The sequence below is a fragment of the Poecilia reticulata genome, chromosome 2 (genome assembly GCF_904066995.2).
Source record: "Poecilia reticulata chromosome 2, P_reticulata-male-v2, whole genome shotgun sequence".
NCBI lineage: Eukaryota > Metazoa > Chordata > Actinopteri > Cyprinodontiformes > Poeciliidae > Poecilia > Poecilia reticulata.
In genome coordinates this window covers 4,180,463-4,244,634 of record NC_088831.1, presented here as the reverse complement: position 1 = coordinate 4,244,634, position 64,172 = coordinate 4,180,463, and the positions used below count along the sequence as shown (strand labels likewise).

Genomic DNA, 64,172 nt, shown 5'->3' with positions numbered 1-64,172 from the left:
TCAAGTGAATAATTGGCCGTGAAAGCGGAGCTGCTCATCATTAGTTTCCACTGCAACATGCTTCGCAATGTTAAAATGGTTGACTTGTAATTGAAACTAAATGTTGGAAGCTACTGAGATAATAAGTTATTCTTTTAACTTCAAGAACCACCTCTCTACGGATCGGCTGCCCTGTCACTGATACTCCACCTAGAATTTTATTCAGTAGCCGTTCCGATACAGACATTAATATCGGATCGGTGCATCTCCAGTTCACAATACTCTAACAATCAGAATTGTAGTTTTACTAGCTATACTTATTAATGTAAAGGAAGAGTTCAGCTATATCCAGTCACCAAGAAAAGCTGCTTTATCTGGTGTAATAATATGAACCACAACATTTTTCTATTTAGCCGATGTGCTTTTATGCACCCTTCGCCACGTTCAGCCAAGCAACAGCAGTATTTCTTTACTCTCTCTCTCGGCCATTTGCAGAATGTTCACAGAATACCTAAAGCTCCTTCAGTCGCCCTTTGTCTCCATGTGCGTACACTGACCTTCGGCTAAATAGGAAATGCCAGGTGATGGAGGTTTATGCTTCGTAGGTTCAGTTTCTCTCGTCATCATCTTCAAGGTGAATCTATCTAGGAAGAGCTCATGGCAGAACTTTTCACTGAAACCAGGCTGGAATCAAGTGTTATTAGTTGTATTTAACTACAACGTAGTTACATTAAAAAAAAAAACTAACTACATTGTAACACATGCAGTCAGTGAACCCCTATACAGAGTGAAGGTACAATGAGAACTCTGTTGCGATACATTTTGTCAACCAAGACTATTTTGTCTAATTACAATATAGTGGTGTATGATCATAAGCACCTGTCACGTTTCTCTTAAAATTGACTTTAATTTATTTATTATAAAGCAATGTCATGTTCCAAATGCTGAATTCAACACTGAACATCTGCCTGGCTGACACAAATTGCTGCTCTGACATGGCAGAAAACACACCAAGGTTACCAGAGAAGAAGCCAAAGTTTATTTAAATCATCTAGCTTTTGCAATTTACACACAGTCAGAGTCAAATCTCACCTTTAGAGGTCACATCGGAGGCACTGAGCTGTCTTTTTATGGATCACTGTTCCAAGGATGAGACATCTGCAGCAAAATGTTTATACAGAGATTTCCTTCATCTCCAACCTCTATTTGTGCAAAGTGCTCGCCCACTCTGGGGCTTGAGCACCTGCCCCTTTTGCTCCTTGCCCCCAAGTGTCCTTTTGGTCAAAATTTTTTACTTTTTTTTGTTGGTATTATTATTTCCTAAGCCCTCTTCTGACACATAAAAACATGTGCTAAAATTATTTGCTTTTTTTGTTTCTTTGTTTCTTCAAACAAACATTTATTTGCACACATCAGAAATCTTTTGTTGTGATTTTAGGCCTTGCAAACGACGTCATGTGAGAATCACAAGCAAAACTTTGAGTCACAAACAAAAACTTAGAATAGCAAGAAAAGATTTATGACAAGCGCAAATAAGTTTGTTTTGCAAAAAAAAAAAAAAAAAAAAAAATCACTTCATGAGTCAAAAAAGCTAGTGAGCGTTGCTCCTTGACCCTGACGGTCCTTCCCTCGGGGGAGGGGGGGCGCCGATCTACGTTTTCGCATCCACCTGAATAATGTGTAGTTGCGCCACTGGCTGAGTGGCTTTGTTCATATTCTATCTTAGAATGCGGTTAGATGTGCCCCTTTTTTGTTGTTGAGTACCTGCCCCTTTAGTGGTCTCTGCACGGCCCTGATCATGTTTCCTCTGCAGAGAAACAGTCACTTACGGGTTCTGGTTATGAGGCCCATTAGAGTGCAGTGGCTGGCCAAATTTGGCCCGCGGGGCCTTGAATTTGACAATGAGCTGAATCATCTAGCATCTCAGGACGCTTTTCATAAAAAGCCGTTCTATACCATGCTCTCGATTATATTCATCCTAATAATATTGACTCAATAAATAATCTTACCTGTCCACTCTGGAGTCTCGAGCTCGCGGCTGCTTGGGGACGTGGAGACTTCTAACTAGAAGAGAGTCTAGGGGCATCGCGTCATAAAAATATTTAAGTTAATAAATTTTTTTTATTTTAATCAAATAAAAATGATTAAAATTAAACATTATTTTATATGCCACAACACCACACAATTCATTGACTTGACTGGACAGTTGTTTGACTTACTCGTTTCGTCGTCCTCATTCGACGTTACTAATGGCGAGTTCTTTTTTGTGAAAAAGTTGCCAGCTCTATGTTGCTCTAGTATGGCCATGAAATTCATGTTTACGTCACTCATGAGAGGAGACTGATACTACGGAATCGGGTCTACGGCCTGCCGCCCGAAAAACCATTATGACTCCAGCAGTCTGGCTCTCTCCTACGGAGCCCTCTAGAGGACATGAGGAGAAAATGTTTTTTTGCGTTACCTCGCAAAATGCTTACTGCAATATTTGCTGGCCTATTTTGTATGCAGTCACAATAATGTCAATTTTAAATTTCGAATGTATAGAAATTTAAAGAGCCTCAGCGAAAACGTGTTTATTATTAACTCTTTGGTGCAAAAAAAAAAAAAAAACTGATTGAAAATGTATTTATTCACTACATGTTTATGTCTGTTTGTGTAAGGTTCAGATGGAATTGCACATAAAAACAGACACTTTAAATTTTAAAAATAAATCATATTGAATTGGATATGTTTGAATTCTGTATATCTGTAAAGATATATGTTTTTTGTGTAGCTAATTTTGGGGATTTGACCTTCTTTGCAGACAAACTTGAAATTGTGTAGAGATCATTTTACCAACTTGGAGCAGCCCAAGGCCATGTGTTTGGTCCTTGCCAGTTCTTTTTGAGCTTCTGTAAGTAAAAATCCAAATTTTGTTTGTCAGCCTCTCGATAATCATATATCTTTTATCTAAATAAAACTTTAAAAAAAGGCTTTTTTCACCGTGTTGTATTCAACTCTTGTTTTCACATCTTTGTCATCCACCCATCTATGAAAGCCTGATACAAAAGGACTTATATGTTTGAGTAGCAATACATTGTCCTTGGAATAAGGTTTTGACAGCGACATTCTTTATGTGTAAGTGTAAAGAATAAACCAAATAAGTGTAAATATAATACTAAATATTGTATAATTCTATAATACATTTTTGAAAACAGATTTCTCCATAGTTCAGGGCCATCGACTGGATAAAACTAAAAATCAACCTTGATTAGTCACAAATTTGTCTCCTAAGGACATGAAATCCTACAAAAAATTTGACTCCATTTTTTTATGTAACAATTTTGAGATATTATGTTAACGCAATTGTTTATTAACCAACAAAAGTTGTGAAATAGAAGATCTAATTGGATTAATATGAAGCATTTTTCTAGAGTCTAAACTTCTGCTGAGCTAATTATTGCTCTGTGGGCTTGCCATACCACATGTAATCAGGAACATTATTAATGACTGTGCTTGAAGTGTTCCTCTGCTCTTCCTGCTAACACATGTCAAGCTGCTGTGAAAAAAGAAGCCCATTATGAGGTCCGAGTACAAGACAAGAGTCATATTAATAAGCCTGCAGTCTACTCACAGTGAATAAGCTCATTCTTCTAGGATAACTATAGAATCCACGAGCCAGACATTTTGATTAATGCGCTCCTTTAATTATTCCTGGCAGGTCTTTAAATAAAAGTGGGAGGGGAAAAAAATCCTTGGCATTCTCCACTGCTCTTCTTCTCCTTCACTTTTCTAAAAGACCAAAACAAACATTAAAATGATGTTTCTGTGAAGGCTAACCCATGGTGCTTTATCTATACAAAATCAGATAAAGAAATTTGTTTTTCCCCTTTTTAACTCGTTAGGTTGTGGTTTTAAAAAAAAAATATTATTCACATTAGTGTTATTTATGTGTTCAATCACATGGCTGCTATCTGCTAAAAATAAACCAAGAAAAACCACTTGGAATAAAATTTTATCGTAATTGAGTTTACAAGCAGGAAAAATAGTAAATACATAAATACAGTCAAATATCAAAACAAAGTACATTGGTATACTTGTAAACATAAGAACTAAGAACTTATTTCCCTTATTTTTTTTATTGATTTTTAAATGGTAAAATTATCTGCCGTCCGATAGCTCCGACGCTCCTGGGCAGCGTTACGGGACGGTCTCTGGCCCGTCTGTGCTCGAGAAGTGTTGGAGAGCGACGGGCTGCGGCGCTGCCCGTCCAGCCCCAGATGTGTGCTGACCTGAGATGATTGAAGGCTGCCCATATGGCCTCTGGCACGGGACTCGTACAGCTCAAATGATGTCTTTTTATACCTGCAAAAATACTGGCTGTTATTGCACAACATACTGAAGAGAAAACATTATTTTTTTAAATGAGAGTAAACAAAATGATACACAAAGCAGTGCATCATCTTTGATTTGAAGGAAAATGACGTAGATTTCAAAATATTTTGCGAATCTGCCATTTTAGCCCTCTTTTCTCTGATACCGCTAAATTTCCTAGATTATAATTTTGCAAGGCAAGGTAGCAAAATTAGGACAAAAACTATAAAAACAAGTAGTTATGACTCACGTCCTCAGGAGCAGAGAGGACAGAACCACTGACAGAGAAGAGGCGGCCATGGCAGCTGATCCCATCCAAGGCTGAAGGACAAGGCCAACGGGCATAAACACACCTAAACACACACCGTCGGATAAGTTTGCTGCACTTCCACTTAATTAAGAACATGAATTCTGACAGACAGTTTCAGCCCTCACCTGCGGCCACCGGAATCCCTAGCAGGTTGTAGATCAGAGCGAAAACAAAGTTAATCCTGATCCTGCGCACCGTCTTCTTGGAGAGCTCGATGCTGGCCACCACGTCCAGCAGGTCGTTCTGTAGGGTGGACAAACCCTCAGGTTGAGACCCCTCCAATTCACCAATGTGAATCCACACCGCCGGCCACCCACCCTGATCAGGACGATGTCGGCTGCTTCGATGGCTACGTCTGTGCCGGTGCCGATGGCGATGCCGACGTCAGCGCAGGCCAAGGCGGGCGAGTCGTTGACGCCGTCCCCCACCATGGCCACTCGACGCCCTCTGCCCTGCAGCTCCTGAACTTTGGCCACCTTATGCGATGGCAGCACCTCTGCAAACACTTTCCTGATCCCCACCTGCAATCACATGTAAAACCAAAAACTAAACTGTAATCAAAAACCCAAATCTGTTACAATCCTCGTACACACTTTAGTTGTCTGCTGGTGTCTGTATGAGAGTTTCACCTGTGCTGCTATGGCTTTGGCCGTTCGCCTGTTATCGCCGGTTATCATGGCCACCTCGATACCAATGCTGCTCAGGGTGTGCACCGCTAATGCTGACTCCGCTTTCACTGTGTCTGCGATGGCCAACATGGCACACAGAATGCCTGCGGAAAGCACAGACAAAGTCAGTGTGGTGAAAAGACGTGATGAAGCCTGTTACTCCGTACCTCACCATCTATCGCCACCAATATGGCGGTCTGTCCTTTGGTTTCATGGCTCGACATGGCGGCGTCAATATCTGCTTTGATGTGGTGGCCATTTCTCCTCATCCATTCTCTGTTTCCAATCAGGACAGTGTACGATGCCCCCTCAGCTAGAAACACATGAAAGGAAATGTGTTTGCATATTTTAAAAACAAAATGAAGATAATATGAAGATATTCAGATGTGTGCTAATGATACATCAAGGTGGAAAGACAACAGTAGGGAATTAAGAGAAGCAATTTTTGCTGTTTATGAATTTGGGAAGGGTTATAAGGCCAATTTGAAGTCCATCATTCTCCAAGTCCAAGGATTAAATTAAAAAAATGTCAGAGTTGTACCAAAGTTTATATAGGCTGCTAAAGTTCATAATTAGAATTTTCAGCCATTGTTTATGTCTGGATTTACCTCGTCTGGCTTCTTCTGGTGCAGAATTATGATGCACCAGAAGGCCAGAGATTCAATCTCTGTTTTTGTTTCTACAATTGGCCGGTATGGAACTAACTAAAAAGTATTAGTTTGACTTAAAGCATAAGTGGAAATATATCGCAAAAATTAGGTGGAACTGAACTTAATTTGTGCTTCAAAGTGAGGTAGATTGACCTGTGGGGGTGGGCTCTTCGGCAGAGAATAGCCTGCTTTCATCTGTGGTTACTCCCGGCAGGAAAAAAGTCTCGTCGCTCCGCTGCAGCAGATGTTCCACGTTGGACACTCGGCAGCTTATCCCGCAGCCAGGAACTGCCTGGAAGTCCTGGCAGTATCCCAGAGCATCCGAGCCCAGCTCCTGTTGAATGCACACACGTTTTATTTGGATGCAGAGCAACTCAGGCTGTCAGGTGGCGCACATGTGCAAAAAATTCTTACCTCTTTGCAGTATTTAGCAACTGCCGTGCCCAGCGGATGCTCGCTGCTGACCTCTGCGGTGCCGACCAGCGCCAGGATCTTTCTCAGGGGCATGCGGGCCATTTCCCACAACACCAGCACGCGAGTCACCTTTGGCACGCCATTTGTTATCGTGCCGGTCTTATCAAACATCACTACATCGATCTGTAGTCAATCAGGGAGGAGAAAACTCAAGGACACTATATTTTTTAAGCAGAAAAAATATTTAAAATGTAGACAAAAACTTTGTTCCTGAAATGAAACGTAAATGAAGCAGTGATGATGAGATTGGGGGGGAAACGGTAGTTTTATTTGTGAAGATCTATGTGAGAAATGATCTAGTGATAAAGAAGTTAACTAATGTAATTGAGAGACTAAGGAACATAGAATAATAATAAAAACCAGAATCAGTAAATCAAAACCCCTAACAACCCAAATCAATCCAGATCCTGACAAAATCAATATAACACCATGCATAAATCATTGCTTTGATACCACCTGCTGCAGATTTTTCAAACTTTTTGTTGTCCTTCAAATCCTTTCCCCACAGATGTCCGTGTGTTAGTTCTTTACCTTGTGCGCCATCTCCAGTGGCTCCCCTCCTTTGATGAGGATTCCGTTTTGAGCCCCAACTCCTGTTCCCACCATTACAGCTGTCGGGGTTGCCAACCCCAGAGAGCAGGGGCAGGCGATGGACAAAACCGTGATGGACGCCTGGAAGGCGAAGCGGACGATGACTTCCACTTTGGAGATGTTCTGGTTGTAGCCCTGCACAGAGGTCGAAAGTTAGAGATTTGTGGAATCTGCTTGTGTATTGGCAAGTGAAATTATCCAAAATCCCACATACCGGAAAGTGCTCCTTCACTATGTCAAAGTTGACAAATCCTACAGAAATCCAAGCCACCAGCGTCAGCAGGGACGCGAAAATAATGAAGGGCACAAAGTAGCCACTGATTTTGTCCGCAAACTGTTGAATCGGGGCCTGCACAAAAAAACAATTGACAACAAACACAAAAAGCAGCATGAAAAAGTTTTGTCAAAAGGTAAACTCAAATGTACCGTGATACCTTTGATGTTTGTGCCTCCTCGACAAGTTTAACTATCTGAGACAGAGTGGTTTCAGCACCGACGTGCGTGGCTTCCACCAGGAGAGCACCGTGAGCGTTAATGGAGCCAGCAATCACCAAGCTGCCCACCTTCTTGCTGACGGGCATCGGCTCACCTGGTAAAGAGGAAACGATGATGTGTTAATGAAGCAGCAACACCTGCACACAAAAACTGTTTTCCATGTACCTGTAATTAAGGACTCGTCCGCCATAGAACTTCCCTCAATCACTTTTCCATCAATGGGAAACTTTCCTCCAGGGACGACTTTGACGATGTCGCCCCGCTGGACCAGCTCCACCTCTACCTGCTCCTCGCTGCAAGGCACAAATGCGTCATTGCAGGTTATGCAGCTGGGTTATTGCTGTGCAGTTTCATATCGAGGGCTTTACCTGACAACACAGCAATCGGGTCCTAACGTGACCACTGTGGCGTCGGTGGCTTGGAGTGACATTAATTTGGCCAAAGCTTCTGAGGTTTTGCTCTGAAAACGTAGAATGGACCTCCGCTCAGTGAGGAAGACATTTGACTTCATCGTTAAACTAAATTAAAGCATATAAATTGATTTGACTCATTGGGGACAAATCCACATTTGTTTTGTGAATGACTCTTATAAAGAAAAACCAGCACGTTCTATGAGAAGACAATCACATTAGTAATTACATTCATACATAGTTTGAGTGGAAACTATGTATGTTTCCACTCAACAGTAGGGAAAATGCTCAAAATGTTTTTTAGCATCTTAAGCTCATAACATAACAGTGATAGCAAAACCCAAAATATATTTTTATCTTTAACCTTTGCAATGTGCTCCAGCCATCGTCCGAGAGCGATAAACACAAAGAGCATGGGCGGAGTGTCGAAAAAGGTGACGGGACTCTGGGCGGCTTGCTCTGCCATAGCCACGACGAGGACCACACAGGAGTAGATGTAGGCGATGGAGGTGGCCAACACAATCAGCACGTCCATGTTGGCCGTGCGGTGTTTTAGTGAGCGATATGCCTGGACGTAGAAGTATCGTCCTCCGAAAATCTGAGCAGAAAAACCCCAGAACCTCATAGCAGATTTAAACAGGAACGATCGGCTGCTAAATATGTAAAGAGAAACTTTAAATCCGAATCTGTTGTTTTCTTTGTACCTGCACAGGTGTACAGAGCAGGAAAAAGGCCAGATTGACAAGGGAAAGGCCCGGCAGCACATTCAGTTCCTCAGGCATGGAGCCTCCGTGCTGTTTGTGTTGGATGTCCATTATCATCATGTAGATCATGAGGCCCACGACTGGCAGGCCAAAGACCAGGCTGAGCAGGAAGGAGTTCTTCCATCTAAGGAAAAACAGTAGAAAAATATAAAACCACTTTATAATGCATATTTCAGTCTTTTGATGTAAAAATGTACATTTTCAGTGAATGAAGGGTGTTAGAGAATTGGATTTAAAAAATTCCTACAAGGCCTAAACCAGGGATGAATGGCTGAACTTTCAACATAAAACTCACAGGTACTTTAAAAAAAAAAAAGAAGAATCTTGAATTAAATGTCAGGTACAACTAGGCCTGTTGCGATAAACAATAAATCAATAAATCAATTAATCGCACGATAAATTAAACCTATCGACCTCATTTTAATTATCAACATTATCGTCTCTTTCTGCCTTTTTTTCTTTCTGTTGATGACACTGAATGAAAAAAGGCTCAACTCCGGTGCTCTTCACTGACCCTCTCTTCCTCATTTCCTTTGTGTAATGTCCAGCGCACACGACACGAGTTGTCGGCAGCTTGTCGGTCCATTTTCTAAACCTGAGAGTCACATTAGCCGACAGAAATCCAGATATAACGGTTCGATCGGGTTCGATTGTGCCGTGTGGTGTCCAGCCACATGGGCACAAAATAATGGCTACTAATAATGGCTTTTAAAACCAGGCATTAATCAATGCTTTACTAGAATCTACCTGTGATGTATGTGGCTAGAGTCAGCGTAAAGTCCTGACTGAATGAAAATCATTGTAACCTATATGTCACGTTTACGAAGAACAGTTAAAAACTTACCGGGTTTATGCGGTAGCAATTTGGCTCCAACTCCTCTCCTTGTCATTTCTATATTCTTTGCACAAAATGTTGAATAAACATTAATGTTGTTTCCACACATCATCTCCAATGTCCGCCGTGTCAGCTGTTTGGGATTCCCCTCCTAATTTTCCCTCAGAAAGCGCGGAGGAGAATCCGTGCTTTCTGATTGGCTACCTGTCACATTCAGCGTTAAGCTCCCAGTCGGGGAAAACCCCTGATTTAGATCAGAGCGGATGATCGGTTATGAAATCACCAGCGACAATCTTAGATCGGCCAATGATCTAAGATTGTCGTAAGGAGAAAATAGGGGCAAAAAATCGTGTAGTGTGAACTATTGCATTAGGTAGTCGGATGTGCCCGTCTTCTCTATTTAAATCTAGTGATTACTGAGGGGCAATATAGTATACAGACTTAATAATTTGCACTCTTTTGGTTGAATGCAGTGTTTATTTCCACTTTGCCTTTATGTTGTTTAGTTTTTATTCAAATACGTTTTTTGTTAATGGAGACTGAGAATCCATTTTATTTTTGTTTCTGGTTGTTTTGTTTATTTAGTTTATCAGTTCCAGTGTTATGTGTTCTTTTGAAAATAAAGTGTATATCTATGGCAGGAAATAGCATGCATTATGTCATTTCCATTAAATCAGTGTCAAAAGGTCTTGAAACAATATTATTGTTTATTGCAATAATTTTTTAGACAATTAATCGCTCAGCAAAATTTGTTATCGTGACAGGCCTAGGCACAACATTTAAATTCCCTCTGGGATCAATAACATATTTATTAAAGTGAATTGAAATAGGGTTCTCACCCTTTAGTATGATATTTTATCATAAATTCTGGTTCTGAATAAACTATCTTCAGATTCAAGTTTAGATTCAAGAAATCTCAAGATAATTTTCAAAATAATTATCCATTTGAGCTATCCATTTTTTTTCAAGAAGGTTTTAGTCAGAATACTCACTGTCGGATTTCCTCGGAGTGGTCGAGGTTGTTTTTGAACCCAGTTTTCTCCAGACTGGCCTCAAATCCAAGGCTCTGTGATTCCAAACAAGAAGTTCTAGTCAAGACATTACATTTCAAACCAATCAAAAACACCAAACAAGACCTTAGATTATGAATACCTGAATTATCCTGACAATATCACGAGCTCCGAGGATCTCTGGGTCAAACTTGATGTGAGCTTTTTGAGTGGCCAGTGCCACTGAGGCTGAGTGGATGCCTTTGGTCGTGATGAGTTTGGACTCAATTTTGTGCACGCATGATGCGCACGTCATTCCTGTTATCTGCAGATCCAGCTTCCCGTGTGCCGCTGCGTTGTCTTCTATCAGCTTAGCACCAAAGCCTAAATCCTCTATGAGCTGAGTCACTCCGGATGGATCGATGAGATTTGGATCGTACTTCACCTCCGCCTTTCCGGCCATCAGAGACACCAGAATTGCAATGATTCCTGCAACATAAAGTGAAGTCTATCACTAATGACAGAAAATCAGTTGTAGAAGCAGGATTGCTCCAACTTACCCTTGTGTTTGAGGATGTGTTTCTCAATGTTGGCCACGCAGGAGGCGCAGGTCATTCCTGTCACATGAATGAAGCATTTCTCTGCTTTCATTTCAGGGGAGCTGATGGGGGAGCTCCAAGGGGTTACCTGAGATTCAGCACCGTTGCTCATTCCCAGCCTGCTGATTGAGCTCAGGTTTGCAAGGTCTTGTTTTTCCTGAGTCTGAAGAGGCTCTTCAAGAAAAAGGAAGCAATCTCAAACCAGCTATGCCTTTACTGAGTAATACCTAAAAATTTGAACTGGAAAACTCAACCCTGACAGCAAAAAGTAGTAAAAAAAAAAAAATACTCAGAATTTGTGCACAACATGCACAAATTATGAGACTTCCTAACTGAATAGTAGGGATTGAACTATCAGAGTGTTGTCAAACCTAAAGAAATTCAAGAATTTTATAGTATGTTTGCCTGGCAAAATGCTGAGCCGGACAGTTAATTCTGGAAGGTGACACATTTTTATTTAGATGTGGCATTTATTAAACTGTTCACCCTGCAAACCTAATACTTTTAACAAATTAAAAACATATGTAAGATATTTTTTGAAGATTAAATCAGATTCTTGGCAGGTTTTGTATCAAACATGGGCAGAGATTACGCTTGAAGAAATTATTTTGGTGGCAGCATTTAAAAGACAATCTTTAACAAGTAGATTCAATCACCATCACTTGCTCTGAACAAAGAATGCTTGAGGTTATAAACCAAATTCAATCTGTTTTCCATTTACCAAGTTGAAGGTTGTCTGATTACAAATAAGAACAAATTTTATGAACATACCAACTAAGCAAATCATAACATGAAGCAGGGCAGACAATGGAGAGATGACACCAAATCAGAAGGTGGTTAATGACACATTCAGGTTGTTTTACTCCAAATTATATACTTCAGTTGACTGGCAAATATCAACCTTACCATGTATTTCTAGTTGCTACCAAATCTAAATTGAAAGGAGACCTCAGTGTTTTGTTTTTTTCTTTTTACTGATATTTTTAAATTTACCAAACACAGCCCAGACCAAACTGGAGGACATCACAGAAACAGAAAACAAATATCACACACAATCATTATAAAGAGATGATTATGATGAGGGATCCCTGTTCCTCAAATCCTCCTCCTCATTAGGTATGATCCCTTTCTGTCCCCTCAAAATCTACAGTTCATCCCTAACACCATTAGGTTAGAATCAGTTGCTCCTCAGGATAATTGATAATTGTTTGGAAAGGCATTTCTACTGAAACAGAACCAACAAAACATCCCTCAAAAGCTCAACCATCAGATTCCGCCTTGTGACTTTGAGTAAGACCTGCGAACTTACATTGTGGTGGTGAAATTCTGTCAATGAAAGGTAACACGTCTTACCTTCAAGTGAAGCGTCAAAGCCCATTTCCTCTATAGCTGCCCTAACTTGCTCTGGATCAGTCAGACTGGGGTCCAAGCGTATTGTTCCCTTCCCTTCCTTTAACGACACCATTATGGACTTCACTCCAATCATCTGACAGATCCTGCCCTCTATGGACTGCACACATGATCTGCAGGTCATCCCACCAATCCATACAGTTACAGTCTGAATGGGTGCATTGATTAAGTCACTCTGCCAAAAGCTTAGATCTCCGTCGGATGAATCCTCAGGTAACAAAGCGGCATCAAATCCCATATCTTCGATTTTATCTCTTAGTTCTTGCTGTGTAACAAGAACAGGTTGATAGACGATTAGGGCTGTTTTATCCTGAAGACACACCTGGATGTGTGAGACCCCTGGTAGCCCTCCAAACTGTCCCTCGATGGCATGGATACAGGACTGGCATCGCATCCCACCCACTTTAATTCGTATGGCTGCTTCAACTCTACATCCCAAGGTCTGCAGTTGCCGTGCAATCTCTTTGGTTGTGGTGATGGAGGTATTGTAGTCCACCTGGAGTAGACTATCTGATACAGACCAGATGATGGCAAAGACTCCATTAAGACGGCCGAGAGTGGTTTCCACAGCTTGCTGTTCAGAGACGAGTCCCAGAAGTTTGAAACTGATTCTGGAGATCGGTTTAGCCAACAGGTCGAGTTCACTCTGGCTTCCATACTCGTAAGCAAAGTTGTCAAAGGCCGTTGGGTCGACGTCAGGGCCATTCCTCTGAAAGAGTGAGAGCAAATGCATTAATCCTCACTTTATTTATCACTAAACGTTTGACACAAGTAGTAGCAAGAAAAAAAAGTAAACTCAAGATAATCTTTGAATCAAACGTGTAAAATGCAGACACATGTTCATGGCTGTTTTAGGCTTCCGGTGTTTCTGAAATTTCACAGCTCTATGGACACAATAAGAACAAAAAGGCAAGAAACTAGACTTAAAGTTTTTTTTGTTTTTTTTTACTTCTTGCTCAATCTCCAGAATGTAGCCCAGCTGTCTGGGTTTACTTTTGTTTCCTGAATCCTTTAACAATAGCACGTTGTAACTGTGGCCGTCACTGAAATGTCTGCTTCCCAGGCTCTCACATCAACCTCTTCTCAGCCACTCAAAAGGACCCTTTTAGGTTTGCATATAAATTAGCAACATAATGCAGAGTTAGCTATCCTGCACAATATGGAATTGGAAAGAATGGCAATACTAATTTCTTTCAAAATAAAAATTTTAAAATTTTGGTGTGCACTTGTAATTTAGAGATCTTTAGGCTGTAACCAGATGGTTTCTCTGTTTCCACAGAGCATTTTATATTTCTATTTTGAAGTACAATCTGGGCCTGAAGTGTAAAAATCAAATCAGGTCCAGAACATATCTTTATTATACAGCTATCAGCACAATCGGAGGTTGTCATCTCCAGCCCAGCAGAGCAGGTTTGGGGGTGGGGGGGGTGAGATAATAACCTCGTGAGCAGCACGTTTCATAAGCCTGATGCCGTGACTCCGCTTAAAGGCACCTTATTACTGCGATGGGAAAAGTCAAACCTTATTAAGAGCTCCTGGATCACCACTGGTCAAAGGTTTTTAGTGTATACCACGTCATTTTATTAAACACAATGCAAAATCAGAACAAGATTTTCACAGCAATTGTTTAAAGTATAGAGCCAAGTCCATGCTGATTATAACTCAGATATATCCTCATAGTCGAATATGGATAAAATAATGATGCAATCCAGTCAACACCAATTTACTGACTACTACAGTTCAATAAATAAAAACTCAGCTAAAAACTCGGCATAAACTGCTTTTAAGCCGAAGCAATCATCCAAAGCGACAATAAATTCCCTTTTGGGACATAGAGGCAGATAAATGAATTTGTAGCCTTTACCCCAGGAAAACGCCACCAAGCTTATGGCACCACTGCATGGCTGCACAAATATAATATTGATCATGTTGTGTGCAGCACAAACAGTTAAGGCAGAGAAACTGAACCAGTGATTTAAAGCCGTGCTTCCCAACCACTTTTACTTTACGTTTGTCATCTAAAGCACTTTGAATTGCCTTGTTTCTGAAAATGTGCTATATAAATAAAATTACCTTACCTTACCTTACTTTCTGCACAGCCTCAAGAATCAACAAGCATATGCTTAAGTGAGTCTTTCCAAATTTGCTTAAAGATGGAGTCATGTACGTTTTAATATGTGAGCATGTAATGGCAGCCTTAAATTAAAAACAAAACTGATTTGTCAAATCCTCTAAATAAAATTCACATTCAGTCAGGCACACTAAGAAAAAACCTACACTACAGGATAATTGAAATCAAATGTAATACTGTAATTAATAGCACATTTGCAATCTTTATAATTGATTTTAGTCACAGTTTCCGACATGAACCAAAACAAACTTTTTGATTGTCTTTCTTTCTTTACATCAACACAGTGAGCTGATCATAAATATTTATTATACTTAGTGAGACGCCAACTCCATTGAATTACCACAAAGAGTTTGGTGCAGGTTGTCCAAAATCAGCAAAATTCCTAAATAATATGCAAAAAAATAGCTCACAATCTGAATGAATTTTAACACATAGGTAGCAATTTAGGAACTTAATAATACAAGAATTACATAATTTATGAAAATCTGACACAAAACTTTATCTTTATATTTATTATGCTCTGTAAAGAAAGAGAAAAAAACGAGAAATACTACATGGATGGGAACCAATTATGTAAGCAAACATGAAATATAGCAAACAATGCCGTGTTTGCTGTTCAAAGTACAACAATAAATTACAACAGAGGAGACAAATGATCTGAGAACCTTTTATATTTCTAAAGGTGCCACAGAAGTCAGTGTAAACATCTCTAATGCACTACAAACCTAATTGTAGCTTTATGTTTATTTTTTAAGTAATTGTGTGGCAGGAGGAACCAGTGAAGAGTAATGCAGGGAGGCAAGCGTATGTACTGAGGATGATCTGAGAACCAGAAGAACAAATCAGAGGAAACTAGAAACAGCTGGAAGAGAGAGCAGACAGAAAGGAATAAAAGGATGAAAACAGCTGTGCAGACAAGCAGGTTGGCAAGTGTAAAAGTGAGAGAAGACTAGTGGAGGATCACTAGACTACTTAAGGAGAAAAGCCTGACAGAAGGGAACAGTCATCTAATAGAAAACAAGTACACAAATGAAAATAAAGAGGGAAGAAATGTCTGCAAAACATATTGCATGGATTGCCAATATTCCGCGAATCTCAAAAAACATTTGCGAATTCGCCATCATCCTTCTACTACTTACTGTCGTCTTCTTTGTCTTTTCTGCCAGTAGTAAAGTGTTTCAGTCACAGTTTTGCCAAATTCCAATAGGTATAATTGGAACGATGGTGGAATAAACTAAGATGGCAACATCTAAGGTGCAAAAAGACAGGAGCCATCTGAACCTGAGGATCATGACAAGATTTTGGCAAGACAATGAAATGGTTTTTATACCATAAAGTCTCTGCTGGACAACAGCATTGAAGTTGAAATTTAAGCACCATGAAAATGTTTGAGCTACATCTGCCAGACGTAAAAGTGTGCCACGCAGGACATTTTTTAAAACATGTGACCTAATATTTGCGTATTGTATTGTACAACATGGTAGGCAGGAATGCTTCGCATGCAATAAATTAGAGCTGCTACTATTATGGTACAGCTTCTGAAGGGAACAGTGATAAATGCCTGGCAAGTATTGATGATCTGTTTTGTTTTAAAGAACAATGTGATTTTTTTCACAACCCCAGATGTGAAAGTCTTGTTTAGATAAATTATACTTTTCATGAATAATAACTTAAGAAAGAAGATAAGCTTCAGCTGGAATGATTTTTGTTTCCTGTATTTTAAGTTTGCACCTTTGACCTTTATGTTTTCCTAGAAGTGACCAGGTCAGATTCCAAGGAGAAGTTGTACGGGAAAAGGTGTGACCTTATTTTGTTTGAGTGTTTTACTCTCTAATTAGAACTGATAAACTTTTGTGGATTTATGTTACGTCGTGTGATGTCCTAGTGACTTATTGGACTTAACAGATAAGGTCTGTTAGCCAGTGGTTAAATGTTTGAGTGTAGTCCAGCAGAGACAGTGTGCCGGATCTGTAACCTAGAGGCTGTTGAACTGAAATCTTTCTGTTGTCACATATGGGATTTTACTGTGGACAGGAATCAAAGCATTGTGTGTGACAGAATTTCCAAACAGTGATTTGTTATCACAGAGAATGTACTCTAGCAATCAAAAGTTTGGACAAACGTTCTCATCCAACTCAATAGGATGTTGCATCCACACTTTTGACTGGTAACTGGCCAAAGATCATGTGCTTTGGCCAGATAAAGGAAACAATTTGAACACCAGAACAAAAGCATAAACCAAATCCAGCATTTTTAGAAAAAGAAAGAACCTCATGCCGAATGTAAAGAGGTAGAAGTTTCATGGTTTGCTGCAGCAGGTCCTCTTTAGGTCACAATTAAAGGTGGAATCAACCGAAACATACCAGTGGATCAACCAAAGGTTCACTCAGAATAAAGAAATAGAAAGACCTGGGTCTAGTCAAAGACTGACTAAGATGTTACATAGGGCGACTTGAAACAGGTTCTACATGCAAGAAACTCAAGAAACGTATCAATTAAGTTATTTCAAACAGGGTAAAACAAGCTATTAGGCTGTCTGGGCTATTAACCATGTTCTTGTTGAAATCCATTATTTATGGCCTAATAGGAGGTACATGTTGGTGTTTATCTGTAATTAAACCACTTTCCCAGAGATAAATACACCAACTTCTGTCCGTTTAGAAATAAAACAAACTAATAGTAGTTTTATAGACTTCCACGAGTTAAAACTAACGAAGAAAACTTTATATCTAAACTCCTCCAGCAGTTCTCCCAGAGTAATTAGTGCAAATGTTCCTCAGGCCTACCTTCAGTTCCGCCGCACATAACGTCGGGTCGCAGGTAGAGCCACAGGTGCACACCGGCTTACAGCCACATTCAACCATACAAATTTGCTCCCCAGAACCGCGGGCTGCCCCGGACTCGAAGCCGGACTGCTTTTTCGACCCATTAGGCGAAAACATGTCGGAGCTGGGCTGAGCTGGTGTTCGGCTAATCCTCTCCAGAGAAAGTAAAAAGGGCAAAAGTCCAGGGAGAGAGGGGGCGCGAGAGCGCTGCTTTACGGAGGTACGAGGTGAGGAGCACGCGCCTTTTTACGTCATTTTTCTCGTAACATTCTGCGCAGTTATTTATTCAAGCATTAACTAGTAGAAGCAGCCAAATAGAATCAAACAAAGCGTCATTTCTGTACAATAGTATGCGTTTCCATAGATTAGAAAAGTAAAAACAATTAAAATAACTGATTAGGGAGACATGGTTTAAAAAATGTGTTCTACTCCATATAAGGAAAGATAAAAGTTGATTGAGTGTGGTCAACCGGATACTCGTTAGGCAACAAACTTCACAAACCACCATAGAGGATGACTGCAGAAAAATATAAATGAAACTTCCTGAAAACTTTAACTATATCCAAGGTTATGCAAAAAATACCCTCAAAAACGAAGTAAATTACGTCTCTTATCCAATGTTACCTTACTCTCTATATTAATGTAAAAACAAATTCTATGTATTTTTTACAAAGTAAAACCATTTGAACATTTTGTGAACCTCTGTGTTGGTATTTCTTTTAATATTCTAAAGTTAAAAATCGTCCTCCTCCCAACCCCCCCCCAAAAAAAACTGCCACTTCAGATATTTAAAAACATTTTACTGACTGAAGTCAAGTGAGATTTCAAAGACAAAACATTTAAAAACAAAATACTTTTTGTTTGAAGAGAACCAGCTTTAAATCACATTAAAATAGATACATGACGGGACACAGACACTGCTTTAGTGAGCTTTTGTGGAATAGTCGGTGCAGATCCTCCTGAAAAGCTGGTTTTTATTTCACTAAAAGAGGATGCAAACAATGACATAAAGGCACACTAAGGACATTAAATTAACGTTTTTCTTTTAATTGTATAAGCCCAAATCTTGACTGATTAAAATAAAATGTCCTGCTGGGGAATGAACGTTTTTTTTTTTTTTTGCAGTGTTTCTGTGAAACATCAGATGGGTTTTTGTGTGTTGCCTTGACGGCTCAGCGCTGACGGTCCCAGCGCCAGATGGAGGCGTCGTCGCACACGGCGATCAGGATGCTGCTGTCGCGGCTGAAGCTGGTTTGCCGGATAGCCGAGGTGCATTTGGGAAGCGTCAGTGTGGTGCACCTGAAGTGGAAACGAAGCTAATCAACTTTCCCTTAAAACTCCATAAAAATCCTGATTTATACCAATTACTAGAGTTTAGAACGTAGCTGAGTGTCAATCAGAATTCAAATTCTCTGACTTACTTTGCTTTGTGTGGATCTTCCACTTCTAGGTCCCAAACGTAAAGTTTTCCCACCTGGTTTCCCAAAGCAAGCATCTGGAAATCACAATCACAGTCAGAACAGCCATCATTACTTTTCTTCACCATGAGCCTCAAACTCTGCTAAACATGACAAGGTAACTTGAGAATAAGGGTTGAGACCTTCTGCCAAAAGTCCATAGAGAAGCGCATGTACCAAATGTCACACTGGCTGTAATCGAAACGCCCCAGAATTGTGACGTTGGATTCGTTTGGCTTGATGTGGTCGATGTCGTCCTCCATCTTTCCAGGCTTCCAACACACAATGGCGTTTTCACAGGACTGCAGAGAGGAAAATATTCTCAATCACCTATGGCCTTAAATAAAACCAAAACCTTTATCCTCTGAATAAAACTTCTCCTGCCTTAGAGAGAATCAAATCTCCAAGCCACCTCACACAGTCCACGTAGTTTCTATGGATGTCTCGTGTTGAAAAGTCTGGAAAATGAATTTTCTGTGATACAAAAGGCCTGAAGAGAAGATCTGTGTTAACAAATCTCACATATTTATTAACATTTTGAAACGATAACTGATCAAGCCGACGCTTTACCGGTTCGTCTTTGTGGGGTTGTACTCATACGAGCCACGGATGGCTTTTTGCATCCGCTCTGAGTTGATTCTCCAGAGTTTCAGTGAGTGGTCCATCCCACATGACATGATCTTTTCACCCAGCAGGTCAAAATCCTACCAGAGGACAGATTTATTTGAATTATTGAGTCAATGATGGCATTATTAATGCTAGCATTTGTAACGATGGCTTACAAATGCTAGCATTCATTTGTGAGCGAGCTTACATAAAATATACTAATTTTATGTTTGATAAAATTAGCATGTTTATCTAACATGCTAGTTTTAGCATGTTAGATAAACATAGCTAAGAAGCTAATGTTGGCATATAAGCTAATTACAGCTCAAAAGATAATGCTTGCAACAACGACGTTAGCTACTGTTGACTAGCATCCAATATGTAGCAAAGTAGAGGTTTGGTATTTATGGAAACCATGTCGGTGTTACCTAATATTAGCACTTATGCTAATACACGTTGCTTTAAAGTGTTAAATAAGTATATAGTAGCCAGGTGGCTACCATTTCATCCTTCATGTGCATCTCCAAAAAATTTAAATCTCATGATAAAGTTTAGTATTTTTGCTATTCAGATTCCATAAATATACATTTAAAACAGAAATGTCAGGTTTCTTCATAAAATATGTGGTCATATATCTATGCACTGAATAGCTGGTTGGGGCCTTAACCTTAACATGTGTTTGAGTTAATCAGCTCATATGTTGCGACATTATGAGCTTTCAATATTTGCCTCTTCTACAACATTAGAATTTTATGGTAATAATAATTGTAGCTTTTCATCATACGATATATGCATTGTTTTAGTTGTATCGATAATTTTCTAATCATTGCAGCTTTACTTACAGCACTCAGGACTTCGTCTCGGTGGCCCTCCACGCCTCCAAATATGGCAACTAATGTGTCCGTCTGTATGTTCCACAGACGGAGGGCGTGATCTACGGAAAGAGAAGACAACGTTATCCATCTACTTTAAAAGGTACTAAATACTTTTACTTTTTTTTTTTCAATTTCTATATAGATCAGAGCAATAGTCATGATAGGTAGTTTCCTCAAAATGGGGAAGCAAGTTTGCGAAACACAAAGCTTCACTTCATAACCACAAAATGCTCCAAAACACCAGCATGGTCACAATTAATGAAGAGCCACCATGTAGGAGCATACTGCCTCCATTTTCTACTTTAAAACTAAACGACAGCGATGATTAAAAATTAAACTTTACTGCTGTTTGTATGAATTACTGTCAGCTCAGCTGCTTTATGAGATTTACAGAAGCGCCTGAGAGTCACATGGTTATATAAACTCAACTATCCTTCGGTGTAAATCTGCAAATGTCATTTATTAAAAGCTATCAAAGAACATATGAATGTTTCTGACTCATCTGGGTCGTTTTATGGAAGTTTATGGAGGCAAGCCAGAGGTCAAATAGTTTAGCTTACCTTTACTGACAGACAGGAGGAGATTTGGATCTCTTGGATGAAACTTGAGCTCGTTGATGGCGTTCCCATGACCTACATAATGCTGGATACGGACAAAAACATGACAGAGTTCACCTCAACGTCATAAAGCTTCACCCTTCATCAATTTCAGTAGGATTACAGAACATAGAAAAAGACTGTACCTTGATGCACTGCATCGTTATGTGGTTGATTATCCGGATGATGCCGCGAGACCCAGCCACGGCCAGCAGGGGGTGACTCGTGTTTGTGTCGTAGGTCCAGGCGCACGTGTAGAAGTTTTCGTCTGCCTTTTTTTTTTTTCCGTCAAGGGAAAGCGAAGACATTTCTACCTGCTCTGTTCAGCTCTCCAGCATGTGATCAGGGCTGATTAAACCGTTTTTGGGGCACCAATAAGCAGAAAAGGTGCTGAGGTCGCCACAGGTTTACAACCAAAGTTCTGTCCACAACGAACAAATGTTTAAGTCAGTATTCATTGATCTGAAGGATACGTCTGCATCAACATAGGACTGCAGAAGTCTGATCTCCCCCTGAGAGTGACATTCATACAGAGTGACCTGGTGGAGGAAATGACAGAAATAGTTCAAAGAGGAGCAAAGAAGCAAAAGTAAATCTTAGGTTTTGTCATAAAAGAATGTGATTAAAGATTGAACAGAGACATGTAGCTCATTTTGTAAAAGCACACATACGGATGTTCAATAGGAATTTATGGATATTTCTGGAACAATCCAACTCCAAGGACATTAGAATCAGTGGAAGGACATTTGGATGGATGCATACATGTGTGGAGTGATGGATGGATTCACAGATACAGTTGAAAACAGATATTTACATATAGAGGAAGACATGTTTTGGTTACTTTGTAACAATCATGGTTACAAAGTAACACCATTCACATTACAGCCATCTGTCCTATTAGTTCCCGCTTTTCCTTTTGATCCATAAAGACAGATTAAGGGAATATTATGACTGTATGTTTGTAATTTATCACAAACATCTGGAGCTTCACACATCACATCCTAATCATTTCTGCCCATTTTACATGTATTGTCCACTTGGTGTCGCAGTAAAGCAACCGGATTTAAAGCTTCAGTGCATCATGAAGCTTCATCTCACCGTCTCTAGGATGAACGGATAAATTAATGACGACTGAATGATGGGTGGAAGCACGGCTGGATGATAGATACGTAATCAGAGGATGGATGACGACGTAACATTCCCACAACAAAACAGAGAAAAGTGGTTTGTTTTCCTTGCTAAGTGAAGATGTACCCTGTTACTGCCAACTGTGGCGAACACCAGAGGGTCTCCCTCCTTACTGTGCCAGTTAAACTGGACTCCAAACAGCGGCTGGCCGTGGTCCTCCTGAGGGAAAAAGCAAACGGACCCACGTGACGCCCAGTGATGCCGTGTTCAACGCAAACTACGAACAAGCTTAATATGTGGTGGAGCTTCTCACCCGCAGGCTGTTGACGCATTTGAAAGAATATCTACACTTCTTGGACTTCCACTTGCCCTTCCCCCAGCTCTTCCTGCCCGGAGCGTTGGCTGTGTTAGTGGGAGTGTCTGGACGCTCCGCGTTGGTTCCGCTTTCAACGCTGACCGCATCGTCCTGGGAAAAAAAAACATTTAAATGACAATATCTGTTCAATTTGTATGCTTCTCCAGATCCATGTTATCAGATTTCTTAGTCGTTTTCTTTTTTTATATTATATTAAATACATAAGTTTACCATGAATGTGTGGTAGATACTTCTATTGCAGTCATTTATTTACATAAAATCTGGGGGAAAAAACAGGAGGAACAGATAGAAGGAAACAGGAATAAGATGGGGAGATGGAAGGATTGGAAAAATGAAATTAAAGAGATGGAGAGGGTAGCTGTAAGAGGGATTAAACAGAGGGAAGGAAAATAAATCAAAGGATGGAATTAAGGAAGGATAAAAGGGAGCAAAAGGTAAAAAGAGAGAAGGAAAAAATACCACAAAACAGAAGAAATACACACCAAAGCATCACTGAGCAGACTTGTAAATGCAGCAACTTGAAGAGCAAATTACTCCATCATGACTGAGTCTGGCAATATGCAGAAAGGAGCTACTATATTCTGGAAATTCATGTTTTTTTCCTACGCATCCAGTCCTTGGAAACACTAAAATCAAACCCCATACTGTTACCGACTGTATGGGAAACCTATTAATGTTCTAACAAAGCTAACTCTCCATGTCCAGCTGCCTGTGTTGTGGAAAACATGACCAGTTCAGCTGCAGGTAGACAAAGATGCTCCAAGCTAACATCGTTAGCTTTCCGGTCGCCTGTTAGCAGGGAGCTAACCCGCCAAAACCAGCCTTTATAACTGAGTGCATTCATATACGCGAACATATATGGTTTAAGCGCTTACGTTCTCGTCTCCTGACATGTCAGGGTTACTGTTCTCATCACTGCTCAGTTTCTGTTTTTTCGCCGGCATTTCTTTTCCCGCTTGAGATGGGGATTCAGTCATGCTCCTGTTTTCTCTCATTACAGCTACACGCTTGTTCTTCGTCTCTTACCGATTTAGTAAACGGCTGGTGGCGGCAGCGCCACCAGCCGGTAAGGAGTGTGAAACACTGTTCCGTGGTTTGCTTAATTTTTCACCGACTCGTATATTTTTTAAGAAATTAAAAAACAGTCAGTTTGGAGTCTGTTGTATACGACGGAGAATTAAGGCCACACTAAGTAAAAACAATATATATTAGGAGTAAAGCCATATTAAGAGAATATACTTGTAATTATATGAGAATAAAGACATAAGATTAGAATAAAGTCTATTACAAAATAAAGTTGTAATACAATAATGTAATATTATGAGAATTAATAGCTAGTTTCTTAATACTACGACTTTATATTTGTATCACTTCTACTTTATTTTCAAACGACTTCATTCACATAATTTAGTTACTTTATTCTCGTAATTTTATTATTTTTATTTTCTTAGCTTGGCAATAATTCTCCTTCATAGTAGTAAATACATTTTGTGAATAAATAATATCAGAACTTGGGTTAAAAAAATCCAATTGGATAAAAAAAAGATCAAAAGCCACAGAGACAATCAGACAATTTAGTTTATTATTATTATTTTTTTTTAGAAAAATCCTCTTTTACCATGAAATATCAATATTACTACAGCATCATGTCTGACTCCTCTAAAGAAGCCTCGCTCATCTCCTCAGACGTCTCTTCATCAGGCTCCTCTTCCTCCTTCATAGGCCTCTTTAAGCCCTTCTGCTTTGAGAGCGCCACAGCGTAGCGGATGTTGTACATGTTGAAGTCACACCTGTGAGCAGAAAATACATCAAACAATTTGATTTGGTTTCAGTAGGAACGGAAACACAGGAAAAACCCTGAGACTTACAGCTTGGACAGACTGTCAAAGTGCCTCTGGATGCTCTTCTGCAGCGACTGCAGTGTCGGGAGAATGGATGCAGACCTGGAAACCGTTGAATCCCAGCATTATCACCGGTGGAAAGTGTGAGAATGAGTGGACTGAGTCAGGGAATCTGTTTGTTACCTGTTCTTAAGTTTCTGGCCGTGCAGCATGAGCAGGTTCTGGGCCCAGGTCATGTAGAACTGCAGGTGGCTCGACTTCTCCAAGCAGGAAGCCACAAAGCCCAGCAGCTTCTCCACGTAAACGTCGGGTAGAGATCCACACACCACCGGGACTGAAACACAAACACACAATCCGGTTCCAAAACATCTCCAGCCTGCGAACCAGACAAACATCAGCTTCAAACCTACTTTGCTCGTGCGGCACCGCCTCCAGCGCTTCCTGCTTGAGCGCGTTTTCGTTGAGTCTGAATGCCAGGACGATGGCCGACGCCCAGTCCTGGAGTCGGACCTGCTTGCGAATGCTAGCCGGTGTCACGTCCAGGTCCAGGTCATATGGGTCGAAGACCAGGGATCCGTCCAGGGAGTAGACCAGGAGGCCCTCGGTGGTGGTGGCCGCCCAGCTGCGCCCGGTTGGGGAAAACCGCAGAGAGCTGACTCGAATCTCCGGCTTGAAGTGACGGGAACTCATGTCGCCTTTCAGAAAACGCAAAATTCATCCACTCATTCAAAAGTTTAAATCAGGGTAAACGGAAACAGAAAATGGGTAATTTAAAAACACAGAGGTGTGACAAAATGAGCTGAGGAACCTTTATGTTTCAGCGGCAGAAATGTTTTCAGTCCTGACGTATAGGAGCAGACACTTTGTTCAAAAACTCAGGTTTTCAGGAAATTTGTCAAAAAAAAAAAAAAAACCTCAAGTTTTCAAGTAGTTTGTCACAGAGTTTAGGTTTTCAGAGAGTTTAGTTAAAAGCTCAGGTTTTCAGGGAGGGAGGATGGACGGATGTATGAAAAGCATACTGGTTGGAGAAGATTCATTTTCAGTAGACAGTCTGGACCAGGGGTCACCAACTCCAGTCCTCGAGGGCTACCGTCCTGCAACTTTTAGATGTGTCTCTGCTCAAACACACCTGGGTCAAATAAACTGCTAATTTCCAGCCTATTGCAGAGATGAATGAATGCTGGTGAGGAAATTCAGACATTTTGGAGCAGAGGTGAATCTAAAAGTTGCAGGATTTTAACCCTTGAGGACTGGAGTTGGTGACCCCTGGTCTAGACAACATCTGGGTGTACAAATATAAAAGTCCCGAATGTTTGGACTGGACTTGTACCTCTCCGGACTCCAGGCAGGCTAATGTCGACCCCCTCTCCGTCTCCGGCCCCTTCGTCCACCAGAGCCAGGCTGCCGAACTCCGTCATCTTCCGTCTGTCCAGGAACTCCTGGAGGTGAAGCGAACAGTCACAGTCACGCATAAGGCTCCACTTTGTGCAGCTGTGAATGAATGCTTTGTTTTACCTCCATGGCATCGAAGGACAGGTTGCAGGAGATCTCAAACTTCTTCAAGAGCATCTGCTCCTGGACATTGTAGATGCAGACAAACTTTGAGTGGCCTCCTGCCAGAATAGATTCCCCGTCGGCAGAGTAACACAGAGCCGTGAAAGACCTGAACAACAAACAACCAGAGTTAAAAAAAATAAATAAAAAACCCAAATGAGCCCAATGTAAACAGATATGCAGCTAGTTTTATTTTGTGTTTTAACTCACTTTCCTTTGGCAGACTGCTTGGCTGTGATTTTATCCGTCTCCTTGCGGCCCGTCTCCAGATCGTGGCGCCCGGTTATGGATCCAGTCTGCGTGGCGGTTTGGGGGCTCCAGAAAGAGATTTCTCCATTCAGAGTGGCCACAGCCAATTCCTGACCGTCAGGGCGATACGTCACACACAGACCTGACGAGAAAAGGCCACAAAAACACAGTGAGGTTGCATCACCGAAGGAAAATCAACAATTCACATCGGCATGTGGTTTAAGACGGAAAAGTAAAAACTATTTAGACAGAAAAAAAACTACTGACCGCATCATTTTTACCCCTATTTATCTGGTTACAATCTGTTTTAGAATCCGCTGATCCTATTTTCCACTCATCACAGCCTGATTCCATCATTTTTTCCCTATCAACTTTGGGTGATCTCACAATTATCTAGCTTGAAAGTTGCATCTTTTTTCTTCAGCTATTCAGTTTTTCAATAGCTGAAGATTCCATCTAAAACTTATTCAAACGTTCTTGCCTCAAGATTTTCTTCTACGCAAACATAATTTCTGTGTAATTTGACCAAATAAAATGATTCTTTTGGTTTCCTTAATGCTACATATTTCTGTAATTTTTCCTAAACGGGTGGTGATTACATGATTTTCTTTTTCAAACTGCAAAAACATTTTCAAAACAGGATATTATATTTTTTAACTAAACAGACTTATTGCACAAATTCCTTGACACTGTGTGATTTTCTAATTTTTTCTCGATGTTCTGCAATTCCAGAACTTAACGTGAAAATGTGATCAATTATTAAATAAACCCCTTAAATCTGTTGGGAGTATTTCCATTATGTTTTCCATTTTTGTTTTTACAACTGAGGAATAACACACATTTTGTCTTTAATGTTATCACATTTCATCATTTTTCCCTCAGCATTTGGTAATTCTGTATATTTTATTTAAAAACTTCTACTTCCTACTTCTATAATAAGCTTATAAATATTCTATCATTCTTTTTTGTTTTTATTAATTTTGTTTTTTCATCGTTTTCAATCTGGTGCCCTCCCTCCCCAGATTTCTCCATTTTCTGTGGACGTACCGTCTGATGTGAGGGGGAGTGTTTCTTTGACCTGCCAGCTGTCCAACATGTCCCACAGGCGGACAGTTCGGTCCCAGGAAGCGCTGGCCAGGATGGACTGAACAGGACTAAAACACAGGGAGCTAACCGGACCCTCGTGTCCTCCGAGGACCTGGTCATCCAAACACAAGGAATCTCACCTTCAACTAGTCTTGAAACACTACAAGCGAAGCTGCACAGACGTGTCCCTACCTCCAGCAGTCTGCCCGTCTGCATGGACCAGAGAAAGATCTCGAAGGAATCCTGAGCTCCTGCGCTCACCAGCTCTCCACTGACATCTACGGCCAGCGAGGAGAACTGCGCGGGCCGAGGAGACGTGAACGTCCTAAAGTTTCGGTATCTGTAAAACACAAAGCCCACCCGTCCTCGAAACTTTTTCTCGTTTGCGTTCCCGAAGCGGAGCCCCGGAGCGAGGACCTCACCTGTGCAGGTCGTACGCCCGGACGGTGCCGTCCAGAGAAGCGCTGACAATGACGAAGCCGCTGGAGGTGAAGGCGACGTTGGTGACGCTGCTGGTGTGCTCAGTGAAGGTGACGAAGCAGAGCCCGCTGTTGGTGTTCCACACTTTAACCTGAAGAAGTAACCCATCAACGTCCGATTAGCAAATTTGACTGAGATTTTTGGCGCACAAATTTGCACTCTAGGCCTCCTCTGGACTCACTTTCCCATCATCCCCTCCTGTCACGACGTACTGCCCGTCTGGAGAGTAAGCCAGCGAGGCCATGTTGTTGAAGTGACCCTGCTGCTTGAAGACGTAGGACTCGCTCTGCCACTCCCACACCAGCAGCTGACCCATCCCTGAAACCATGGTTACGTTTTACACATTCGCAGCCATAAAAAAACTACCTACATAGAGACAGGAAGTTTAACTTACGAGAACATCCGAAAGCAATCCAGTCTCCGGAGCTGTTCACAGCCACTGAGGCGATTCTTTGGTCTGAAATGCTGCAAGAGGGACAGAAATCAGCAAGAAAGACTCAAAGTGTTTCCTATTAAGGCGTTGTATAACCATAGCAACCACCTTAGTGAGTGAATCAGGTTAAACTCCGGGAGTTCGTGCAGGTGAAATATCCCAGATGCAAACCCAGTCACCAGGATGTGAGTGGGTTTATGGTAGGCAGCGGCGGTGAGGTTGTTGAACTCCCCCTCCTTGTTGAAGAAGTGTCTGAAAATGCAAAAAGAAAAGTTTCCAGTTTCTGAAGAAAAAAATAAATGAGTTGAAAACATGTAACATCAGAACTATTTAGATATACCTTCTGTTTTAGTATACACGGTTCAGACATTTTAATGGGATAAAATGTAATGTAAAACGTAATGATAGGGCTGAACCGATACACTATTTTCACGTCCGATACTGATACCAATATCTGAGGTGTAGCATCGTCCAATGCTGTTCCGGTAGCATATATTGTAACAGCAACAAAGCCTCTTTCAAATTGTTTGGAAAGTGTAATTAGGAATTCTAAATACAATGTAACATAAACAATAAAATTATGATTTTTTTTTTTATATTGGTATCGATACAGATATTAATATCAGATCGGTGCATCTCTACATTGTAATGCTGTAACATGGTCTGTCTTTAACAACAGAAACCAAATATCTATTTGACAGAAAACAGGACTTACTTGCTCCTTTGCTTGTATCGAACGTTTTTGACCTCCTTCTTGTCTTTCGGAGGTTCAGTTTTCCCCCGAATCACTTCCGCTTCCTCTCCCTCCACCCTGTCCTCGTCCTCTTCCTCCTCGTCCCCGTCTCGTCTCTGAGGCCCAGGTTTGTCGGAGCTCTTTTTCAGAACGAGGCCGTCCAGCTTGGTGTCGCTCTCCCAGACGCACAGCGCCCCATCCTGGCTCACCGTGTAAAGCTGAGCAAAACATAAATCGCGGAAGTGTTACTAGAAATGTGTGTTGTCAAACTTAAAGAAAGGAAGTAAACGTACATCCAAGCTGTCCTTTTCGAAGAAGCATCCCACGATGATGTCCTTGTGTCCACCCAGGGAGTAGTAGATGAGGTTGGCCCAGCGCTCCGCTCCAAACACCCAAGTGGACATGTCTTTGCTTCCCACCACGAAGCACCTGAAGGAAAACGTCCCGACCATCACTTCTGTTCACAAAGTTATGCGTATCTTTCTCTCTCTCCCAAACTCTCGCACTCACTTGGAGTCGTCGGTCCAGTCGATGCACGTGGTTTCGTCATATGGGCCGTAATAGCTCTTGTCTAAGACAAAGGCGTTAAACTCTCGCTGCTTCCCAGGGGCGTGGTACAGCAGCGCCACGTTCTCCTTTGTCACGACAAACTTCCTGAGAAACCAGAGCAGATTAACTCTCAAAATACTGCGGAGATTAAGAAAGTGATTGTCTGATTAGATGTGAAGAGATCCTGACCTGCCGTCAGGTGAGAAGCGGATGCTGCTGACAGGCTTGTGGAAGTGGAAGTGATGAAGGACAGCTCGTGTGATGAGACTGACCAGCAGCGCAGCACCATCTATTTGACATCAAACAAAAACTTACAGCAGATCTACAAAGTGAACCCATTGTTGCTAAAATGCAACATGTACAGCTCATCTTTTCCCCCCCAACTTTTCAACTTTTAGCTAAAAAGATGCAAAGGAGTTGCTGGTTCCTAAAGGCTATAAAAGTAGAATGGGACGATCTTCTGTTTTAACATTAGCTAGCATGTTGTCAGCTAGCATAACTTCTCTCACCGTAGCTTGATGAGAGAAGTTATGCTACCAAATATTTGTGAATGAGATACATCCCAATGACCCAAAGTTGTTATATGTAGGTGAGTAGATAAATGATGAGAAAAGATGAGACAGGGTGCTTGTTGAGCAATTGCGCCAGAATACGGTTTAGCTAAAACTGTAAATTTTTATTTAAAAATTTTAAGTGATTGTTTAATAATAACTACAAAATAATTCATTACGAATTCTTGCTTTCTTTCTGCTGGTGACATCCACGGCACAATAGGTGTTGATGCAGTGTGACTTCAATTGATAATCCCACTATAGATAGACTGGCTCAGGTCATCCAGAGCTATCTCTGTAGCTGGAGTACATTTTGACCACATTTTCTTACATTGCTACTTTTTGATTGTTTTTTTGTTTGTTTTTTCAATTGCAACTGAATACATATCACAAAGCGAAAACATTTAAAAATTACTTGTCATCAACTCAAAAACCAGGAATGTTTCCACTGGTTGCATCTGTTTGTTAAAAGTACTTTTGTTACTAAAACGATTATACATATCGAGAGAAACGAAAGCTTCTACCTTCATCGACCACTATGGCCAAACTGCCATCAGGAGACACACCCACACATGTTATATTTTTGGTTGTTGAAATCGGTAACGTCTCGGATGTATTACTGAAAAACAAAAAAAACATATACACATATTAATATCCGACAGAAATATTAAAGAAAACACATCAGGTTTTTTGGTTCCAAATTAATAGCATATATTGTCAAAATTGTGGGCTAATAATAATAGCTTCCTTAATAGTTTTAAAGCCAAAGTTCCAGTTTTCCCAATTCAGATGTCAAATTTTCAGTCAGTTCAGTAAAATTTTCAAGGAATACACAATGTATCGGCATTAACATCGGAACAGGCATCAGTCCGACAAGCAAAACAATGAATCGATATTTATTTCCATGCTGCTGCTGTGTGTGTTTTCACATCGATGCAATCCATTTTTTTTTACCCAGTATAAATATGAACGTTCACAATGGATTTTAAAACACACAGAAGTCAGATGTTAAATATGGAGACTACAAAATATGCATACATATTGTATGAAATGTGGATTGTTGCACCCGTCCCTGTTTGACTATTCCTCCAAGACTTACTTTTTCAGGTCGAAGACTGAGACTCTGTTTCCAACTGGACTGATCACAGCGTTTCCGTCTGTGGAGAAATTTAAATTCCCCTGACGATAGACTGCTCCAAGCAAGTTGGAAAACTACAGAGAGGAGACGTGAGAGGGCATGTGAGTGTGCAGAGACTCGTACAACTTCAGCAGAAAAACATAACCTGTCAACGTATCTAGATCTAGTTTTTTCTCAAAGCAAGACAGGCTCTAGTTTGTTTTTATTTATAAAATTTATCAAACAATGTAAAAAACAACTATTGTTGTCTAATCAACATACATTAAACGCACAACTTTTGAACAAATAATCTTAAATGTGACTTTTTTAATGCGGTTTTGTTGCCACGTTCCTAAAAGATCTCAAACTACGTCACAGACCAGCGCGAGGTACTTACCCTGTAAGCGAACTTCATGTTGATGAATAATCCTCAGCTCTCATGCATTTATCTTCACTTAAATGTATTATTCACCCCCTTTAGTTTTATTATTAAAATATCACGACACATGCTTCTCCTTCCTCTACACGTGGGTCCTCTTTGTTGACACACGACACATCCGGTTTGGACGGAGTTAAAAATCCAACAGTGCCCTCCACTGGTGACGGAGAGTCACAGCAATAAATACACTAAACAGAAAATTACACATGGTTTTTAATGTATTTTTATATTTTTAAAAAATGTAAAAAGGGTGACATACTTTTGTATTCACATCCGTTTGCTCTGATACAGACTAAATAAGAGTAGCCCCCTTCAGAAGTCAGCTAAATTGTCAAAACAGTCAACCAGTCTGTAATTTCATCTCAATACAAAAACAAATATTTAATGAAAGAGAATCATTAGAAATACAATGGCGGCCGCATTGGGGATGCTCTTCTTCAGGTGGGACAGCAAAGCTGGTCGGAGTTAATGGGAAGATTTTAGAAGCTGCAAAGACTTGAAACCAAAGTTCAAAGTTCCCATGAAACCAAGGCAACCTTTACCTTCCAACAGGACAAAAACCAAACATAGCAACAGAAAGCACAAGGCTCCCAACAAGCGCCACCATGTGCTCTTATAGCATCACAAGAGGTGAGTGCGTAAACTTCACAAATTCACATTCATAAAATTTACAGCAGCTAAACAATGTTTTTGAAGAAGAAACAGATTTACAGTTTGATATGGGTTATATCAGAAGCAACATCCAAATCTTAAATTTAAAGTATACTTGAGCATATCAGAGATTCATTGCAATTATTTCAAAAGAACATGCTTATGGAAATAAAGTTAAAGCTTAGTGAGACAGAGAACAAAAACCTAAAATCAACAACACAGTTGGAACTGAACCCAAGCAGTCTCTCATTGTTTCCTTGCTAGCCTTTACACCACACCTTGCTGAATATTTAATCTGATGGCAGCCACAATACACGGGTTGCACACGTGTGGAAATGGGATATTGCCAAAGATAAACTGAAAATGATACATCAGCCAAGACACAAGGGGATAGTTGGTTTCTTCTGAGGCAATGGCAAGATGTGTCAAAGATGTTGGTCTCAGTTCAATAGTTTTCCATTTTCACCTTAGGGTTTTGTGCCAAAGATCGAAACAGGGCACCACATGGAGTCGGACATACTTCTGGCCCCCAGTGGAGCATTCCAGACACCCATAGACCGTTTCCCGCCGTTGACTTCCCATACCGCACAGTGCGCAGGGTCCCTTTGGGATGTTGTGTTTCAAAAGATTGACCCGTGTGTGAGAGCTTTCCCTCAGGTAGGCTGTAGACACATCCGTCATGCTGGCAGCTTTCTCGTAGTAGTCAGTCACCATGTCATCCATATAGGTGTCGGACTGGGTGAGCTCTTCAAATGTCCTGTCGTCTGAACAGGAGTTGGTAGTGAGAAAAAAATTGAAAGTGTTGCAAAAATTCATGTGGATAAAGCATGTAATCGTACCTGCTCGGAAGGGGTTTCCATAGATAATCCCAGACAGGAAGCGGCGTAGGCGTCCCATTGAGAAATGCCCAATGAAGCCACCCAACTGCTCCCTGATTTGTTCCTTCTCAAAGCCTCCTTGAGACTCTGGAGCAACACAAATATCTGGAAAGGAAGGTGATAATAATTAGCTTTTCAATTGAACTGTCACTATAATTTTCAAAACTATCTCTAATGTGATTCGGAAACAAACTCTCATTTCCGGTTTGGAGATAATTTACTACATATACAAACTGTTTCTTATGGATATCACACAATATTCAAGCTTGCACATGAGTCCTATAAGGGTAGAATATTCAATTAAAATTGTCCCAATATGGAATTATCCAATAGGGTGGTGCCTCATCAAACGCCAACAGATGTTTGATGCAGCAGATTTGGTAAAATAAGAGGATTTTATATGTGTTGCCTTCAAAAGAATTTACAAAATTCTTATTCAAGCAACTTTTACATATGCAGTAGCAAAATGGGCTAAATTTCAAAGGTAGAGTAAAGTTTACTGTGGTGCATTTCTTTGTTTCCAGAAGAGACATAACACAAGGTGTGCTCTTACCGAGCCGACCGTCCAGACGGACGAACAGCTCACAGATACTGAAGGCGATGGTGGTGTGAGCCGGAATGACGATGGCTTTATCACGACCTTTGGGGTTTCTGCCGTCGTCAATCTGAAACTGCAGAATTATAGAACACCGAGTTATCTCTGCTTAAAAATCTATATTGAAATATAGTGTTTCAATGAAATGTCATATATTAAAACTGATTACCCTCATGGTTGTCCCTCTCATGCCAGCGTGGACAGTTAGAGAGCACTGACGTGTTGTCCGGATGCTCTCTACGACCACACATAGGACAGTCCGTCCGCTCTCCCTCGACTGACGAACCAGGCAGTGATCCAGGTCAACCTTCCTGGAAAGAAAGGCACACGTGAGACCTATTTTTCTCTCAAGTATTCTGCTTCTAAATGTAAACCCCTTTGTGAGAGTCAGTGTAAAATAGCATAATTAATTCATGTTTACAGGGAAACCCTCTTCTCGAATTACAGTCACCAAAAGGAGGTACAAGGTCAGACATGAAGTGTCAATGAATATCAGGGGAAAAAAACATAAAACAAAAATGTCATATGTCAAAAGGAAATCTCTTTTAAACAGACAAAGAAGCAATGATAAAGAGAAAAGAGATTTTAATTTTTTTTTTAAAGGTACCTAGAGTTGAGTTCTCGGAGTAAAGTGGGGACCTCCAGCTCATGTTTGGTCACGATGCCGAAAGAGGCTTTGACGGCCACCGAGTCTGACCCGCTGACGTTGAACCCCACGTCGTTAATTATGTGGTTACCTAGGCGACCACTGAGAGCTACGTCAGATTTGTCCTCATAGTTTAAGAGTTGATAAGACGATACTCCTGAAAACAACAAAAAACAACATACTGCAATTATATCAAACTGCAAATGTATAGTTATAGAGTTATGTCTAAACGATCTTGTGTATTAATGCATACTGAAATAATAAAACCAACATTTAAACCAGATTTGACGAATGTGGCTATAGGCTTTCTCTCCATCCACATGGTGCCATTTTACAACACAATCCTTCAGTTGTAAAAAAAATCCTGTGCATATAAAATATGACTTAAAAGAAATTTGAATTTCATATTTAACTCCATGAAATTGGGCCTCTGTCTCTTTAAAAACTCTGACTCTTTCTCAAACTTCACCTTCAGGCCTTATTAACCCTTTAATAATGTTTTTTAGCAGCGTTGCTCTGAGTGACTCGTACAATGAGCTCAACAGATGCATAGTTCCACCGCAGTTGCTAATTGCTGCTGGCTAGTATGAAGGAGCCAATCAGGCGTTTTGCACAGCTTGAATGTTGCCACGGAAAATTAAAGGATTTCTCAGCATGAAATAATCAAGGCAACACTCCAGGTATGTTTTTGATGAAGGAATAACATTATAACATGACATAAAACTCAAGATATTCAATTTTACACAATACTGCCCCTTTATGGCCTCTTTGTTAAATGCACTCTAATGACTATTAAACTGGCTTTTAGGTTGTCCTTTGCAGAAAAAAAGTTTTGTTCTCTTCAAATTTCATTTAAAACATGCCTTTATTGTGACAAGGTAACATATGTGTTCATATGTTTTAGAAATTACAATATATAAGTTAACAAGTTGAAAGTTCCCATAAAGAGAAGGCACAAACTAATGTACATTTGGAAAATATTTACTTTAATAGTTTCACAGTTGATTAAGATTAGATTTTTTTTCTATCTTAAAGGAACTTCAAAACAGAAATTTGACCAATATTAATTATGTGTGCTTTAAACACGTGGCAACCCTTAAAAACAACCTAACATTGGACCAAACGGTGCACTTCACCTGCTGTGATCTCTTTTTCCCCAACAAGGATGTCTTTCAGCGAGAACGGCGTTGAGGCGTACTTGTTCTTCTTCCAGAAATGCCTCTTCCTCTTCCTGGTGACCAGGCTGAGGGGCTGGTAGCGGTCGGCCTCGCTTAGGCTCGGAACGGGGATCAGTCTCCCCGTGTCCCCGACCTGCTTCACGAAGTTTTTAGTGGCCGCAGCAAACATTTTAGATATCCCAAAAGCATTCAGACACAAACAAAAATGATGGCACTGCTACGTCCTATCAGCTGGTCCACAACACTCTCTGACTACGGTGGCTAATCCGGGTGTGTTCTTTCAGACTCGTGAAATTATAATTAATGCATGAGATGTGTAAGATAATATGGGAGAAGGTACGTATTACCTTGATGGATCCCTGTTGCTCTGCATTCACAGAAAACACATTAGTTTTATTTTATTTATTTTTACTTTTTTTTTAAGACAGGCTGCCATTAGGCATGATGTTTCTCTAGTATGGTTTAACAGAAAACAATAGCAACTGTGACTCAAACTACAGACTTAGACACAAACACAACTTGAGTGTTCAAAATATTCCAGTGAAGGAATAAGCAGAAGGAATTACTAATAAACATAATCTGACTAAACTAAATAAGAGGCAACATCTTGGAAGAAAGATTACGCACAAGGAATGTAGGAGAATGAAGGGACACAATTGTATTTCCATACTTTACTTTCTTTTTCCACTCTTATCCAGACTAGAAAAACGCTTACATCAAACGTCACGCTTTTCCTCCATGCAAACTTTTCTTAAGATTCCTTAAAATTCAGTTTTTTTCTTTGTTCTGGGTAGTTGGCACAGTTGCTTAGCTGAAGTTCACCGTTTGAAACTCTCAGTTAGTGGGCAGTCTTTGCTTTTGAGGTTAAGCTGCCATGTAGTCTCATGTCCAGAAATAACCCACTGTATGTTTAAAATGTTCACGTTGTCCTACCACAGGAACTGAGGCCAGAAATGGCTTGTCAAGTATACAAAATGTTCTGCTTTTGGTAAAAATACATCTTGCAAGTCATTAAAAAGTATATTTTAAGAAATAAAGGCATCTTACTATTTGAACCATCACTGTCTATTGCTTTCTTGTGCTAAACTTAGCATAGGCTTGAAGAATTTGACAAATTTTGTCTTCAGCATATGGGAGATGACATACGTCGGAGATGCTCGTACAGTTATTGGATGAAGCTATGAAATAGCTGGAATATCAGGGAGACGGGTTGTATCGAGGTTTGCCCTCATGACCTGAGATTTGAACGTTTCTATTCTGTGTTTAGTGCAGATCTAAACATCACGGATCTGCAAAAGGTTGAGCTTTTGTCTGAAGTTGTTTTCTGGTCCCGCGGTGGCTCCCCTGTTTCAGTAATGAGAAATCAGCCTGTCTTAGGAGCACATGAAAGACTTCCTGTCTTGTTCTGTAGCGGAAACAAGCTACTTTTACCTCCACTGTTAAGACAAATGTTACACTTGAAGCAGTTTCCCCACTCTTTTGAAGCTCACAATCCCCCAGAAAGAGTACAATATTGTTAGTCGAAGGAATCGTGATGTTGAAGTCTCCTGGGTTTGCTTCGTTTCTCTGGAACATCACTGACATCCTGGTTCATGTACAGACTTGGCAGAGCTTTGACCTGGAAAACACATCAGATGGATGCTGCAAACACACTGTAAACCACTCAAGATGGAGCGCACAGATGTAGGTCAGTAAGATGATTCCCTACAAGTTCATAATCACATTTCAACAGCAATGTCAACTATTTAGGCGCCAAACACCAATCGGCAACTTTTGTATGGGGTCAAAAAAAGGAACCGGATGCCTTCTGTTTTATGGTTTTTATTAGAAGTTTCCATGGTAATAACACACCTATCCCCTCCTTTGCAACTCATCAGAAAACCATTCCTGAAAATAGTACTCAGTGTAAGTATTGGGTTTCTGCAGGTGTTCTAGACGGGAAACGGGTTGGTAGGTGGGAAGGAAACTGTAGAGTCTGGAGAAATTCTGGACTTTCTCCCAGTACTCGTCATGAGAACTGAAGTGTAGGGTTTCTCAGGCAGGACTCGTATTTAGTAGGAAGATGGAGGATAAATCAGAGTACCTGGGGTCCAGTTTATCCAGGTACTACAGATATGAGCAGAAACCGGAAGGAAGGCAGAAACCAGAGTATCCAGAGGAACTGTGAGAGAACTCAAACTTGTCTGAACGCAGGGGAGAAATAGGGAAGATGACAGGGTATGCCACACAGAAACATAGAGTGGTGAGAAAGGCAGTAAAACTGGAGAACCCAGAGAGATTGTGGGCGTTACTCAGGTATTCTTGACATGTTTTGAAACCGGAAAGAAGGAACTTATTAGCTTTGTCTTGGTACTTTAAGACAAAAAGTGAAACTGGAAGGGAGGAACATGGGGTAGGGTGCGAAGTTGATAGAGAAGTCAAAAGCTATTCCAGAGAAGGAGAAATATCAGAAGGAAATCAGGAAGTAATAACAAGAGGCCTTGGTATTTGAATAGGAAAGAAAACCATAGGAATCCAGGAAGGTGTTCCTAAAGTATTTGAGGTCCAGTCTACGTTATCATGACAATCGTAAGAGGGAAAATAAAACAGAGTAACCAGAAATACCTCGGACTGTCTTATGTACTCAATCTGGGAGAACGATAAGGGTTAAACAGAATATCCCAAAAATCTGGTTTTTACAAAGGTACTTCCCAAAGCAGAAACTAGAGTACCCACATAAAATGAGTTTATAACTCCTATAAAGGATAGCTAGCTGCAAACCAGCAGAAAATGGCATATATAGACTTTAATCACAGACCTACTTGATGTGATTCAACAGAACTGACATATTAATGAGCCCAATTATCTGGTAATGTCCTTTAAATGTTTGTCTCTGTTTGAACCAGTGACACTGCAAGCAACTAAAACCTACAGTCAAACAGTGAAGCCAAAGTAGCTGAAACACCTGCGAGCGTTCGGGTTCTGTTTTGGACATTTCTATTAGAATGATGTATTGCTACATCTTAAGGTGGCTTCTGCACATAAAAGCAGCAATATCCTTAAAAGGTCCTTGAATGCAGATTAGAGATATTCTCTTTTCCAGAGGCACCCGTCGTCCCTCCTCCTCTCAATTAGAGCCGATTTCATGCAGCCTTTAATCAGTGCCACCTTTCATGCCATTCGCCGGAGCCTGAAGAGGAGGGTGGCCTTCAACTAAAAGTAGAAATGATGAGAAAGCAGACGAGTGGGAGGGTCGAAGGTTGAGAGAGAGTGGCAAGGAGGTCTGGGTGAGGAGAGGGGGGGCTGAAGCAGGAGCTTGTTGCAGTGAGCTGTAATCGCTCATCCAGGAGCCAGTTGCGCTCAGGGACATTTGGATTTCGTTTTTTTTTTGTTTTGTTTTGTTTTTTCTTTCTTTCTTTCCAGCCTGGATGTTGTAGCTTGGGGCTGGGCTTCCCTGGACTTTCTGATCTGCTTTGCAGCAACTGTTTTTGAGGACGCTGCATGTCTGATATGCAGACATGGGCACCTCACTTTGCTCCAGGATTACCATATGCTTGGCCCTCACCTTAGCTCAGGTGATTGCTGTGGCCTGCCAAGATGAAACAAAGACGGGTGAGTGACGGCTGCCTAAACCGCTGATATTTCAGGAATGGAAAATTTAACTTCTTTTGTTGGACTTTTGTTGTGTTATGAATATTTATATCTAAAAATGTCATGTTTATGTTCACTCAGATGTTTTTTTTTCTTTTGATTACTTTGTGGATATTTTGCGTAATTTGTTTTCAACAACATGAGCTTCTTTGTTGCTGAAAATGTATGATTTCCACTTCTTGTTACGACATGCAATTTAGTCTGAAAAGGATTTATTCCTCCAGACAAGTTACCAACAGAGTGGCTTATTTTTAATTAAAAAGGGGGATTTTTTTTTACTTCATGGCACTGTTAAAAGCTGATTAATGAGATTTGTTGAATCGTGGAAGAACACCTGTTCAAAGACGAAAGTGAATTTTTCTTATGATTTGACTCTGAAGTGATAAAAATGTTTTTTTTTATTTTTCATTTGAAAGTTACATAGTTGTTCAAACTTCATATAAATTTATATTTAACATACTTCACCCCAAATAAAAAAAAAAAAAAAAAAGCAGCAATTTCCCTCTTAATGCTTCAGCTAACTCTAAAGAGTGGAGCGGGGCTGGCCAGTCTATTTCAGTGCAGAGTCGAGGCTGGATGACAGGGTTGGAGAGGCCACAGTTATAATGATGTGGCTTCCAGGATGGGATGGACAAATGCAGGCCACTAATTTTGGTCAGACTCTGGGTCAGAGGCAGACGAGGACACACCCAATGTGAGAAGATGCTGGATATGAAATATGCTTCTCCCGCTTCCATCCAGCTTCACCTCCAATGAAGCGTTCATGCTGCGAGGGAAAAGTAAAAAAAAAAAAAAAACATTTCTGAGCATGTGCACCAGATGTTTTGTAGGTTAGAATCATGTGTGGTACTGCTTAAGCTTTTAGTAGCATTTAATGTAACTGGACAAATACCATGAAAAAAAAAATTCAATATATATAAAATGACTGTTTTGTAAGCATTTACAGCTCTGGTATAAAAATGCAACTGACTTGGGTTGCATTTTTAACACTTTTTTCCCCAAGTTTTTTAGAAAAATGTTTCCTACTTCCGAACAAATATAGATTTAATAATTATTCAAATGATAAAATAGGTGCACTTTTCATGTTGGTTTTCATTTAAGGGTCGCAGTGGATCACCACATTCTTAGCTTTGCTTACATACTCAGCATAGAAGAAGTGCAACATGAAAAACACATTTAAATTTCACTAATTAATTTATATTAGCATATCTCATTTGTCAAATTAATTTCAAGGGGCAATATTATATTTTCCAGTCACATAGTGCCATTTTATAGCACTATAAAGTCAAGAATGTCAACTTTATTTGTTGTAAAAATGCTACATAGAATCAACAGAAATTCGACTTCATAATTTAATACCTTGAAATTGAGCCTCTGCCTCCTCATAAACTCCTGCTCTTTCTGAAACTCCGCCTCCAGGAAGTCATGACAACATGGCTCTTCTATTAACCCTTTAGCAACATTTTTACCAGTGTTGTACTGAGACGTAGCTCCTATAATGAGCTCAGCAGTTTCACCAGGTGTTTGCTAATTGCTGCTGGGAAGTCTGAAGGAGCTGAGTGGGGGTGTGGGGTGGGGAGAGGGCTACTCTGTGAGGCGGAAGCGTCAGAACTACAGCTCCCAGGAGGCGCTGCGTCTAGCTCCACCCAAAAGATTAAAAAATTTCTCAAATAAGAATGAAATAATCAAGCAATACACCAGGTATGTTTTTGTTGAGGGAGTAACATTATAATATGCTGTATAGCTTTAAAAAAAAAAAAAAAAAAAAAGAAGTCAATTTTACGTAAAGTAAACGTATCTTAATCTTTAGCCAAACGAAAAGCAGAATGTTTAGAAATGCTATTTTGCTAACATTAGCATGAACTTTTTGGTGTCCATGTTATATTAGAGTACAGCTGTAAGTGTAAACTAATATGATTCTTATATAACCTGACATTAAATGCTTAAAGAGGGTGTGATGTTTTGGAGTTAGCAGAGGAAACTAATAGTGCTTCCTCTGCTCTAGAGCTTTGAGTTTAGTTTTTTTGTGCGTGTTTACATACTGCTTTATTTTATGGCTTTCAGAAAAAACGTCAAAAATTTAGAATTTGTTCCATAAATTTTTACTCCATTATGGCAAAAAAAAAGGGAGTATCTTTGCCCACTTAGTTACACTTGACTTGATTTAATCTTTAAATATCAAAGTACCTTTTTAAGTCCTTTGCATGGTGGTTTGATGTTTGTAACCTAAGTTTGAGCACAAGGGGCGGACAGTTGTACTGATGTGTGAAAAGACATATAAACTATGGATATAGTACAAGCTTAGCTAAAGCTATAATTATGTGGAAAGGAAAAGTGCCTTACTAACATCGATGGAAAGTTTTTGAAATACAAAGGTTAAAAACCTAAAAAGCTACATAGCTGCTGCATAACTGTTATAAATATAATCTCTCCTGCAAAAATACACTCTACATCAACCTGTGACGCTTTCCTTTGGTCTGAAGCAGGTTTCAAAGCAGGAGTTTCCTTCGGGTGTGGTATCTCATTGCTGTCCCAAATAAAGTCAAACCACACGTTTTAACCCAAACCCAACATATAATACAGTCTCAGCGGTTTCCCCTGAAATAACTACAGCTGCTGAAAACCGTCGTCTTTCTCTGGGAGAGGCCTCACCACATAATTAGTGCTTAGCGACGTCACAAAAATGAATGGATTTAAATGCACTCCTAAAGCCCACAGCATCAGCAGGTGGCGAGATTTAACCCTTGGTATTCTTTTTTTAAATTATTTTTTATGTGCAACATTCCTAGGTGTAGTTTTTTTCTCCTTTTTTTCCTCGCTACACAAGCCAGGTGTTTGAGAAAAGATACAAAAGAAAATACTAAAACATGAAGAGTTTTTAAGTTTTCCACATCTAACCTAAATATTGTTCCGATTTTATGAAGTAAAGTACTTCAGTGGGTAGTGTGGGCTGCTTTTATTTATTTATTTTTGGTCCTGCTGTTTTTATGTTGTGTAGGTAATTGGCGGTCAGTTATCCAGGAAAGAAAATAGTTTTCTGTGCACTTATGATAAAAACTGTTGAAATACACTCCAGATTTTTAACTTAGAAACCTAGTGTGTGTTCCTCTTAAAGTCTAAATGTTAAATTGAAGAATTCATCACTCGTCATGTGAACCAAATATTTCGTAATGTCCAACTGTACATAAATCATGTTTCTTGCGTAACCCTAGCTTGGCGTTTTATTCCTGCCTATCATGAAAGCGGGTTTCAGAAATCTAACCCTGACAAAATCCTTTAAAATGTTTAATCTTATTTAATAGATTAATACCAACTAAAACAAACTAAATAACTAAAACTGAAATTGAGAAAACACTTTTATCAACAGGACTAAATAAAAATGGTCATTAATTTGGAAAAACTATAACTAACTGAAATTATATCATGCGTTTATAAAACTAACAAAAACATACTGAAATCACTCACATGAATATACATTAACATAATTAATGTTGATGTGATATTTCTGTTGTAAGGTGGAGTTGCTACAAACTCAGTATAAACCATCATAAATCCAGCAAAAAATGTTTCGAAACCCCCCCATGTTCATTAAAACCAAATTCATACAGTTTCCTTCCGTTCTATATTAATCTAGAAAAATGTTAATATATGGTCTGAAACATATGCATATGCTCCTTTTTTTTTTTTTTGAAAACCCCTGCAGAATGTAGCCAAAGTTTTTGTATGGCCAAATCTGTTTTTGAATCAAAGTTGCTGATTGTTTGTGGCCCCATTAAAGGAGTAGCGTTGTGTATTTTCATTTGTCAATCAAACCTCACCCTGACAAACAATGTCCTGCAAACTGTCCCTGGGTTAACCGTTAGCATACCATGCTAACAAAATATGCTAAAACTGTATTTTTGACAGGTGAGACGATTATAAATCGCTCGGCATGTGAGTTGTGTTAGAATGAAGAGATTAAGACACATTTGGCTTAATAAAAGAAATCTAACTAATGATTATGCTAGCTGTTAGCATATGTTAGCTGTTAGCATGTGTTCCTGCTGTGACTGGCTGGAAGTGAGGAATCTAATGGTGAAATCCATGCTAATTACTAAGCATATATGTTTCATGTTAAATGTCGAATATTGGCAGAGATCGCTTTTGAAGGGATAATTGCACAGTAGCCTACAGACAGATTTATAGACGACTTTACAGCCAAAAGCTGTTGACTGAACCACAGTCTAGTCAGGTTAGATTAAAGGCCTCTGCAGGTAAGCAGCGACTTGCCTCGAAATATGTCAAAATTAAATTTTGATTTGTGTTCTTCTCACGTCTTTTTTTTTGAAATTCTAGTAAGCAAGCTGTTTCAAAATGCATACTGTACTGCAAAGTCATATATACCCTTTAAACTCTTATTTTGGGGTTCCAAGCAAAATCTAATCAGAAAATGATTTGAAGATACCAATATGAAGATAGTGGCAGGATCGAGCTTCTCTTCTTCACCATCAGCTTCTTTAAAATGAATGGTGGATAAAACATGGAGAAATGACCCAATAGTGGGAGAAGTTGTTCTACAAATTGCTCGTCATGCTTTTAAAATTTTATTTGGTAAAACTTCTGAAAACCGTGCATCATCTTTCTCTTCATCTCACAATTATGCATTAGTTTGTTTTAATTTATCACATAAAAAACATTGATGTTTGTAGTTGTAATGTCACAAAATGTCAAATATTTCAAGGGGTAAAGGTATCTTTCATGAAACATGAAAATGTTATAGATTAATTTCTTTCAGATTTACCAATAAGGCAGTGTATCCTTAAACTGAAAAACAGTTTTTGGTTTAGGTCTTAAAAAGTGATTAAAGTGAATCTGCTATTGTTTATAAGTTATAATGTTGAAACTGGAAACCATGTCTTGTTTTTATATTATCCTCATAATTTTAAGCATGTAACATGAATGAGATTTCCAGTTATATTTTTACATGCAGCTGGTTCCTGCAGTTGTTCCTAAAAGACAGTTGAAGCAACCTTCTGGGCAAACGAAAAACCGCAGCCCCTTTTCTGCTTTCATTTCCAGGTTTGCTCAAAATATGAACCCAAAACTATTTAAAAAAAAAAAAGAAGAAAAATAAGTTGTTACCTAAATTTAATATATGCAATTGTTTGCTTGAATTCATTAAATTGAACAACCAGCTGGTTGTACTGTAAAGTTGATCGTTTCCAACGTGTCATCATCATCATCACTGGATCAGAACGCCGCAGACTCAGAGAAACATGTTAACATGTCGGCTGCTGCTGTGCTTGACTCAGAAGGCTGTAAGGAAAACGGAACAGTCTACTCCAACAATGAGATATGGAGGCCGGCGCTGTGTCGAACCTGTGTGTGCGACAGCGGCCTTGTAGTGTGTGAGGATGAGGTGTGTGAGGAGCTCAGACACTGCCAGTCGGTGGTGTTTCCAAAAGGCGAGTGTTGCCCCATGTGCTCCACCTCGCCACTGACACACACAGCAAACTCTGAAGCAGGTAAACTGACCCGACTCTGACCCTTCACTACTGGGATTCATCAGGCACATTCACGTCCCTTTCAGTTACCACCATGCATCATTATGAGGTCTTTCTGTCCAGTTTGGAGGTATGAATATGGTGAAAAAAGTCATTAACTTTGTTCTAACCAAATTTGTTTATAACACTATATTCTAAATAAAATAAGAAATACAGTCAGGTTGTAAGAGTCAGTCAGAAAGCACTTGCGTTTTAATAATTATTTCACTGAGAAGCGATCATATTGTTAAAAAAGCAAACAATTCATGCATTTTGGTGTTAGTATGTGGCTTTACCATTTATTTACAACATTCCATTACAACATTCCATGTTCCACTATGAATTAACATTCTAATTCATAGTATAAACATTTTTTAAATTTTATTTTATTTTAGGTGCAGTTGTTTTGAAAATGTTTTACAATTAATCTGCAGATTAAATATGTAATTAATAAGCTAAGACTGATCTAATAATTGACACCAGTGAGATTTGTTGAGTTATGGGCATCATTTAAGTCGACTGATGCAGATAAACCCTCCAAATTTGCTGCCAGAGTAGCTTAAAATCTTCTTTATTAGTTGAAAAAGTGCAGATGACTTGGAATTATACATATTATGGCTTGAGAAGTGTCCAAATATCTCCATCTGATGCATTCAATTAGGTCGAGTGCCAAAAAGGAAATGGGATTTCCCTACAAGCAGAATTCAGCTTTATGTTGTTTCAGGATATTTTAAACGTACACATAAAAAGATCCAACTATTGAATAATTAGCTTCATTGCAAATGATTAGGAATCAAATGTCTAAATTGTTACAAAAGTTGAGGAAGTCATAGACAAAAATATGAAATGTTAAAACCACATATTCTCAAGGCATACCCAAAAATCCCTTCAATGATGCATTGTGCACACTGAAAGGGCATCGTCTGCGGTACTCATCCGGTTGGTGTTTTCTCCCACGAAGAGACCTGCACAGAAAATGGCACCACCTACTACCACAATCAAATGTGGGCCCCAGAGCCATGTCGAGTCTGTGTGTGCGACTCGGGAGTTGTGGTGTGTGAGGAATTGGTGTGTGAAGAGCTAAGGGACTGCGAGACAACCGAGGTCCCCGAGGGCGAGTGTTGCCCCGTGTGCTCAGCCAACAAACCAAACGCTCCTTTCTCGGACAATAAAACTGGTAATAAATATTATGAACTGATGTTTCGGTGATCCAATTAAAAGATGAATAACTCTATGTAAATAGATAATGTGTCAAAATGGCTTTTTTTGTGTGTGACCAAAAGCCAAAACAGGAGTGTTATCTTTCGCATTTATTTCCTGGAAACCCCCCAAAATTGCATATAAAAGTTTTGTAAATTGTATCACTCATTTCAACACTGTCCTATAAAATCTTTGCTGATATTTTTTAGAATGTAACCTCTCACAGGGTTAACAAACTACGTTTTTACTTAGGATTGAACATCTGGTTTGGTTTAACATACCTAAACTTTCACAGACTTTAGTAGTCACCTAAATCCAACATATTTTTGTGTGTTTTTTTTTAAAAGATGGCATGAAATTTTAGGTAGTCACCCAACATTTTTTTTTAGCTAGCATGAGATGGCTAAGTTATACATTTACCCAAAATCTGTCTAATTTTTCTTGCTGACTTGAGTTTTGTTTTCACAGACTGTTGAGTCTTTTAGTAGTTACCCAAATTTATGTTTTCCTTTTTAAGCTAGCATGAGATTTTTGGTAGTGACCCAAATTCAACGTTTTTTTTTAGCTAGCATGAAGTGGCTTTAAGTCATCATGAGGTGACCAAGTTATACATTTACCCAAATGTAGCTAATTTTTCTTGCTAACTTGAGTTTTGTTTTCCAGATAGTATTAGCTAGACAAATACGTATATCTAAATATAAAAGATTTCTTTTTGTCACTTTGGTGAGCAAGCTTAGTAAAGTAGCACCTAGTACTTTTTCTAAGTACTCATCGTAGTGCTATTGTTTTCCAGTTAATGTGAATTGCTTCAGCCAGTATTTTTCATAAACCTAACCAAAGATGTTTTCTAGGTAGCATAAACTACATGTTTACATTTTTTTTGTTTTTTAGCTAACCCTTATGTCGTCTGCCTAAAGTAAGCTGTTCCCTTGAACCTACAAATAATTTTGTCAATTAATCTGAGCCTAAACATGAAACATTTGTATGCTTTCCATTTTGTCCACTTATTGTTTTTTTATTGTTTCCATATCATACGACTAGCTAACCCCACATTTGTTTTCCAGGCAATGTGACCAGCCCAAACTGTATTACTTTCAAAACTTAACCAATAAACTGGGCTTCTCTTGAATCTGCAATACATGAAGCTGTTTTTTTATTATCATCTCAGAACAGCTTTCCATACTGATGCCCGTTGCTGTTCTTCCTCACAAAGATTCCTGCTCAGTGGACGGCAAAACCTACGCCAACGATCAGATATGGAGCCCAGAGCCCTGTCGGGTGTGTTTATGTGATGAAGGGACGGTGTTGTGTGAGGACGTGGTTTGTGAGGATGTAGGGGATTGCCAGACCACAGAAACGCCAGAGGGCGAGTGCTGCCCTGTGTGCTCGGCTGCGAAACAGCAGCAGCCCCACGCAGAAACTGGTAAACTGCAAACATGACCCGCAGCCTTGCTTCTGGTGGTTGAAGTCGACTTCTGCGATGCAGTGTTTGTGTATTTCGCAGCTGGTGGTGCTTTTTGGTCTCTGTCTTGGCCTGAAGATCAACTCTTCAGGCGTCACCTTGTGCACACCACTGTGGACTATTGTTTTCTGAATCTTTGTGCTGCGGTCTGAATTTCCCTCCGACAGTGCTTCTTTTCAGGTTGCAGACGGAATACATAAACTTTCAACGAGATAAGCTCACTTCTCAATGTGTGTGCTGTTAACAACCTCACAACAGGTTGAGCAAGTGACTTACTTACCGAATAAGGTGTATTCCTGAGGGAAATTTTTGCCTCTCTGTTATAATGTTATTCTGTACAACTTATGATTTTTTTTTTTTTTTTTTGCATTTGCGAGTCTTTAGCACAAATACATTTTCAATAAAGCAGCAAAATACGCATGGTTTTTCTGTGTATATTTGTGGTTTTTTGGCAGCAAGCAATCTGAATTTGAAATTCAAACTCACTGCACTCTTGCATTGGCTTAGTGGCTATTTTTGCTAACCATGTATTTGACGTAAGTGACATTTAAACTGGAAAAGCAATCCAACTCAATAGCTGCCAAAACATCAGAAAAAAAAATCTGTTTGTGTTAGTATAAATTGTGTTTTCAAGTAGGTGGTACCAAGTGTAGCTACAACAATTAAATCATTAACCAATTTTTTTTTTTATTTTCATGTGTTTTAATGAAGACACCTGCACAGAAAATGGGAAGGTCTATGCCGATACAGACATGTGGAACCCGGAGCCATGCCGGCTGTGTGTTTGTGACATGGGAACCATTGTGTGTGAAGATGTGGTGTGTGAGAACCTCGGCGATTGCCAGAAAACAGTGATCCCCAGTGGTGAATGCTGTCCTGTATGCCTAAGTGTGGCTTCAACGTTTTCACCCAACACCGACCCAACAACAGGTAATTTGACAGAATTTGACCAAACACAAAAGTGATGGTTGCTTGAGAAGAGGATGGTGATCAATTATGATTGATAATGCTACAATCTAGATAATAGTTGTGACGTTGAAGTCAATGTTATTTTCTTAAAATTGCTGCTCAGATCTGTGGCACGGAACTGGATTTGACTTTGGGTGACTGACGAAACATATCAGTGCTCAGATCTTCTTAAAAAGGTTTCATGAACCGATAATGTGGAGTCAATTTCAGAAAGTACAACTTCGTCTCTGTAAAGGAACTTCTAAGTTCAGGAAAAGAATGATTCTCAGTCTGCGATCTACTAAAGAATCGACTGTGGATGACATTATTAAATTTTGCAGTGACCATTTTCATTTCCCTTTTTTTTTCCTTCTCTGTGTTGCAGCCGTTGATGAAAAGAAATCAGAAAACTGCAAAGTCGACGGGGAGGTCTACCATCACAACGACATCTGGAAACCCGCGCCCTGTCGCGTCTGCGTCTGCGACAACGGTGTCTCCATCTGCGACGAGATTCAATGCGAGCCGCTGGCAAACTGCGAGAAGGTCACCACGCCCGAGGGGGAATGTTGCCCCGTGTGCGACAGCTTCGCCAGCGCCGGCAGGAGGATCGGTGAGATCACTCTCCCTGACGGTCAATTAAATGGCCTCAGTAGTAATCAACTATGTGATAATTATCTCTTCTTTTTTTTTTTTTTTTTATTCAAGAAATTATGGGCTTCAAGGTAAATTACTGCTTTATGCACACACTTTTATTTATGAAAGGGAAAAAAAAATCACAGCACACCTAACAAGCTATTTTGCTTCCTTCACAGGGACAGAAAGGGGAACCAGGTGACATACCGTATGTAAGTATGAAATGCTCAAAAGAAATGTTGTGCGTCATTTCGGAAGCTTCGCATCAAGAAATAATTATCTGCCCGTTCTTCAGGTTGTGGGAAACCCCGGACACCCTGGACCAATGGTGGGTTACTTGCTTTTGCCAAATGTTTTCCAATTCAGAAAAAGGTCTTTCTTTCCATAAAGTTCATACTTGTTTTGTTTTTTTGTCTCCAATGCTCATTAAAAAAAAAGACATTTTCCTAATAATCAACACAAAAACGTACATTTTTTAAAATTTATTTAACCTTCCAGTATTGATATTGATTGCGTAGCTTTGGCGCCCTCTAATGTTAAGATGAATTATGGGACTACTCTAATGAACACAACAGGTGCAGATGCTAAGGTGATTATATGTGACTTTTTATAAGCACTCCAGCCATTAAAATGAACCTAAAACTACAAACGTGTGCATCTCAATAAAGCAGAATGTCATAAAATTTTTATCACAGTAATTAAAATGATAACATGAAACTCCTACATGATGTAGATTTATTGTTTCTTCTTGCTGTGCAGCAAGAAGTTCCAGCATTCAAATCCTTTCCTGGGTGGTTTCTGCTTGGAGTTTAGATTCTCGAACCCAAAAACAGTGACTGGACAAAAGATAACAAAGTTAGAAGTGGTGTACGATTAAAACTTCTTAAAGGAGACGTGGTTTTCTAATGCAATAGCCAGACAAAATATTGCTCTACCAATGTGGGATAGATAACTTGTCTCTTATATGCTTATTTTGTGTTTTTTTTCTCCATAAAGTGGAAAAAAAAACTTTTAAGTTAAACTAATCTCATTGTTTAGGGCCCCCCAGGACCGCAGGGAAGAACAGGACCAAGAGGTTTCAAAGGCAGACGGGTGAGTTTTGAAAAACGGTTTTTCTTTTGAGACGACATGTACAATTTAAACCCGAAGTTTACCACAATTATTTCTATTCAGTTTTATGTGTTACAGTCTTCTCCACACCTAGACTGTTTACACCTGAACTGTATTTATGATAATGAGGTCATGACTTATTTGCCTAACTCCGATCATAAGAATTAAGTAGAGGTACCAAATTATATCTGTTAAATGTAATCACTCATCCAGTGTTGTGACATTATAAAAATATTTTCTCACTGGAAGCAGAATTATTTTTAATTTGAAGCGCTTGTCAAACTCTATTACCTTTAAAAAATATAAAAGTAGCCCGCAGCATGTGCAGTGCGAATGTCCTAAATCTACCGTATATGTAAATTATTAAACAAATGAAAAGCATTCAAACATTTGATTACAATTTCCTGACACAATGATTGATAAAGCAATGTTAATTAAAGACACCAGATATTTCTTTACATTAGCAAAATGTTAACGCTAATGCTAATAGCGTAAAACGAAACCAAACAAAAAGAAATGACAGTTAAGTAAATACTCACAATTGTGACTTAGCGAGATAAAATTGAACTTCATTATGACATTTGTAATAACAAAACTTGTAGGGATTCATTGGACCCCCGGGATTTGACGGTGAGCCTGGTGTCCCTGGAAATCCAGGAGAACCTGGACCCCCTGGGAATCCCTCTCCTCCTGGGGTGAGAACTCTCATATCCGCTAAACACTTTCCAACATATTATTCAGAAAAATGCTTAAAATATTAAACAAAATCTATTTCTAGAGGTAATCATTGACTCGTTTCTCCTTGAAGGGAAACTTGGTGTCGCAGATGGCTGGTTTTAGTGAGAAGTCGGGTTTTGCTCCGATGGTGTCCGCAACAAGGGTGAGTGCTTCAGGTCTGCAAACAAACCGTAAAGTCAGATTTGTGAATTAATTACCTGAGAATAAAAGTATCCTGTTGCAGGGTGAAGCAGGACCACGAGGACTTCCTGGACAAACTGGGCCTCCAGTAGGTTTTACGCTGTTACCCAAAGTTATGAGAACGAATTTAGTTGTAGCAAACTTCTGTAAATTTCAGATGATTTTAACTTTTGATGTCTTACTTTAGGGCGCAACCGGCGGTCAGGGAATTCCCGGAGAACACGGAGAGACAGGACCAATGGTGGGATGACTTCTTTATCGTATAAAACATGGTGGCAGCCATGGTTGGATGTAACAACATGTTGGATGTGAATATTCCACAGGGTGAGCCTGGTCATCGAGGACCTGATGGACCACCAGGGAAACCAGGACCTGACGTGAGACAGAGAGACATACATCCTCATTTTCAGTCATCTGATTAAAAACATTAAAACTTCACTTTTTTTTTTCTTTATGGGCAGGGAGAGGCTGGGCCTGCCGGTGCAACCGGAGAATCAGGATTTCCAGGATCACCAGTAACAGAATTACCTATAATGACAGAAGTGCATCCGAGGCATTTTACAGTTTACGGAGGATTCTGACAAGTTGTTTCTTGTTTTGAATTCAGGGCGCAAGAGGATTCCCAGGACTTCCAGGTCTTCCAGGACGAAAAGGCCCCAAAGTAAAGAAAATTCACTGTTTTTTTTGTCATTGACTTCCATTTGAAACGGACACAAAACTAAGCAGAACTTTAATCCCAACAGGGACACGCTGGTCTTGCAGGACCAAAAGGCGAGTCTGGGGCAGTTGGAGCCAAGGTATGACATTATCCTGATCCAGAACTATCCCAAAAGAACTAAAAATGAGTCCATCCACACACCAACTATTATTTATTTAAGACTACAGACTTCCCTCCCCTAAGTCAACAACTACATTTCACCTGAGGGAATTCTGAGGTATTCCTTAGACAATAAAGACAAAAGACCACCAAGCTGCGGTTGGAAAAAGGTTGGGTTAGTGCCTAAGGTTTATTATTTATTATCCACCAGGCGAATGTTAGAGAGAGGGACAAGTTCACCTGCAACGCTTCATGAATTTAACAGCAATAAAAAAGTTATGGACAAATTTTATAATTAATTCTACAAACTAGACATTTTACACCTGTATCTGTGTTCACTGTAGGGTGGATCTGGTACTGCTGGTCAAATGGGCCCTCCAGGACCCGCGGTAAGCAATAAATGCATTCAAATTCAGTCTGTACCAATGATGCCAGTGTTCCTGTGTCCTTACTTCCATTAAGATGGGGAGAAGAAACGGAGGGTGTAAAGTAGTGTCCCAGTAAATCCGTCTTTTGTTTCAGGGTCCTCCTGGTTTACAAGGAGAAAGAGGCAGAATTGGACCCACTGGTCCTTTGGTATGAGGCAAATCAATCACTTGATGTGAAAGTATTGAAATGGCAAAGAGCGAAAGCTAACGGTCTATTTTTTCTGTCAGGGTAAACGTGGTTCAAATGGCCATGCTGGCAAGCCTGGTCCTTTGGTAAGAATGACTTTGATTATTTACATTTGACTGTAATTGTTCGAACTGTGTGCTTGTATACTTTCGGTCTAGTGGAGACAAAATATTCTCATTGATTTTGTTGTCTGATAAGCATCGATTTGCCAGGCGGGGCACAGAATGCAAAGTTAAAATCATCTAATCCAACTACAGGGTCCGATTGGAATTCCCGGGATGCCAGGATTCCCAGGAAGTCCAGGAGTGAAGGTAAGACTGTTCACACTTTTACATCAATCCCATTTTAATAACAAACTTCAACAGTATAAGTTAGACACAACACCTCTACTGTGTTTTTAGCTTAATTTTTCAAAAGTCTTCACAGTTAGTCACTTTTAGAGGCTAGGTATGGCAGCAAATCAGAAAGAAATCCTTTACAGTTTCCTAAAATATTCATGACTTGACTGTTGTCTGGGAGTTAGGGTGAAGCAGGACCCACAGGAGTCAGAGGGAGTCGAGGGCAGCAGGGACCCAGGGGGGACGGCGGACGTGTTGGACCACCTGGACCAACTGGACAGCAGGCGAGTCCAAATCTGATACTGATTAGTAAGATAGAGTGATTTTTTTTCTTTTCTTGAAAGACTCATTCTAGTGTTTAAAACAGGGTGCTGCAGGACCTGATGGGGCCCCAGGTGCCCGCGGTTCCTCTGTGAGTCTTTGAAACGACGCAAAGCAGATGTTCCACCTTTTTAGCAAACCTTTGATGCCTTTTTTATTGAGCATGTTTTGCTTTCTTCTCTACAGGGTATAGCAGGTTTACAGGGGCCGCCTGGTTTGGTTGGCCCCACGGGTCCTCCTGGCCCCCAGGGCACCACAGGAGTATCAGGACCAAAAGGCCAACTGGTACGAACTTTATTGAATTTCTAATGTAGGCCAGAACCTGAACATTCAAATATTCTGGTCTTTGCTTTAACAGGGTGATGCTGGACTACCAGGACATAAAGGAGAAGCTGGGCATAAAGGAGAAAGAGTAAGTAAGAAACTAACACCTTAACTCTTAGATACATGAGTGACTGGACCCTACGATTAATCAGATAAACCGTGCTAAACCGATTATTCAAATAATCGTCAACAAATTTAGTAATCAGCTGCTGTATACAAACTCCAAAATGGCCATTTACTGAAAAAAACAACATATTCAGAGCAAAACTTAAAAAAAAACTATATTTTATGTTTAAGATTAAAAAAAACAAAAAACACCTTCGTCTGCCAATATATTGAAGCCAAAACTCCTCAAGTGGCGGTTTTAGCTTCACCCAGTTCAAATTCACTAAAGTAATGCATTCTTTGGCAATAAAATGTTTAATTTCTTTCTAAAAAAATGAATTGATTTCTTAGTTTATTTGCACCTTTTAATTAATGCATTTCTAACATTGTTCATAAAAATCTTAAGTGGTTGTTCAATGAAAACTCTATAGAGTTTTCATTGTGCAAATATTTTTGCTAATCTTTCAGCACATCTCTATTAGCGAATGTTAGCAAAACTATTAAATTTCCTCAAATGTCAGATCAATTTTGAACTGGCACAATGTAACGGCTATCTGAATTATATAATGACAGCAACTTTTCTTCAAAAAAAAGTTCACAAAAAGGGTCAATAAAACCTCATCTTAAAGGTTTTCTCCTGTTCTTATTGATGTCTTGACTAATCCATTGGTGGTAGGGTGACCATGGTGTTCCAGGGGCAATTGGTCCATTGGGTGAGGATGGAAAGCGTGGCCCCCGAGGCGATGCCGGATCCATCGGGTCTCCAGGACCACAAGGGGAGATGGTGAGTCAGCTAACGATATCAGCCATGAAAACTTTATAGGACGTACAGTCCAACTCTCAGCACTTTCTGTTTTAGGGGCCACCAGGAAACCGAGGTTTTCCCGGTGCAGATGGTTTACCAGGACAAAAGGTATTAAAGACGTTTGTTGATAATTGCATTTATCATAGTGGATGACTCAGCTTTTAAAAATGTGATTCTTGCTCAAACAGGGAGCTCAGGGTGAGAGAGGACTGCCAGGATCGCCCGGCATTAAAGGTTCTCTGGGTGACCCAGGACGCAATGGAGAGCCAGGATTAACAGGAGCGCGGGTAAGGCAACTCCACACATCTCTAATAAATTTTCCAACATTTCTTCTGTCTTATGATTCAAATTAAAAAGGAAAATATGTGAAAACCAAAAAGTGAATACATATCGAACCATCTATATCTGAAACCAGAAGATTACATACACAGAATTTAAAAAACACATATTTTCAAGATATGACGTTAAGTTTGAATGACTAAAATAATTTCTATTTGTTAATTACCAGAAAACCTGGTAATTATTGTCTTTTAATAATTAAAAGACAATCATTTGTCTTGGGTCAAAACCTTTGGGTTTCCTTCTACAAACTTCTTGAAACTGCATTCAAGGATTTTATTATACTTTGCACCAATTATTACATAATATGGTTTTTGCTTATGCTGTAGTACATTTTAAAGCCAAATTTGATTACATTACACACCCTCTTTTTCATGTTTGCTGTGGAACAGTTGCAGTAGGCAGAATTAGATTTTATTTAGACGTATAAGAAGAAAGGGGCTACATACAAATGACGCATTTTTCCCAATTTTGCATCAGTTTGTGTTGCTCTATAATATAAAATCCCAAGACATACGCTAAAGTTTGTGTTTTTACATAACATTTTATTTGTCTTGTTTTCCCAGGGTCTCTCTGGGCCGATTGGTGCTCAGGGAGCAGAGGGAAGGCAGGGTCCAATGGTAAGCAGCACAATTTTCCAACTCTCCTTAAGATCTCACTATGTCACAGTGCTGTGATGCCACTGTGCCTTTATTGTTTTCCCAATGCGAAATTTTTATGTTTGCCCTCGTGTTTTTAGGGCTTGGCTGGAGAGGATGGCAAACCTGGCCCGGCTGGTTCTGTTGGAACCCGAGGTGGTGCTGGAACCATGGGTCTGCCAGGACCAAAGGGCTTCGCAGTAAGTGAGATTGGCTCTGGAATTATGCATCATATAAACCTGGCCATAAACACTGGACTTGTTTGTAGGGCGATGCTGGAAAAGCTGGAGAAGCTGGAAGTCCTGGCGCTCCGGGTCAAAGGGTATGTAGCTGGTACTGAAGTACTGAAGTAGCCAAAAGCCATACTTTATGCTGCATAATCTTCACATATATAAAGATCCTTCAATGAATGGTGTACTCTTTTATTTTCCAGGGAGCAAATGGAAAAGATGGAGAGACCGGCGCTGCAGGTCCACCTGGTCCAGCTGTAAGCTTCCATCTCCTATTTATAGATTGAAACTAAGGATTCTCATGATTTAGCCAATTTATTTTTATTCTTTAGGGACCTGCAGGAACGAGAGGCGAGCAAGGACCTCAAGGACAGACCGGTTTCCAGGTAAATGACATAAAAGCATTGCTTTTTGTGTAAAAACAGAACTTATTCCTTAGTCCGTTGTATTGTGATGCTTAACTTTGTTACTCTGTTATGATCCAAAGTAAATTTCTTATGCTCATAGTTTAATTCCAGATATTAAGATTTTGATCAAAAGTGTCTTGCATCATCTTTGGTCTATTGACTTTTGCAATTTCATAGTAAAGAAGTTTCCATTTTGTCACTTCTTGTTTTTAATGACAAATAAAAGTGGGATTGTTTCCTAGGGTTTGCCTGGACCCTCGGGTCCACCTGGAGAGGCAGGAAAGCCAGGTGATGAGGTAAAAGGAATTACCTCTAAAATAGCATTAAAACTAATATAAACTAAGACCAAAACCGTTGTGTTTACTGTTGTATTTTTTCTTCTAAAGGGTCTTGCAGGTGAAGCTGGCTCTGTTGGAGAGACGGGTCCAAGAGTGAGTCCACTGATTCCACCAATTGCTTCAATCGGTTATTCTGTTATCTGATGTGTCACACGTCACACGTAGGGCGAAAGAGGAGCACCGGGAGAAAGAGGAGAAACTGGTCCCAACGGGCTTCAAGGACCAAAAGGTGGTCCAGGAGCACCGGGATCTGATGGTCCCAAGGTATCGTTGTGATTAAAACTTTTACTGAACCCAAAAACGTTCATCTTTGCTTTCAGTGGAAAATCTCAGACATACACTGATCAATCAAAGCACAGCGATTGATCTGCCTGGTAGAACTTCTTGCAGCAAACCATTCCGTAAGTTTGGTTTGTGGCAAGAAAGCATCATTGTTGTAATGTGATGTGCTAAAGGTGGAGAGTCTGGAACAATAGGATCTTCTTAAAGACAGAGACCAATGACCGATGTTAAACTGCCCCAAGTAGATCTATACCATCTTGGTATTGTGTAACATGATATTGGTGGAAGCGTGGTATATTGTGCAGCCTTACTTTCAATGTTATGCTTGATTGGTGTGTGATTTACACTTCAGGGTAACCCAGGTCCAAAGGGGGCTGCTGGAGAGCCAGGTGGTCCAGGACTTCAAGGGATGCCAGGAGAGAGAGGTATTTCAGGACCATCTGGACCAAAAGGAGATCCTGTAAGTTAAAGAATAAGACTATATCGTCTGCAAAGAAGCAAATAATTCATCGTAAAATCTGGAATCTGGAAATGACAAACAACTTTTACGCTGATTTGCATTGACAGGGCTCTGTTGGCGAGAAGGGACCTGAAGGAAAGGCAGGAGCTGATGGTGCAAGGGTAGGTCCAAAGTCTGTGGCTAAATGGTATCCAATTAGAAATATTTATGTCTTTTTAATTGTATTGAAATTTCTAAAGGGACTTGCTGGTCCAATTGGAATTGCTGGTCAAGGTGGGCCAAATGGAGAAAAGGTCAGCTGAAAACACCATTTATTTTATTTTTTACAAAACCCTAAACTACAGAAGTAAAAAAGCTGTTATTTAACTTTTTAAATGGGCAAAAACAACAGTTTCTCTCCTTTGGTGTAAGATGACAATACCTGATCTAAGAAGCTATATTTTGTTTCTTCAGGGTGAAACTGGTCCACCAGGACCAACGGGACGCCGTGGCACCAGAGGAATCCCCGTCAGTAGAACTTTTTCAATACCTTAGCCATAAACAAGCAATTAGTTTTCAGTCTTCACAAGGTTGTGATTTAATATTTACTTGATTTAATAACAGGGTTCCAACGGAGAGCCTGGTCCAACTGGGGCAGTTGGTTTTCCTGGACCATCTGTAAGAATCCTGTTAAATGCTAGAACACGCCAATAAATAAAAAAAGAAAGTCTGATGTACTTTTTTTTATTTTTCAAGAAAAGAATAAGTTTTTGTGGTTTTTTGTTTTTTAGGGTCAAGATGGTCAGCCAGGAGTCAAAGGTGAAACAGGAGAACCAGGACCTAAAGGAGAAGCAGGAGCTTCCGGACCTCAGGGCATGGCTGGGAAGCCAGGTGAACAGGTACAAAATTCCCAATAAAATTATTTTATGTCTGAAGTTGTCTTAAGTAATTTGATAAACATTCCCTTTGAATTTCATCTGTTAAGGGACCCATTGGTGTCGCGGGGCTGAAAGGAGGCCGGGGAACACAAGGTCCAGCTGTGAGTTTTTTCACCCAGCAATCCAGTTATAGAGAACTTTTAAATTGTCTAACTCTTCAGCTAAGATGCTAAAAGCACACCATAATTGGAACGACTTCTTCTCATAGGGGTCTCCCGGTTTTCCTGGACTGCCTGGAAAAGTTGGACCTCCGGGTTCACTTGTGAGTTACATACCCTGATATTGGGTTTCTACTCCACAATAATCACTGCAAAAACCTAAACTAATTTGCGTTTCAGGGTGCAACTGGAGCCGATGGCCCCATAGGCGCTCCTGGAAAGAAGGGCCCCCCTGGGATTGGAGGAGAAAACGGTGCTACAGGCCGTCAGGGAGAGAACGGACCGCCGGGACCAGCAGGAAGCCCCGGAGAGAAGGGAGGACCAGGAGAGGACGGTCCTCCGGTAAGATGAAATGAAGCACTTTCTTATCAGACTCACATTTCTGACAATTAGATACCATCACACCTCTCCTTCAGGGCCCTGATGGACCTCCAGGACCGGCTGGAACGACAGGACAGAGAGGAGGGGTGGGTCTGCCTGGAGTCCGAGGGGAGAGAGGTTCGGTCGGACTGCCCGGTCCTGCGGTATGTACTCCTGCTGATCTTTTCTTCATATCCATCCTTCTCCAGTAGCCACTACAACAAGGTGGTTATTTCTGTTATTCTGACTGTAAACTTGAGTAACTTGTCTGTCAGGGTCCACCAGGAAAATCAGGAGCTCCCGGCGCTCAGGGGACCAACGGTCCTCCAGGTGGGATCGGTTTACCAGGAGCCACGGGACCAAGAGGTGATCCCGGTACTGAGGTTTGTCCAGTCTTTCTTTTTTCTAGTGTTTTTTATTGAAGTTACTTATTTATTTGGAACAGATGAAAAGTAAAAAAAACAACAATCTGATTTTTAAAAAATTATGGATTCCTATGATCCCGACATACGACTTAATGTAGCGTTCTGATTGATTTTTGCGTCCAGTGGCTATAAATTTGTTTTGCATGCATTGCCCCAAAACATTCCACTCAATAAGTGAAATGTCGTACAGTAAGAATATGATGTAAAATTAACAGCAGTTACACTTTTGGGTATTTTTTGATTTTACTTTCATATCTGTGACTTCCAGCAAAATTGATCATTCAACATGACACCCAGAAAACTGATTTGATTGCATTCAATAGATATTTTGGCTGCGTTGTATTTATTGCATTTTCCAAACATCATGAATTTTGTTTCATCTAAATTTTGTAAAAATTTGAACCAATGTTTTCGGGGGGCGTGGGGTGGTTCTACCTCAGGGTGCAGAAACATATGTCAACATTCACACTTAATTTGTAGAAACATTAAAACTTCAGACATAATAAATCTTATTGCAACTTTTCCTACATCTTAATGACACTTTCTTTGCAAATAACTCACAGTTGAATCACGCTGATTTACGGTCCGATTCTTCCGTTTTCCGTTGACATAAATTCTATTTTTGTTTCTTTGTGTCGTCATTCAGGGCATTGCTGGAGCCGAGGGGGCTCCCGGTAAAGACGGTCTAGTAGGAGAAAGGGTGAGAATAAAGACATTATTTCTGCTCGGGTGTGTTCTTGGGTTATACAAACGTAGGTATAAATTCATGTTTTGTTTATGCGTCTTTAGGGTGATAGGGGGAACTCGGGTCCAGAAGGCCTGCCTGGCGTACTGGGGTCTCCAGGAAACGAGGGTCCGGTGGGAACAATTGGCGGTCCTGGACAAAGAGGAGAAAATGTGAGCTTTACAACTAGCTTAGATTCAGTGTTGCATGTTCAAACCACTGATCCACCGGTTTTTATCGTCTCTTGGCGAGTTTAGGGTGCTAGAGGGCCCCCAGGACCCCAGGGACAGCCTGGTGTACGGGGAAAAGTGGTAAGAGAGGTTTTTCACATTAAATGCTTTAAAAAATCTCAGTTATTTAAAACTCCTATGTGTCTTTTTTCTGATGTGATGAAATGTTGTGTGTTCGCTCAAAGGGCCCTCAAGGACCACAGGGGGAGAAAGGAGGAGCTGGAGAACCCGGCGAGAGGGGTCAGAAGGGACACAGAGGCTTTACTGGACTCCAGGGTCTCCCTGGAATATCTGTGAGTAGTTTTCAAAGCTACAGAATCAAAATGTGCTTTTTAGGTTTAACATACTGTTAAAAATATACAAGAAGGTAAAATTTTGTTGAATCAGCGTTTAGGAGGTGTGAAAAATAAGGATAAGAAAGAGCTCCAGGGAGTAGAGGCAGCACATAAACCACTGTTTAAAACAAAAGTAAAGCCATTTGAGGATCATGAATTTAGTGGTCAGGTGGGAAATTCTGTCAGCTTGATGCTGAAAACACACATAATCCCTACTTAGAATAGGTCAAACTTGGTCAGACTCATTGACCGAGTTTGATGCAGAATCAAGACCCGTTACTTTCTAGTCCAAAGGTGGACAGGAAGTCAACCAGCATCAAGCATAAATTGGGTGAAAATAACCAGCCAAAGGTGACACACATGGACAAAATTGTTTGTATGCTTTTCTTAATGACAAAAAAAAAGAAACGCTATAGTCATTAAAATTACTTGACAATGAAGAAAAAATAACGTCCACTAGGTGTCAGTAAGGCATCAAAAAATACTTCTTAACCCTTGTGTTTACAAATGGGGTAAATGGGGTCCAACCAACCCCTCACCCATAAAACTTGTATTATTTGTCACAATCCTCCACGTTTGCCTCAGTCCTCGCACGCACAAGGGTTAACCTCACAATAGTGTATCATAATATCAAACTGGTTCCCAACTTGTCTGTAGCCAATTTGTGAAGAGAATTTAACTTTGCTAAACAGCGATGGTAATCAAAATGGGATCTTCTCCAACTCAGGGCGCCACAGGAGATGCAGGAGGTCGAGGAATTTTTGGGCCAGCCGGACAAAGGGTAAACAAAATGAAACTAAAACACTAACATGTTACATGGAGAACTTAGCATAGAACCTCAGCATGTCTTAAAACAACATAGGGGCCTCCTGGAGTGGTGGGTCCTCCAGGAAAGGAAGGAAATGCTGGCCAGCCGGGACCAATGGGGGCTCCAGGCAGCAGAGGAACCATAGGAGACCTTGGAGCTCAGGTGACTCAATTCATATAAAGTACAACTTGAGACTGTTGTCTCAAGTGGATCCAACTTGTTTTATTTAAATTCAGCCTCATGAAAACATTTGTCTGGTTTCTCTTCAGGGTCCATCTGGAGAACCCGGACCACCTGGTCCTCCGGGGCCCCCAGGTCCTCCCACAGCAGCTGCAGAGGAGCTCTACGCCGTCGATTACGACGCTCATGGCGAAGTTCAGGAAGCAGTAGAGCTTGGCGAGTACGACGACACCGCTGATCCTCCACCTCCGCCAGAGTTCAACAAGGACGAAGCTAAGCCCAACAATAACATCTTGGGTGCCGAAACGGGTGTCCGAGCCACGCTGAAGACCCTCAGCGGACACTTGCAGAACCTGCGCAGTCCGGATGGCAGCAAGATGAACCCTGCCAAGACCTGCCAGGACATCAAGAACTGCTATCCTCAGAAGAAGAGTGGTCAGGGTCACTTTGCTATTTTCTTTTTTTTTTAGTCATTTTTAAACCACATCACATGTCCTGATCCATCTCATTTCATTTGTTGTAGGTGAATACTGGTTGGATCCAAATCAAGGAAGCACAAAAGACGCCATCAGAGTCTTGTGCAACATGGAAACTGGTGAAACCTGCATTCCTGCCAATCCGGCCAGCATTCCCCGCAAAGCCTGGTGGACGAAATCCACCCCCAGCCCCAACAAACCCATCTGGTTTGGAGCTGATATGAACGGTGGAGCCAAAGTAAGAAAACAAGAAAACTTTTGCGGAGGAAATCCCTCAACTCTTCAAAACCCGTGACATTTGTCTTCTTGTTTCAGATCTTCTACGGCAGCAAGGAGGAGCAGCCCAACGCCGTGGCAGTCCAGATGAAGCTGCTGCAGGTTTTGTCAAAGGAGTCGCACCAGAACGTCACGTATCACTGCAGGAACAGCGTGGCCTTTAAGGACGAGCAGGCCGGCAACTTCAAGAAAGCTCTCGTCCTCAGAGGCGCCAACGGACAAGAAATGAGGGCGCAGGGCAACAGCCGGCTCAGATACACAGTCTTTGAGGACGGCTGCTCGGTAAGCCACAGAAAATTCCTCAAGATGTGAATAAAACTTGACGTAGAGAAAGAGAGACACATCCACTCACTTTCCCACTTTTTCCTCAGAAACCAAACGGAGAGTGGGGCAAGACAGTTATTGAGTACAGAACTCAGACAACCACCAGGCTCCCCATCGTGGACTTGGCCCCAATGGATGTCGGACAGGCCAATCAAGAGTTCGGTCTGGACATCGGGCCGGTGTGCTTCTCATAAAATCACAAAGACGGACGCCGTCAGTTTCTTTTAGAAAGAGGGTATAGAAGTTACCCGTTTCATCGCTGCCTTTCCTTATTGGTGACGGAAGGACACTCGTGCTATTTATTCCAGTTTTCAGTTTGTGGAAAGGAACCTGTACCGCAAAGACGTGTAGATGGATTGTAAACATGTGTAAACTAGAGGAGTGGGCTTTAAGAATAAATGTCCAGTTTTTCTAGACGCTTGGATAAAGGAAGAGTCGATGTAGGATAGCCGTAGCTCTTAATTTTTATGGAATAAATAATTAAATTATTAATATCTGTGCAAAGCAGTCATTTGAAAAAGCTGTAAATTCAACACATGATTGTAAATGGCAAAATAGTATTACTTTTCTGTGAACAAAATGCAACTCTTTCAACACTAGAGGGAGACAAAGTATTTTTTTTATTAGTGATTTCACTTGATATTCAAGGTGAAAAAGGCGATTAGCTCAGTTGAACGCAGTAAATTTCTGAAGATAGATGATGACTTTATTGAACTGCAACAAATAAATAACAAACAAACTTCTAATTTGGTGATATGAGTCACTGTCTTCTTGCCCTGTGTCAGATGGATGTGTGAGCAAACCAAAAAAAAAAAAAAGTCAGAAAGAGGCGTTTTTTTCAGGAAGAAAAAAAGTCAAAGTTCAGGCCACACATGTTTCTGGGTCAACCCTTACTCCCCTCGTGCGCTGAAAGATGTGACACCCTCGCTGATCCGCGCGCACCGCAGCTCGCCACACATCTGTCGAGGCGGCCATTTTTAGCTGCTGTTTCTATTTTCATTCATGGAAAATTAAACAGGTAAAAATGTCAAGCTGTTGGAGCTGGTTTTGAGAGTTTCACATCTGCAGTGTGAAGGACACACTTGTTTGGGAGGCATATCGGTGAAACATGTATTGTACATTGGCGGTTCTGTTATTCTGTGGGTCTGTTTCCTGCTTCCAAATATAATGGGAAACCTGAGAAACAACTCTAATACCTGCTAGTGTTTCACCTTTTGGATTAAGTAGTTTGATCCACATCACACTGTTAACTTTGAGATGTTTGAAGGCACACAATGAGATAAAATTCTGGACTTTGACTAGGCCTAGGACTTTCAATTGTGAACACACAGACATGCTCTCAAATTTTCCTCAATCACCTCTAATTTTGTTCTTATAACTTGAATTATTAATAATATCTGAAAAAAGATAGCAGGGTTTTATATAAATCCTCAAAATTACTGTTGTTGAGAAGGAAAAAAAATTAAGTTAATTTTTTATAGCAAAAAATTGACTTACCATTCCATACCAACTTTATTTATAAAGCACTTTAAAACAACCACAGCTGATACAAAGTGCTTTAAATTAAAACACAACATAAGAATAAAAAAACCAAAAACTCTTACAGTTTAAAAACAAACAAACATACAATTTAAAACTAGATCCCGCTGGAGTTGAAAGCCAAGTAAAATAGATGGGTTTTAAGATGAGCTTTAAAAGTGGACAGTGAAGAGGCTTCTCTAACCTGCAAAGGCAAATCGTTCCATAATTTAGGACGCACGACAGAGAAGCCCTGTCCCCTCTGCGCTAGCTAATTAACTTAGCTTAGCTAATTGGTTCGGCGTATCTTCAGAGGAATGTTGACGTTAAAGTATGTTTTTAGCACTCTGCTTTTCTGTTTTATGCTACTTTACAAAAGCTAACTTGCGTTTCAGGGAACACAGTTTTTCAGAATAAAATGCACACGTTTAAAATAAAAAACTTGCTAAAAGTAAATATGATTATTTTATCCAGAAAATGCTTTGTTTTCCGAGGTGA

General features: G+C 40.2%; 5 protein-coding genes across 8 annotated transcripts; 1 reads left to right on the top strand and 4 right to left on the bottom strand.

The window, feature by feature from the left end:
* Positions 1-3,958: 3,958 nt before the first annotated feature.
* On the bottom strand, positions 3,959-18,189 carry atp7b (ATPase copper transporting beta). The gene is made up of 20 exons (XM_008424185.3): positions 17,445-18,189; positions 12,471-13,236; positions 11,079-11,291; positions 10,682-11,007; positions 10,522-10,595; positions 8,635-8,818; positions 8,295-8,528; positions 7,889-7,980; positions 7,686-7,813; positions 7,460-7,614; positions 7,240-7,374; positions 6,966-7,160; positions 6,375-6,557; positions 6,114-6,294; positions 5,483-5,623; positions 5,272-5,414; positions 4,960-5,163; positions 4,768-4,885; positions 4,583-4,685; positions 3,959-4,323 (listed from the first exon to the last, which is right to left on the bottom strand). Exons 1-20 carry the CDS (start codon positions 17,598-17,600, stop codon positions 4,107-4,109), a joined length of 3,948 nt encoding a protein of 1,315 aa, XP_008422407.1. The 5' UTR covers positions 17,601-18,189; the 3' UTR covers positions 3,959-4,106.
* Positions 18,190-18,266: 77 nt separating this feature from the next.
* eed (embryonic ectoderm development) lies at positions 18,267-23,556 on the bottom strand. The gene is made up of 12 exons (XM_008424171.3): positions 23,397-23,556; positions 22,459-22,611; positions 22,272-22,364; positions 21,491-21,556; positions 21,164-21,289; positions 20,982-21,063; positions 20,389-20,480; positions 19,511-19,644; positions 19,325-19,430; positions 19,084-19,242; positions 18,905-18,978; positions 18,267-18,782 (listed from the first exon to the last, which is right to left on the bottom strand). The coding sequence occupies exons 1-12, from the start codon at positions 23,514-23,516 to the stop codon at positions 18,656-18,658; spliced, it is 1,332 nt and encodes a 443-aa protein (XP_008422393.1). The 5' UTR covers positions 23,517-23,556; the 3' UTR covers positions 18,267-18,655.
* Positions 23,557-24,081: 525 nt separating this feature from the next.
* pwp2h (PWP2 small subunit processome component) lies at positions 24,082-31,677 on the bottom strand. Its single transcript, XM_008424159.3, has 20 exons — positions 31,512-31,677; positions 31,097-31,209; positions 30,522-30,616; positions 29,636-29,735; positions 29,408-29,551; positions 29,191-29,326; positions 28,880-29,115; positions 28,273-28,416; positions 28,126-28,196; positions 27,913-28,049; positions 27,674-27,822; positions 27,444-27,591; positions 27,213-27,363; positions 26,127-26,307; positions 25,878-26,025; positions 25,693-25,801; positions 24,773-25,057; positions 24,546-24,696; positions 24,390-24,464; positions 24,082-24,311 (listed from the first exon to the last, which is right to left on the bottom strand). The coding sequence occupies exons 1-20, from the start codon at positions 31,527-31,529 to the stop codon at positions 24,158-24,160; spliced, it is 2,745 nt and encodes a 914-aa protein (XP_008422381.2). The 5' UTR covers positions 31,530-31,677; the 3' UTR covers positions 24,082-24,157.
* Positions 31,678-31,748: 71 nt separating this feature from the next.
* pjvk (pejvakin) lies at positions 31,749-36,292 on the bottom strand. Its single transcript, XM_008424147.3, has 6 exons — positions 35,460-36,292; positions 34,285-34,480; positions 33,847-33,988; positions 33,636-33,753; positions 33,044-33,187; positions 31,749-32,968 (listed from the first exon to the last, which is right to left on the bottom strand). The coding sequence occupies exons 1-6, from the start codon at positions 35,668-35,670 to the stop codon at positions 32,667-32,669; spliced, it is 1,113 nt and encodes a 370-aa protein (XP_008422369.1). The 5' UTR covers positions 35,671-36,292; the 3' UTR covers positions 31,749-32,666.
* Positions 36,293-38,762: 2,470 nt separating this feature from the next.
* On the top strand, positions 38,763-62,902 carry col5a2b (collagen, type V, alpha 2b). 4 transcript variants are annotated; one of them, XM_008424115.2, is made up of 58 exons: positions 38,763-39,092; positions 44,423-44,635; positions 45,615-45,830; positions 47,067-47,276; positions 48,027-48,245; positions 48,649-48,873; positions 48,969-48,985; positions 49,076-49,108; positions 49,192-49,224; positions 49,935-49,988; positions 50,609-50,701; positions 50,815-50,886; positions 50,968-51,012; positions 51,112-51,165; positions 51,248-51,301; positions 51,386-51,439; positions 51,532-51,585; positions 51,668-51,721; positions 52,086-52,130; positions 52,264-52,317; positions 52,398-52,442; positions 52,614-52,667; positions 52,880-52,978; positions 53,062-53,106; positions 53,202-53,300; positions 53,374-53,427; positions 54,121-54,228; positions 54,304-54,357; positions 54,438-54,536; positions 55,155-55,208; positions 55,328-55,426; positions 55,495-55,548; positions 55,660-55,713; positions 55,789-55,842; positions 56,106-56,159; positions 56,250-56,294; positions 56,367-56,465; positions 56,836-56,943; positions 57,051-57,104; positions 57,183-57,236; positions 57,397-57,450; positions 57,547-57,600; positions 57,714-57,821; positions 57,908-57,961; positions 58,069-58,122; positions 58,199-58,360; positions 58,435-58,542; positions 58,654-58,761; positions 59,450-59,503; positions 59,593-59,700; positions 59,785-59,838; positions 59,943-60,050; positions 60,820-60,873; positions 60,955-61,062; positions 61,170-61,515; positions 61,604-61,794; positions 61,872-62,114; positions 62,204-62,902. In XM_008424115.2, exons 1-58 carry the CDS (start codon positions 38,999-39,001, stop codon positions 62,348-62,350), a joined length of 5,394 nt encoding a protein of 1,797 aa, XP_008422337.2. In that variant the 5' UTR covers positions 38,763-38,998; the 3' UTR covers positions 62,351-62,902. The 4 variants fall into 4 exon arrangements, with proteins under 4 accessions (XP_008422337.2, XP_081471268.1, XP_008422345.2 ...); XM_081615142.1 differs by having other exon boundaries at positions 47,022-47,276; XM_008424123.3 differs by lacking the exons at positions 44,423-44,635; positions 45,615-45,830 and having other exon boundaries at positions 38,766-39,092.
* The last annotated feature ends 1,270 nt before the right edge of the window (positions 62,903-64,172 follow it).

Excerpts from the sequence above, each read along its gene's own strand:
- atp7b (XM_008424185.3), bottom strand. The coding sequence starts at position 17,600 with ATGTTTTCGCCTAATGGGTCGAAAAAGCAGTCCGGCTTCGAGTCCGGG. Across the intron at positions 7,161-7,239 it reads TAGTGAAGGAGCACTTTCCG|GGCTACAACCAGAACATCTC; the intron begins GTATGTGGGATT and ends ACCTCTGTGCAG. Across the intron at positions 6,558-6,965 it reads CACTGGAGATGGCGCACAAG|ATCGATGTAGTGATGTTTGA; the intron begins GTAAAGAACTAA and ends GATTGACTACAG.
- eed (XM_008424171.3), bottom strand. The coding sequence starts at position 23,516 with ATGAGAGAAAACAGGAGCATGACTGAATCCCCATCTCAAGCGGGAAAA. Across the intron at positions 22,612-23,396 it reads ACATGTCAGGAGACGAGAAC|GACGATGCGGTCAGCGTTGA; the intron begins GTAAGCGCTTAA and ends TTTTTTTCCCAG. Across the intron at positions 18,979-19,083 it reads CTATGGACTTTTGGCAGAAG|ATGCTTGCTTTGGGAAACCA; the intron begins GTCTCAACCCTT and ends TGTGATTTCCAG.
- pwp2h (XM_008424159.3), bottom strand. Across the intron at positions 27,823-27,912 it reads CAGGAGGGGATGATGGGAAA|GTTAAAGTGTGGAACACCAA; the intron begins GTGAGTCCAGAG and ends TTACTTCTTCAG. Across the intron at positions 25,058-25,692 it reads CCTGCCTGGAGTCCGGAGAG|GCGACATGAGTTCCCGTCAC; the intron begins GTACAAGTCCAG and ends GTTTTCTGAAAG.
- pjvk (XM_008424147.3), bottom strand. The coding sequence starts at position 35,670 with ATGTTTGCTGCGGCCACTAAAAACTTCGTGAAGCAGGTCGGGGACACG. Across the intron at positions 34,481-35,459 it reads GGAAAAAGAGATCACAGCAG|GAGTATCGTCTTATCAACTC; the intron begins GTGAAGTGCACC and ends TGTTGTTTTCAG. Across the intron at positions 33,989-34,284 it reads CTCCGAGAACTCAACTCTAG|GAAGGTTGACCTGGATCACT; the intron begins GTACCTTTAAAA and ends CTTTCTTTCCAG.
- col5a2b (XM_081615142.1), top strand. The coding sequence starts at position 38,999 with ATGGGCACCTCACTTTGCTCCAGGATTACCATATGCTTGGCCCTCACC. Across the intron at positions 52,131-52,263 it reads TGGGCCCTCCAGGACCCGCG|GGTCCTCCTGGTTTACAAGG; the intron begins GTAAGCAATAAA and ends CTTTTGTTTCAG. Across the intron at positions 57,237-57,396 it reads GTGGGCCAAATGGAGAAAAG|GGTGAAACTGGTCCACCAGG; the intron begins GTCAGCTGAAAA and ends TTGTTTCTTCAG.